This window comes from Lithobates pipiens, unplaced genomic scaffold, assembly GCF_037356315.1.
Source record: "Lithobates pipiens isolate NorthernLeopardFrog02 unplaced genomic scaffold, aLitPip1_a1.2 Scaffold_22, whole genome shotgun sequence".
Taxonomy (NCBI): Eukaryota; Metazoa; Chordata; class Amphibia; order Anura; family Ranidae; genus Lithobates; species Lithobates pipiens.
This window is the reverse complement of record NW_027507784.1, coordinates 50,423,999-50,496,087: the sequence shown is the minus strand read 5'-3', so window position 1 is coordinate 50,496,087 and position 72,089 is coordinate 50,423,999.

The window sequence follows — 72,089 nt, the reverse complement described above, 5'->3', positions numbered from 1 at the left end:
ACAGCATTAGGTATACAGTAATTTTCATCAAACAGGTGGTTAGCAGTTTTTTTTTTTTTTAATGCACGTTGTTATATTTTCTGCTTTCTCTTTGTCTTTTTTTGCAGCATCCCGGGAGGCAACTGTGGCTCTTACTTTCCCTTCCCTCTTTCTGTCCCCTCCATTATTGTACCATATGTTTTTACTCTACTTCAGATGTGTATTCTCCTGTTGTCAAGCTGTGTGTTTTGCCCATTATCTAATTGATGCCAAACTAACAGTGCAAAGAGCTAACACTCTTGCACCAAACAATACCTTTGCCCAAATGCTGGTACTGAAAAGGAATGATCTAAGAATGTATGGCAAGGCCAATGTAATGGTTTTGATTATGTTGTGTATAGTGGAACTTACAAAATATCAGGAAGTAATTGGCCTCCAGTGCCAAATTCAGGCTGCTTGAGCCACTCAGATAGAACTAGCAAACTGAATTATTTTTTTAAGCACACCTGTAATCTCTTCATGCCTAGCCAAGTATCACATGGGAACATGAGCAGTGTTGCGTTGTGCAGCTGAGTTTGAAGATGTTACAGAGGTATTAATCAAATGAACAGTATGGTTTTAAAATGAGGAGCTGTTAACCACTTGAGTCCCCAGGGTTTTTTTTTCCACCAATGTCTCAAACTATTAGCATTGTAGTGTACCCTAATGCATTACACATGGTTTTTTGTTTTTTATCAGGACAGATAGTTGGCAGTAGAATGAATACATACAGTATATTATTATTTCCTTGGTTTTTATGGGAAATAGCTAGTACAAAATTCCCAGCATTATTTTTTCTCCCAATGTAACATTTGTGTAATTTGTACACCCCCCATATATTTAATACAAAATAGAATCAACAAAATCTACTGATCAAAATGATATCACATTAGTGCAATTTTTATGTAACATAACATGAATGGTAAATGCAGAGTAAACTTATGCATTTTACTTTTCCGGGAGCTTTTTTCCAGATTTTAATGCTACGTTGTGATGCACACAAGGGAAAAAAGAAAGGTTTGTGTAAAATGTTAGCATAACATTTAGATACGATTAAATAGGGTTTATGAGGGCAAAACTAACATTACTTTTTCACAGGCTTTGCGGTCCCCACAAATTTGAATTACATTGTGTTTACTAATGAAATGCTTGCACAGTAAATACAAATGTAATCCTGATCATCATTGTGACTTGGGGATACATTTGGGGAGGTAATATGCAATCAGTCAGCATTAAATCACTACAGAGTTGATTTATTGCTGCAGAGAGAGGCAGGGCAGAGATGCAATAGCAATCAAAACTTTAGCAAGTAATAACTCATCAGCTTTTAAAGTGCATGTAAATATTAAAACAACTGTATGTTTACATACATGTGCACACTGGCCTATGACTCATTTAGTTGCCCTGCAGAATGTTCTTCACTTTTGCTGTTTGTTATTTCCTCCCAAACCTAGGAGGAGTGGTGGTAATTTTGGTAAAAACGGAGAATGAAGCAGACTGTAGTTGGCCGCATACATTGAGGGTTAGACTCCCAATGGCTGCAGCTGAAATTCAGACATTGCCATTAAAAGAGAAGCAAACTGTTCACAGAACCAGGTGAGGGGAAGAGATCAGTGCCATGAGAAAGTCTTATCTGCTGAGGAGGCTGCTGTGACTAGGCAGCAGAGAGAAGAGAGCTGCTGAGCAGATGCCACAAGAGCCAGGAGCCAGGAGTTAACTGATTTAAGCCATGAGTGACTGTGGCACCTGTGATTAATGCATTGCGAAGTTGAGCTGAATAGAGATTGATCCACTACAGGTGGTTTGCCGAGTCATGGAGGGAGGGGCTCTAACACAGAGAGGTGGAACATAAGGCTGTATGTTGATCAGAGATTGTCTGCAGAGATCTTCATTGGCAGGATGACATAGGACAGGGCCACAAGAAGTGGATTTCCATAGAGGGGAAGGCTTGAGAGTAAGGTCCAAAGCCTAGAGGGCTCCCTTTTGCATGACCTGCCCATTCACTGTTACTGGTGTCATTATCTGCAGTGGGATTCTGACATCAGGGACTGAAACTATTGGTAGTCAAATGGCTTCAATGCCAGCAGACATGATAACCCACTGGCCAGTGAAATAAGGGACTCCTTTACCCTCTGTCAAGTTTTTTGTTGATCAGTTGTTGTTATTCTTAACTGATTTATACCTTGTCATATGGTAAAATATGCATACAGTTTTTTTTATCAAGCTGTAAAGGGGGTGTAAACTGACAAGGTTTTTCACCTTAATACATTCTATGCATTAAGGTGAAAAACCTCTTGTGATGCAGCTTCCCCCAGAGCCCCCCTTTTACTTACTTGAACCTGGTCTTTCCAGCGATGGGGATGAGCCCCCCATCTGAAGTCAGTGTCTTGGGTGCTGATTGGATATAGTGATAGCAGCACAACCATTGGCTCCCAATGCTGTTAATCAAATCCAATGATGCGGGAGCCAGAGGGCGGGGCAGAGTCCTGCTGTCTGTGTCAATGGATGCAGCAGCAGGAAACACGAGCATGCCCGCACGAATGACCCGAGGGAGAGTGACTCTCCAGCAGGGCACTCGAGAAGAGGAGGAGCCAGGAGCACCCCTGAGGGACCCCAGAAGGGGAGGATTGGGGCCACTCTCTGCAAAACCAACTGCACAGAGGAGGTAAGTCGAACATGTTTGTTTATTTTTTTTAAAAACACAAACCTTTACATAGTCTTTAATATTACCTGTTGCTACATTGCTTACCCCTTTTTCTTAGTAAAGCCTATTTAAATTTATAGCATGTTGGTAAGATTGGGTTTTCTAGCCAGTGTGTTTATCAGAGGTAACATTATATATAGTTAGGAATTAAAAAGTTTAACCACCTGCTGGCCGTACACTGTTTATACAGTATATGGTGGCAGGGCGGCTCTCCTGAAGTGGTTAACAGAAGAGTGTTATAATGTGTTATAATGCTAGTAACATTCATTTTCTAGTGATTACCTGTTGACTCTGCCAGGTTCTGCTTTGCCTCTGACTGCCAGCTACAGGTTGACAATGCTAAACACTAGCTCCCAAAGCAGCAGTAGCAATGTCAACCTTTATGCCTGCTCCTGATGGGCAACTACAGGCAGCTGTACTAAGGCATATCATGCCTGATAGCTCCCGATTGGCAGCCCATACCTCCATATGACCCAGTAGTGCTTGATTAACCACAGATCTTAGAGGAAGAATTAATGTCAGTATTTTTTATTTTTTTTTAGTTGAGCAGCTTAAGATGATGGTACACTGTAGAAAAATGTCAATATGATTTTTTTCAAGCCACAAAACATTCTAATAGGTGTGCCAATCAATGAATCATTTTAGGTTACTTAGGGACCTGCTTATAAAGCTCTATCTGAATCTAGAACAATTTTCTTTCTAGATTTCCCCAGATGCACCACACATTTCCCATATTTCTATTATTTGTAAACCAGCAAAAGAGAAATATGGCAAATGGTGTGCTTACTTAATAGAAGCAAATGTGCAGCAAAACCTCCAATATAGGTAAATCTTGATTATTTACAATAGACGTCCATCTGTTGGAAATAAGAAGGTTGACCCAAATCAGTGTTGCAAATCCTGCTGGATGTTTGGAATAGAAATTCTTTTTAAATCTGGCAAACTGTGATATATAAGAAATATATATATATATATATATATATATATATATATATATATATATAACACATATAAAAGTAAAAGAATGAGCTGCCAACACAACAATAAGACTAATTGTAAAGGAGTATGTGAAAAAATGTGTAGCGCTGAAAGTATTTATCGTGACAACCTGGAAATAATACCAGGCAGGTAATTAAACAATCAAAAGGCCATAAGTGAATATGCAAAAATACCTTTCAGCGTATGAATGAAAAATGAACAATCTAGAAACACAGGGATGTGTGACTAGTGCCAAGTACATATGAATATATGCAAAAAAATAACTAAAACATATGAGATCTAGGTATGTGAGACGATAGGTGGTAATCTGAATGACTATATAACGCAATGGTAGCTAACAACCGTATGCCCCAGTTAAAGTCCATGCGGACTAAATGCGTTGGATTACCACGTTTGTTAAGCTTTTACCTACTGCTCATTTTTATCTGTCTACATGATCACATGACCACCATCTGCTTCGATGCTGTACTTTTTACTTAAATAAACTCTATCATTTTTGATCTATGCCATGTGGAGGCCTTCTTTCTCTTTTTTTATCCTAAACAACCATTGCCCACATTTTTGCCTGGAGAAGTGTGGCTGGTGACTACTTGTATTCCTGATCTTTACATTCACTGTTCATCAGAGAATGAATCGGAGTGCATCCATCCTGGAGTCTGATCCATGCAAATCACGCTAGCATTCACGCCTGTACGATTCACCGCCGCTGGAGTGTGGATCCACTATTCAGGGTAAGAATACCGAATCCCCCTATCCCCAGATGGTGGAGGCACAACCCCGGGTGTTGTTTAAACTGCTGGATTGTTCTGATTGTTATACATCTGAATGAAGAATTGCCATTCCGTTTGAAACTACATTGGGATTCCATCTTAGTGTTCCACTTATATGGACGTATTATTTCCTTGTATTCATTTGGTGGACTGATTTTTCTTTCCACACTGTATCACTTATTCACAAACATTTTTTGTCTCTATTGAGAAACAGTATTCCTTTTTTTTTGTATGTTTGTGTACAAGATAGCAACATTTCCTTGTGGGCTATATAATATTTCCCTATACAATAGATTTCATGTCACAAGTTACATAATCCTTATTTGTGTTTTTCATGTTTTTGTGCAGATATTTGGCACTAGTGACACATTATTGTGTCATTCAGATTACCTATCGTCTCACTCATACCTAGATCTCATATGTTTTATTTATTTTTTTACATATATTCATATGTACTTGGCACTAGTCACACATCACTGTGTTTCTAGATCATTTTTCATTCATACACTAAATTGTATTTTTGCATATTCACTTATGGCCTTTTTATTGTTTAATTACTTTCCTGGTATTATTTCCAGGTTGTCACAATAAATACTTTCAGCACTACACATTTAGTCACAAATAGCTAAACACAGTAAAGCGGGCCATACAAGGATCAAAATTTGTCGGGACTGATCAGCAAGGACCAATCAGCTTGGGTACAACCAGCTTGTCAGATATTTCTTGAACAATTTGAGCCACTTGTTAGAGCCGATAACGCTAATTATTGTGTTCTGCTGGCAGGGAGTATTTCCTAGACTAGACATAGGCACTTCAAAAAATGTGTTAGTTTTTGTTTTTTTTGGGTCATTCATTATGATCTAATTCTTTATTTTAAATAAATTCAGAAATTCAAAATCCGAAAATTGAACATTCAGAAATTCAGAAATTCGGAAATTCGGAAATCTAAAAAAAAATTAGAAAATTTGGAAATTGGAAAATTCAGAATTTTGAAACCGGAAATTTGGAAATTGGAAAATTCAGAAATTAGAAATCTGAAAATTGGAAAATTCAGAAATTAGAAAATTCAAAAATTCGAAAATTCAGAAATTCAAAATCTGAAAATTCTGAAATTTGGAAATCCGAAAATTCAGAAATTCGTAATCTGAAAATTTGGAAATTTGGAAATTTTCCAATTCAAAAATTCAAAAACTGAAAATTTGGAAATTTAGAAATTCGAAAATTCAGAAATTCTGAATTTCAGAAATCCAAAAATAAGAAAGAAAATCTTAAAATTAAAAAAGCAGAATATCCTAAAATTTTTAAATCTGAAATAACTAACTATTAAATTATAGGTATTGGAATTTGCTTCCAAATTTGGCTGTTAGTGAAAGTAATGAATATGAATTTATCTGAAGTTACAAGTTTCCTGAAATAACGAATGTCGCATCTAAATGAATAGAATATAACAAATTAATAATAAATAATAATAATAAAAAGTTATTATTATTATTTATTATCATTAATTTGTTATGTTCAATTCATTTAGATGCGGCATATTTTCACCAATGCCCCATACACACGGTTGGAAATTCCGATGGAAAAAATCTGATTGGATTATGTAGTTGGAAAATATGATCGTGTGTGGGCTCTATCGGACTTTTTCCATCGGAATTTCAGACAGAAGAAGTTTGAGAGTTGAATCTAAAATTTTTCCGACAACAAAATCCGATCAGACTTTTTCCAATCGTATGTAGAGAATTCCGACGCATGCTCAGAAAAAATTTGGAAAGCTATTGGCTACTGGCCTCTACGTAGTCCCGTCGTACGTTTTGTACGCCGCCTTGTTCTGATTTTTAGACAACTTTGTGTGACCGTGTGTATGCAACACAAGTTTTGGCCAAAATCCGTCTGAAAAAATCAGACGGATTTTGTGGTCGGAATGTCCAACCGTGTGTATGGGGCATAACAGCAAAATTTGAAAGGAAATTCCAATAACTATAATTTAATAGTTAGCAATAGTTATTATTGGTTAGTTATTATTTTCAAATTTTTGGGTTTTCTAATTTTCGCATTTTCTATTTGCAGATTTTGCGTTCTTTTGAATTTTAGTGTTTTGTTTCTTATTTTTGGATTTTTGAATTTTCTAAATCCTGAATTTTCGATTTTCGAATTTTCACATTTGAGATTTTCAGACTTTTGAAATTTTGAATCTTTGTATTTTCCAGAAAAATTTGTTAAACAGGGTTTTGTTTGAATATTTCCGAATTAATTAATTTGTCGAATTTAGTCAAAAAACAAATTTGGAGCAACGATTTGCACATGTCTACTGCTGACAGAACACAAGAGCGCAGCCCAGTGATGGTGGGGGAATCAAGCATGTTTCTTTCTTTCCACTCTACTTGCATGTCACATCACTTCCTCAAACTCAACCTATCCAGAAGCAAGCTCATGATATTTCCTCCCCTACATGCCTCTTCCCCTGATTTCCCAATCAAAATCAACTGCTCAACTATCATTCCGTACCCTATGCCAAGGTCCTAGGTGTAATCCTGGACTCTGAACTATCCTTTCAGACCCACATCCAATCACTGTCTAAAGCTTGCCGCCTCAACCACCGCAACATCTCCAAGATACTCCCCTTACTAACCAATGTCCCCACAAAGCTTCTAATTCACTCCTTGGTAATCTCTCTCCTAGAGTACTGCAACTTCTCTCTCTCTCTGTCTCTCTCTCTCTTCAGAACGCTCTCCTTATTCTCCTCACAGACTCTTTTTCTCAGGCTTCAGGATATCCTTCCTCCTCTGTTGGGACACACAGTCCCTGGTGTCAGTGTGTGTCCTCTCCTCACTTTGGCCCCTTAGTTCCTTCCTCTCACACACACCTCCTCTCCTCACTGTTAAGTGTAACTGTGTCCCAGAAAATGACTTTTTTGAGCATTGGTATCTCCCTCTCATTTAAGCAATCTCCTCTCCTCAGTCTCCTGTCAGCCCTCTCTCTTTCTTTCACCTCAGTCCTATATATATATATATACCGTATTTTCTGGCGTATAAGACGACCTTTTACACTTAAAAAAACTGAGCAAAAGGAGGGGTCGTCTTATACGCCGGGTCAGCTGCTGGGATGCCTTCTGGATGTCCGGTAATACTGTATGTAGCTTCGGCTACATACAGTATATACCACTGAACCAATCCCAGTGAGCAATGTATTCAAATGAATACAGAGCCTGCTCGGATTGGAGTAGCAATCTCTGCCAATCCGAGCAGGCTACACACAGTAGCCTGCTCCGATTGGCTTTGAGAGTGAGGCGCGGGCTGATGATGTAACAGCCTCCGCCAATCCCAGCAGGCTTTGTATTCATTAATAGAATACATTGCTCGCCGTGATTGGCTCCAGCACCAGCAAGAAGGAAGAAGGAAATGGCTCCAGCAAGAACGAAGAAGAGGGATATGAAGCGTTGGAAGCCTCGGAATGGGGGGGTCGTCTTAAACGGTGAGTATGGGCAAAACATTTTAAAAACCTGTACAGTTAGGGGGTCGTCTTATATGCCGGGTCGTCTTATACACCGGCAAATACGGTATATATATATATAAATATAAATATATATATATATATATATATATATATATATATATATATATATTTCTATATGTTTCTATGTTTATGGAACCTAAACATAAACATTTCACTAAGCATGCATTTGGAAGATTTGTTTGCCCAACATTTTGTGAACTTTATGAACAACATCTATGAACTTTTGAATGTAATGCTATTATCTGTACAACTCACATGGCAATGCTTGTATAGGGTAATATTGACATTAAGTGTAATTTTATTTGGGACATTGATTAGTAGATAATATTTGCATTGCTTTTGGGGCATGTAGTAAAGCAATATTTGTTATTGATAATAACAGCACCTGACTTTACTATTTTTCATAGTGATACCCCCAAAGGAGCTGATTTTGTTTGTTCAGTGCGCTACTCTCCCGCTCAACCCTAATAACAGTCTCAGCCCCCTCTGGCACACCTGTCAATAGTGTAAGTGCAATTTAAAAAAAAAAACACAGAATTTGTCTTTACTGCAATATTTCTGTGGAACAATAGCAAACAGTAATAGTATATAGTCAAGTACTCAACTAGAGATCAATAACTGAGATTTAAGAGCAATAGAGCTCTCAATCCTATATTCAAGCTGCTTTCAGGGGATTCCAAACCTGAGAATGTCCCCAAGAGCAGAGGCACACTTTAATGGTAAATAAAGCACAATATGACACTTCGAATTAGATTGGTTACCTTTACTCTGGTTGGCTCTATGAGAGGAATGACTCTCTTTGTGTCAGGCCTCTCTCTTCTGTCCCCTGACACCACAGGCCCAAGTTTATACACCTATTCAAGTCAGTAAGTAATGGATTAACTTCATAGATAAACTGTCCCACACACACAATACATATGCAGAGCCCTGAATATATGTGTGAGGATCCATATGGCCCTAACAGCTTCGGTCCTTTTTAAAGCAAAGATAAGCTTTGGTGTCTTCAGCTAGCCACTTTTGTTGGTGCACTTTAACTCCAGGGAAAATTATATAACTGGCCCAGATTATCAAGTGAAAAAGACAGGATTCTGTTCAACAAGGTGAGAGGACAATGATGCCTGTATAGAATGTCCCAGAAATGGATAGCCTTATCCTTTATCCCTGTAGTACTACCAGTTTCAGCAAGATGACCACCATCAATAATGTTTGTATACAGCGTTCACAACACTCTTTCTGTAGTGCAGTGTCTCTGTTCCCTGCATATGGTCAGAAATGCCCTCTCACCAAAATCCTGCGATTTGGGGCCCAAGCGAATGTCCTGGAACAGGCAGACATTCATCGCAACCCAAACGGTCCCCTCACACTGGAACGGTTCACCGTTGGTGGAGATTTGCCTCAATATTCACCTGGGATCCCCCTTTCTCAGGCTGGATGTCCCAACTCACGGTGGAGACCTGAATCGCACGGGGAGATAATCTGAGAGACAGCACATCTCTCTCAGGCCTGGTCTCTTTACTCCCTCATGGCTGACTGAAATTTACCTCAGGACACAAAATGGATGCTTTTACCTTCCTGTCACTTCTTGATAACTCGTGCTGGAACGCAAAATGAATAGAAGCTAGGTCTGACACGCACTTCATGTCACTTCTGCTGGGGGGTACCTAATGAATTGCATACACCGCTGATCAGATAGTGCTGTCTGAACGAACATCCACCACACTAGGTGGTTCCGATATACTGATGCATTCCCCTGCTGGAAATATTGTAAGTGACATTTTTTAACAATAAACAAAATAATACTACACTATATCCGCCTTTCCTGGCTCTTTTTGGCGGAGATTGATTTTCAGATGTGGGAGATTGGAGCAGAGGATAGATAACAAAGATTTGATCTGGCTGTTCCCGGGATCATTCGACCAGGTACTTCATGTCTTATGGTCACTCGCTGGCCAGGGCCATCTGGTGAACGCAATTTGTTGTCACTTTGGGTGAAAAGTCACGAATATTATTTGGAACATGGATTTTATTTCTCACATGGCGTTGGAGTGGAATCATCTAGAAAGAACTTTTTATGATATATTTGTTTGAGCGATCATAAATATATTAATATAAAAAATTTTTTTTTAAATATTTGTGCACATATAAAGTGAAGTCATTCACTAATACACATTTATATATGTGTACATACTATTTGTATAAATCACTTTTTGCATTTTTAATGATTGTATTGGGAGTGCCCTTTATCACAGCATTCATTCATTATTAGTCTTCACTAATTTTGGGAGCAGCAACCCTTTTTTTCTTTTTGCTTCATTATTGGTGGTAGTTCTATTTATTTATTATTATTTCCTGTCAGCAAAGCCTGCTAGGATTTGTATTTCTCCTTGTATACCAGTCTATGGGGCTGTTTTGTGTGGGAACTGCATGTCCCAGAATCCATTGCTGCTCTCCCGGCAGTTCAGTGCAATCTCTTCTATTGGCTGTTGTGCCCTTAACTGGTTTTCCTCTACCGGCCAATAGGGGCACAAGAGAGGCCACTGAATGCAGAGCTCTGTGTGTGCATGTTCACATTACATTAACTCAGTCAGTGAAAACAGAAAGAAGGAAGGGGGTGAAAAATCCCCCTTACAGCTGCTAGCAGGCAGTTCTCCCTAACTCAAGCTGGAAAGCCTGTGTACATTGTTCCACCCAGCTTGGTGGGATTGTGAGTTATAAAGTGAGATGCCCTCTACACACATAAATATATATATATATATATATATATATATATATACATATATATATATATATATATATTAGATGTGCATGTCTAGTAAAGAAAGTGTGTGCATAAAAATACATCTAAATGCAGAAAGCATTAAAGTGCCTTTACTGCTGAGAATATTTCATTTTTTTTTTTTTACTTATGCCATTTTCTTTTTAATATAGAACCCATTTTCTACCTACCAGTCCTTTTATCCGTTCCCTAAATTAGCCCACTTTATCTTAAGGCTTCCTAATCGTATGAGGCTATAATTGGAAAGTTTTTAAAAAAAAATGTGCTTGGTAAGGTTCTCCGCTGATAGGGAGAAAAAAAAAAAAGAAAAGAGGAAGGCTAGAGCGGAATTACACCATCAATGCTAGCCTGACTCTGCTTGACAGAGCCGTTTAATATTTTGACAGGACAAAATACAAAGCAGCATTTTATTCTGTAGAGACTTCACTAGACACAAGCAAAGAAGTGCTTGTGATCAATAAACTTTGCTGCGTGCAGTGATTTATTTACAGCAGCATATTATGGAGAGAAAAAAGCTGTGATATTTTCACAGGGCTTGACGGCATAATGGGCCTTACTCCATCCTTACATGGAAGGGTTAGATTATCATGGTTGCTCAGGCACTATTCAAAATGTTATCTGATCACCCTTAAAGACGGAAGAAACGAGACAGATGATTAGTTACCTTAAACGATCCTCATCATGCAGAAATTGATGATTTAATATAGTCAATGACAGACGATTCCATTTGTACTAGATAAAGTGTCTGTGGTTTGTATCAATCATAATGGAGTTATTATTGAGCATAAAAGAAAAGCATGTTTAATGTCATTAATTCTAGATCTGTCGCTCTCTACATCTGGCATTCTTCCATAGACTTGAACCACTCCAGGCAATCGTTCTTCACTCTGTGACGGAGTCTGGAGTGGATTTTTTTTCCCTTCGTAATTTCAAAATGTTTTTCAGCACCTCCAGCTAGGTGCAATAACAGTTTACAGATTACTGATGTCATCACATTTTGACAAACTTCTCAATCTGATTTGACCTTCATCTTTAGCCATCTGCTTATTTCCAAGCTGCTCTCTCTATTTTCTCCTTAAGCCTCTTCAGCTCAAAACTGTTGCAACCATCTCACTGTAGGTCAAATGTGGAGAATGCTTGGGCAAGATTTTGTGCCGGTCTTTACCATTACTTTATGGCTGTGATTAGAAGTTATTGAAGCCTAGCTCCAGTCAATTGCATTATGTTTTGTTTTAGATGGAGGAAGGAAGAGTTAAAAAATCTGTCAGATTTTATAACTGTGACCCCTCTGGAGAAATTTTCCTCACTTCCTTTCCCTGTGGCTCTGTACCAGCAAATAAACATCAGAACATGTGAGAAGTTCTAAACCTTCCATACTCTATACTTCCATACTCCTTTTTGTAATGTTTTTGTTTGTCTCTCCATTGGAAAGGTTTGTCATCACTTCCTGTTTTGACAGAAAATGAGGAGAATCTCTGTGGGTGGTGGGTAGATGAAAAGGGCTGGAACCAAAACGAAAGATTGCTCATCGTTTTTATGTTTCAGTTGGTGGTACTACTGTGTTGGTGTGTTCCCTGTTGGACATCTGGTTGGTGGGTAGTAACACACACACACACACCAAAGGGTCAAGATGGCCCCCCTGGGTTATGTTCACAAAATTCTGAAGGTGAGAAGTTTGAAAGTCAAACTAGGTTTATTCCAAATACTAATTGCTTTGGCTATTGTACTCAATTAGTATTTGTATTAAAAACTTGGTGTATACACTGCGCTCCCAAGGTATCACCACTCTGCGCCCTATGAATGTAAATTGCCTAAAGTAAAAGTAAAAAGAATAATAGTAATTTAAAAGCAGCTACTTTTTTAAAAAGTAATTTGTAAAAGGCAATAAATAAGAGATCTTATATTAAATAAATTACTCTAAAATATTGCAGCAGAGCTTAATTCTGTCCATCAAACATTATGAACGTTCAAATGTGATTATTTCCATCAAATGAATATAGTTCCATAAAGTCCCAGAAAAGAACAGGAAAGATGCGCGAGTGGTTTGAGTGAAAAGGTCCTTGCTGCCCTTTTGTCTGAAGCTTCCACCAAATAGCACCACGTGAGGTAACAAAGCACCCCCTATGGGGATACACTCACCAGACCCAGATAAATTGCATGCATTTCAATCATAAGAATCTTTACTTTCTCCACTTTCTCCCTGTTATTCCAAATTCTCTCCACCAGAGAGTCAATCAGTCAGTCAATCATGGGATGGGTTCCCGACATATACAAAAAACAAAGGGGCATCCACATATTGTAATCCCGTTTACTTTATTGTCACAAACTAACCCCCCACACACCCAGTTCTGCGTACCATAAAATGATTACTTTAAAAGCATGAATGTAAAATATAAGTGCACTGTGCCTTTAGACTTTCCGGCCGCCGGAAGACTCCGAGACATCCGCAGTATACACCGGCGGATGATTTCCTGGATCTCCAGCAAGCTGAAACGCTTGTCCTGAGGCTCAATCGTCACATCCGGTAGGCCACGTCCCTGACGTTTCGTCATAAACTGACTTCTTCCGAGGGCGTGGCCTACCTACCGGAAGCCTGTCTGAAATATGCTTCCCATGGCTTTGCAGCCAATCGGACAGCATGCATTTCAGACGGACGGTATCCGTGACCGATCACCGACACCATCTATCTGATGACAGGCGCTATTACATAGTATTCTCATAAACATTATGACAGCCTCATTTTATTAACACTGATCATGATTTAAAAATGTAATTACACTTTAAAATAAAATCATTAATAATGTAAACAATCAAAAAGAAGAATTACGGTGTAATTATGCATAAACCTATTATATAGATCTAGCCGCTATTGTGCGGATTATGCATCAAGGATTTAATGAATATGTCATTCTAGAAAAAATTCATTCTAAAATAAAGAACCCATGTAAAAAGGAAAACACATATATGAAAACATATATCAACAAAAAGGATACTTTTAATCCATGTACCACTCTACAGTGTACAACAACACTGACGCAGTGTTGAAACAGCTTTGTTTTAAGGTAAGTTTCACATAATGAGCTAATATGCAATGCATACTAGCACATTATGACTTTACCTTGCAGGAAGAAGAAAAAAAACATCAAACGGTATATCACCGGTCCACCACTTTAAGTTTTGACACTAAGACCTGGAAGCTGATTGGTTTCTGTGCAGGGCTAAACCAGATTTTGCACATTCCAGTTCTAGTTAATAACGCCATAGTATTCCATGTGGTCTAAGATACTTTGGCCTGCTGAACCACATGCTTAAAAAAGGGTTTTTCAGAATAAAAGGGTAAACATGTTTAGAGATTTTTTCAAGACAAATCTTAGTGTACACCAATATCTCCAGGATGAAAACATGTTCAAGGTGTCAAGTTATAGTCTTCATATCATTTGCCCTTCTATTAGAATAGTGGGTAGTTGATTTACTAAAGGAGTACAGTATGTTCACTTTAAAAGTAAATTTTCACTTTACAAAGGGAATTTTCACTAATCTTATTAAATAACGTGAATGTAAAATCAACATTCACTTTGCAAAAAATACCCAAACATGCAAAGGAAAATAAAAAAAAATTCAAATAAAACTTGTAAAGTTGTGCCGACTTCAACCATGCAATTATGTGCATGGTTGAAGTCGGCACAACTTTACAAGTTTTATTTGAATTTTTTTTTATGCATTTTTTAATTTTACTTAATGTACATGATTAGGTTTTCTTTTCAAAGTAAATGTTCAATTTGTTTCTCTGTATTCACTATGATAAGGAAAAGATTAGCTTTGAAAATAAACATGCTTTACTCCTTTAGTAAATCAACCCTAACGTGTTTTAATATACATTAAATTATACCTTTACAATAAATGTTTGATGAATATTACATTCACAAATTTATAAATATACCCTGCTTAACTTCCTCTTATTAAAAAAAAAAAAAAAAAAGATTTTTCTATTGGTCATGTTTCTTCTTTAATAATGTGAACATGCTGCCAAGGCAGTCTTCATCGTATTTTGTCCTGTTCTACTAGAGCAGACAACGAAAAACTCCAGCTGTGAAAATACATTTTCTAAAATATATGATCAGACAGATGAGGATTTGCAGCTTTGTGCTGGTGCAGCATTGCTTAGGGAGAATTCATTAGAATTGGCACTATAAATAGTAGACACTATGATCTTCGCCCTTGCAATCTACAAGTCTTTAGGCACTTCACGTACTGTATATATTTGTACAAATTTTCATTGGTGCCGTAGTCGGCCCACATCAAACATGATGTTAGAGCCCTTCGGCCCTATACTTTGCACTCAATATTTACAAAGTGTTACAAGTGTACTGCAGCAGTACTGAGCTTGAAGACATTGATGAAGATATCCCCAAGGATGATTCTGTGCCACTTAGCCTGAAAGAAAAAAGGGGTAATTCAATTGCTCTCAGTGGACACATACACGTTGACCTCCTTCACAATGAAGACAATGCAATATGATGATACAGTAGATTAAACAGTGTCAACGAGAAGTCTGAAGTTGTTAAAATAAATACAGGGCAGACACATACCTCATACAGGTTCACAACTACAAAAGATGCTTAAGCTGCCAATAGGTTTAAAGGAGAAATGCTCATTTTGCACTGAAAAAGGTTCATGTTTGCAGAACGGAACCCTAAAGGATTGAAGAAATGTACAGTTACAATATCTAGTGATACTTAATTCTTACAGTGATAAAACATTTTTGGGAAATATTTTTGTGGTATCTAAAGCCCCAATTATTATTATTTTTTTTTTTATTATTTTGCTTAGTGTTTTGTCCAAACACATCCTTCAAAAAGAACAACCTCCTCTCACCTTCTCTGCTGGGTTTAGCTTCAATAGAATACACACCTGACCTGCAAATCCAGCATTATCCTACTGTGATCCGCGGATGCCCCGCAGCACACCAGGCCCATCTTCTCCCCTGATGTCATTAAGAGCTGGATGTCTCTTCCAGGTTTTTGCAGCTTTGCCCGCTGAGTCTCTCCTCCTCCAGCTGATTTCTGTAAGATGATGCTTCCTGGGATATTTGACATAGACATGCCAGGAGTAAGGTACATGTCATATTCACCTAGGTGAGAATGGGGGTGCTTTAGGCCTAGGCCAAAAATTAAAATAAATAAATAAATACAGCGTTCATGACTGGGGGCAGTGGATCAAATAGTGCAAAGTGCTTTAGGAGAGTGAAGGTCTACTTTTATCATAGCCATGGCTTTGATTAGGCCTGGTTTTTGCCAAAACCTAGAAGCCCCCCACTGCTCCTTCCAAAACTAAAATGACGGCATTAGATACAGTTCAAGGCTTATTCAGGTCCTGCGTGGCTCCATGATGTTTAACTATTTAATGGCATTATTAAAATCATTTGATATACATCATTGTAAGAATACTAAAATTCTATTGTAAACAAAATACAATAGGGTCCTTTTTAAAAAGATCCATCTTTTATCATTAAAAATCAGTCCTTCAGCTCCAAGAAAATGGCTGTGACTAAGGGAAGAGGTTCAGACTGCAGTAACTATTATGTAATCAGTATGCTGTAAGCATAAGAAAAACAGTTCTTCAGTCTTCTCTTCCTCTACGATTGCTAGCTGGTGTAGCAGGTCACAGGGGAAGGATTTTATTTCAGGAAGAAAATACTTATACGCATAAAATATTGGGAGCAAAAGAAGCCTGTCACAAAAAGCAGTTCTGAATGAGGACAACTGCGGTATTACCCAATGAGAATACTTTTGTTAGAAATTCAAGGAAAGAATCAGTAAGCAAAATAGCATAACCTCCAACTCTCACATTAAAATAAATGACAACACACATTGCGTGGACTCACGCTGATGTACTCACTCACACACCACACAGACATCAAGCAGCAGCCGTTATTAAGCAGGGAGGGTTAGTAGCCATAGAGCAGGAGCAGTGGTCAGGCTGCATCTATCGGTAGCAAAACAGGTCAAGATGGATAGATGCTGTCAACTGTAACCAATCATATAGTGTAGGGCCATTGGAGATGCCTAAAGCACAGTCCCTGATATTAAATCCATGGCTAGCACCACAGCTGGTGGCAACCACTAAACGCTCTCAATACTCCATAGGGAATCCTTTGTTACAGCTGAGTCCGCTTGATCTCTCAGGCATTCCACACTGTCATCTGTGCCTGACTCAATATGAATCTAATAGATGCCTCAGGCTGTTGCTGGGTGTGTGTATGTGTGTGTGTGTGTGTGTACAGCGGCATGATAAACAGCCACACTAGCCTCACAGGGGCCCCCGGCATAAGGGCATAATCATGTCAGTGCATTTCACTCACTAAGCCATGAGCTTTTTCAGGACAAGATGGCACTATTGCTTTTGGGTTTTAAAGGTTCAGAGCCACAGTTTATCCAAGATACCAGCAGAGACCGTCACTCCATACAGATTACAATCACCTAGTTTTATAATCACGCTAAAATGACAAGCATACATTTAATATAGTAAAAACTGAGAGGTAGCTGATTTAGAATAGTTTCACATACACCACCATCCAGCAATATCTTTACAGTACTGGTAAACAATGGCAAGGACATCAACTAGGAGAGTACAAGTCTAATTTCATCCTTTACCAACTTTGTCCACCATAGAGATAAGCAAGAACCAATCCATAAATTATCAAAATCCCATGGGTCCAGAAAGACCTGCAGGTTGTGTCCACCTACCATCCAATCCAAAAGATCCACTCAAAACATATGGATGTTGATATGTTCGCCATCGATCCAGCAGATCATATCGGATGAAATTGTATGAAAACAGACATGCTGTCTGTTTTCATATGATCTTGCTATAGAGAACATCCGGGCTCTCACAGCTGCTTCCCTGCACAGTGAGCAGACGGACCTGTCGCCTGCCTGCTGTTGGAAACCATGAATCAGACTGAGACAGAAGTACAATTAAATCCCACTTGTTTATTAATAAAAATAAAAAGGTAAATAGAAAAAGCGTAGTCAAGCATAGCCAGAGTCCAGTAACCAGATCGGGTAGTCAGCCAGGCCAGAAGTCAGGGATCCAAGTAGAGCAACAGCAAGCAGGATGAGGAGCCAGAAGGGATGTGAGCAAGCCATTCTTTAACCAAACCGCAGGAGATGGTTTCTAGTGATGTCACCAAGGCGACGGAAGAAGTGAAGTGAGCTGGAAGGCTTTAAGTAGGCAGGTCAGACGAGCATCATCAGGAACAGATGGTAACTGTGGAGAGAGAAGAGAGCTGGGAATTAGCTGACAGCTGAGCGGCCAGTCCAGAGAAGGAAGGGCTAAGCCAGCCCTGACACCTGCTTAGCGGGGATAAACAGAGCAATCCCTCGCTGAGATGGTGGAGTCCGTCCAGCGGAGCCGTTTCATGTGAAACAAGCCTAAGGGGGATGATGGCAACTAATTAGAGTATGCTAGTACTCAGGGGTTCTCACCCATGTAGGGTGAGAGGTTCTGGGGTAGTCCGGTCGGAGAGTAGAGGACTGATCTACAGTGTTTCTTGGAATTGGTCCTCATTTGTGACCCAGAATTAAGGGGCTTGGAGAGTCTTTGTGTGGAAAAGAGCCTCCAAACTCTGAGTGAATTAGTTAATGAGAAAGTGTGGACTGTCTGGTAATTTGGACATTGTTTTGCTTAACTCCTGCTGCCTTTGCAGTACCCCAAAACAGACAGGAACCCTAAACCCTGGTATAGACTGGTATACTTGGCAGTAAGCCATCACATTATTATTTTCATTGTTTTTGAGATGACAATAAAAACGGTTAACCCCTTCAGCCCGGAAGGTTTTACTCCCTTCCTGACTATATATATATATATATATATATATATATATATATATATATTATATATATATATATATATATATATATATATATATATATATATATATATATATATATATATATTAGGGTGTTTCATTTACTAATGGGAAAAAAATAAACTATAACTGTTTTGCAGACTTTGCTTACACCCCGAGTTTGAGTGATGTAAAAGGTATATATACTAAATTTCAAGAAGATTGGATAATATTTAGAGGTTGCACACTTTGATCTGTTTTGTAAAAGTAGGCAAAAATAAGATTTTTCAATGTTAATTACTTTTATTGAGAAAACTAGATATCACAAACTTAAAATACTATTAAAAGTATACACTAAGATTAATAGGTAATATTATAGGCAAAACACGTGTTATATTAATCAACTTTGAACGATGCAATCCCTTCTATTCTGTAACGTTGTGGATCCCAAACAATTCAAAGAATGTCTTTGTTTTATTACTAACGAAATGGCTCAGGTCTTTCCCTTCAAAAACCATGTTTTTACCTTCTAATCGTTTCACTTCCTTTTTCTTTGTATGTTTGCTTTCCAAATTTTTAGTCATATATTCCTTAAAAGCCTGAGTAATACGTTCGTCCAAAAAAGCCATTCCTACATTTGTTTCTGACAGATACCAAAGGTGACTCTTAGCAACTGTGAGAGCACATGTTTTGATGTCTGCATCTGGGTAAGTGCTCAAAAGCTTTGGCATATCCAAATCATTCTTTGGAGCCCATTGACTTACAATTGCCTCATGCCAAAAGCAAACATATATGAGGCTGTAAAAATGTGCAACCCGTTTCATTCCTTCCAATTATCGTTGAGGAATATTCAACTGTTTAGGGAAGAGGACAATTTTAAGTGCATATATTGCCTTTGCCATCCACCTTGAGTGATGCAGTGCCCCTGGGATCCTGAAACCGAAGTCGTTTTTAGACCAACCTCCTAGGTACAGTGTGAGAGTTGTCAGAGTTGTAATAACTCTTTGTAGTCTTCTCTTGGATGACTTCTGTATTTTAGGATATTTTGGATGTAGTTAACCATTTTCACTCGTTCTTCTAGAAAGCCTTGAACGGGTCTTTCTTCATCCAGCATTGTTGTATATGACTTCTTATCAAGTGAAGCCCACAGACTTTGCTTTGATAAATGTGATTAATGTGTGCAACCCCTAAATATTATCTTCTTGAAATTTGACATATATATATCTTTTAAATCACTGAGATACAGGACGTAAGCAAAGTCATATGAAAATCACATCTTTGGAAAAATAAAACACCCTAATATATATATATATATATATATATATATATATATATATATATATATACAGAATATACATATATGAGTTGCACCAACACGACACTTCTCAGTAGAACATGCCAGGCACACTCACACCCCCCCTTTAGCCCCCAATCACCCCCCAATTACCCCTGCCCCCCCAGTCACAGTGATACCAATTGCATTTTTTTTTTGTTTTTTTGTTTTGCATTGGTGTCATTTGTGACTGTAATAACTGTTAGGGCAGTTAGGGTTAGCCCCCTTTAGTTCTAATGTACCCCCCTAACCCCCAATAAAGGTTTAACCCCGTGATCACCCCCCGTCGCCAGTGTCACTAAGGCTGGGTTCACATTGCAGCGGTTTATGAGAACGGATGTGATTCGCACCGCACTGCAGTGCAAATCACATCCGATCTCTGTGCGATTCGAGTTCAGCCATTCGCCGCACCCGCCGCACCCGCCGCAAATTCGCACGGGACCCTTTTTTTGGTCAGCAGCAGAATCGGATCGCATGGGTGTTCACACCATGCGATCCGAGTTTGCAGATCGCACTGCGATATGCGAACTGATCTGGGGGTGTCATTAACATTTCACTGACACTCCCAGCAGTTCGCATAGGGCAGTGTGAACTGCCGCCGGGAGGCATGCGGTGCGGGAACCCGCCGCGGATTCGTGGCGTTCCCGCATCACTCCAGTGTGAACCCAGCCTAATAAGCGATAGTTTTTCTGATCGCTGTATTAGTGTCACAGGTGACGCTAGTTAGGCAGGTAGGTATTTAGGTTCACCACAGCTTTTTATAGCGCCAGGGACCCCCATATACTACCGCATAAAGCCCCCTGATTGCCCCCTAGTTAACCCTTTCACCAGTGATCACCATATAACTGTTACAGGTGACGCTGGTTGGTTAGTTATTTTTTTATAGTTTCAGGGCACCCGCCATTTATTACCTAGTCTCACTAGTGTACCCCTAAATTTAGGGGTGTCTACTTTCCAAAATGGAGTCATTTGGGGGGGTTTGTGCCATCTTGGCATTTTATGGCCTTCAAAACTGTAACGCCCTTAGAAAGCCTGAAGTGCTTGGTTTTCGGGGCCCCGTACGCGGCTAGGCTCCCAAAAAGTCCCACATATGTGGTATCCCCGTACTCAGGAGAAGCAGCAGAATTTATTTTGGGGTGTCATTTCACATATGCCCATAGCATGTGTGAGCAATATATCATTTAGTGACAATTTTGTCATTATTCAATCGCATGAGGCAAAAAATAAAATATTCAATGGGCTCAACATGCCACTTATCAATTTCCTTAGGGGGTCTACTTTCCAAAATGGGGTCATTTGGGGGGGTTTTGTACTGCCCTGCCATTTTAGCACCTCAAGAAATGAGATAGGCAGTCGTAAACTAAAAGCTGCGTAAATTCCAGAAAACGTACCTTAGTTTGTAGATGTGACAACTTTTGCGCAAACCAATAAATATACAGTTATTGACTTTTTTTTTACCAAAGACATGTGGCTGAATAAATTTTGGCCTAAATGTATGACTAAAATTGAGTTTATTGGATTTTTCTAATAACAAAAAGTAGAAAATATCATTTTTTTTCAAAATTTGCGGTCTTTTTACGTTTATATCGCAAAAAATAAAAATCGCAGAGGCAATCAAATACCATCAAAAGAAAGCTCTATTTGTGGGAAGAAAAGGACGCAAATTTTGTTTGGGTACAACATTGCATGACCGCGCAATTACCAGTTAAAGCAGCGCAGTGCCAAATTGTAAAAAGACCTCTGGTCATTGACCAGCAAAATGGTCCGGTCTGAAAGTGGTTAAGGTGGCGAAGTCACGTGGTTCTGGGTTCCGGTCCAGAAGTTGTTGCTGACTTCGGGGTCCTGGTCCTCCTGACCAGCCACCAAGGGCCCTCATGGCCTGGGGTACAGATCCATCCGTTTCCAAGCCACAGAACTGGCTAGGTTGAGGCCCAGTAAATGGAAGGAGGTTTCTAAGGTGTTCCGGTGCCGTCTCGGGTTTTGGAGAGGCCCAGCAACTCTACACGCGAGGGGAGGACTCTTCAGTAAGAGGGCCATGCATGAGGCTGGCTGCTCGGTAAGAGCCTGGAAGCTGAGCTGCCATGGACATTGATTGAATCCACAATTCTTACAGTATCGCAGGACCACCTGAAAGATTCTTGTACAGTAAGAAAAGTTCCTACTTCTACCCTTCTAGTTGTAACTAAGTTTCCAACCATGTCTGCTTGAGAGACTTTGAAAAGCTAGAATTACCTGTTGGCTGCTAAACCCAAACTTAAGGATTTATCCAACAGCTAAAGAATCCAATTGCGAGTGGCTGTTCCCCGGATTGTGTACAGAGAGAGAGACTTTTATTGAAGTCAGCAGTTCCAAACACCTGAGCAAAACTGTACCCTGATACCCTCTATTCCCAACTTATAGACTGAGCTTGTTCAACCATTTTATGCAAAATAAAAATCCTAACAAGGAATTCAAGTGTCGGTCTCTACATTTACTGGGTTATCAACCCTGGGAACCCCTAGAAAAGGACAATGAGTACGAGCTGGAGGAGGTAATCAGTTACCCCAGAAAAATTCAGCAGCTCCTTCGAGGGTTAGTGCTACATATATAGATATATATGTGTATATATAGAGTATTCAGAGCTCCAGTGTTGCCATATAGAGAGGGAGAGGAAAAACTCTCATGGTGCAGTGTATCAAATAATTTATTTTAAAAAGAAGGTTGTATTGCACTTACATCAAATAAAATAGGGATCAGCATGTATTGTATAGGAATCACCTGTTTGTGCTCCACCACGTTCCAGCTGACCGTAAATTACGTATCTCAAACACCACCCAATGTGGTTTCATCAGCCTACATCTGACGTCATCAGGGGTTAAGTCTGGTGAGTGCATAGTGTGTCTGCATGCTGTTGGAGAGGAACCTTTCCTATACTCACTGAGGACGTTATTCACATGTCGATTTATACATGGACTTCACAATTTTTTATGTATCTTTTATCATTCAAATGCAGATGCATTTATTTATTTGTTTATTTGCTACGGTGATATGTAATTTATGATATAAGAGCTTGGTTCCTTTGTTTCTTTTCACTGGTCCATAAGTACCATTGTACTCACATTTGGTTTCAGCATCTTGACATTTTTTCAGTATGAAACCTAATAGTAAATAATATATTTTTTCTACAAAATGGCTCACTTAAGTAAAGGGAAACCTATCTTGTGTGTATTGGTTATCGCTGAACTTTGTGCCTGGTCTGGAGTTCTTTGTTAATGTGGATATTGTTTCTCTGCCGTGAAGCACTGAGTGCAGTTTCTTCTGAGAGTCTTGTGGGGTTTCATTAAGAGATATTCCAGCTGGAAAATTCTATCCTTTGGCAAGGCTGTCTAGGAATCGAGTGTAGTGCACTGTCATAAATACTCCAGAGCTCTTAATTGTCTTGCAGCGATACATAGCACATTAAACGTCTTTGATGCCGAGAAACGTATGTACATTATTTTTCTTCTAAAGGGATTGCCATAGAACTTCTTAACATCACAACACTCAAGGGTTTTCTGTTACTAGTTAAGTGCAAACAAAAGTTATATTTTCCTTCTACGTAAAAAGAATCAAGTCTAAGGGATTTTTACTGTGAAAGAGAATGCCTCGAACAATCTTAAACAGTTATGAGTAAAACCATACTCAGAGGAGTAGATAGTCATTTGAAATGTTTGGGCTAGTTTCAAGGACTGCAAATTGGCCAACTATAAGATCTAACCCTAAACACAAGTCTATTTACAAGCTGTGAATGTGACTTCCATCAACTTTCTCTGGTGGAGAATAAATCATTGTCATTTAAAACACAGGTACCCTAAAGTTTCACCTTTAGAGAATGTTCAGTAAATGCCAGATATTTGCAGAGGCTGCCCATTTCACAGAATAATGTGATTATTCGCTACTGCTGTCAAACTGCATTCATTTGATATTCAGGTGTGTTAAGTGGTAAAGGTATGGCTATCACATATAAAGGCCTAAGTAAGTACAAATAACAAATTGTGCAAATTATAAATAAAATAGGAAATAGTGCAGCTGCCCCTTAAAATGGGGGAAAAAACCCTTTAGTGAATCAAATAACAGTAACCGTATGATGCTTGCAAATACATATATCAAAATCAACATATTAAGAAATATATAAAAATATATGAAAAATAGGAATAGCCATTATGCCCTGCACACACGATCGGGGATTTTGCTCAAGCTGTCTTGCATACACACGGGCACACCAAATTCCGACCGTCAAGAACGCGGTGATGTACAAAACATATGATGGGACTAAAAAAAGGAAGTTCAATAGCCAGTAGCCAATAGCTCCATCGGAATTTTGCTGGCCAAATTTGCGCCAGCAAAGGATTGAGAGCAGATTCTCAATTTTTCTGATGGAAAAAGTTTTTTATCGGAAATTACGATTGTGTGTATGCAATTCCGACATGCAAAAACTCATGCATGCTCAGATTCAACTATGAGAATCTGAGCATGCGTGAGTTTTTGCGTGTCGGAATTGCATACACACGGAATTTCAGATAGGCACTTTTTCCATCAGAAAAAATGAGAATCTGCTCTCACTCTTTTGCTGGCGGAAATTCGGCCAACAAAATTCCGATGGAGCATACACACGGTCGCATTTTCCAACGAAAAGCTCTCATCGGTCTTTTGCTGGCCGAAATTCCAACCGTGTATACGCAGCATTAGAGTTTTCAGACCCTAAGCACCACTAGATAGTATGTCTTAAAAAGATATTCATATTGTTTGAAATATTCCACATTTTGTCATGTTACAATTACAAACAAAAATGGAAATGTATTTTATTGGGATTTTTGTGATAGACTAACACAATGTGGCACATAATTGTGAAGTGGAAGGAAAATGATAAATGGTTTTCAATTTTTTTTTGCAAATAGATATGTGAAAAGTGTGGTGTGTATTTGTTTTCAGCCCCTCTGAGTCAATACTTTGTGGAACCACCTTTAGCTGCAATTACAGCTGCAAGTCTTTTTGGGGAGGTACCTACCAGCTTTGTGAACAGCAATTTTCAAGTCTTGCCCCAGATTCTGAATTGGCTTTAGGTCTGGACCATGGGCCTCTTGGCTGGTTCTCGAATTAATGCCCTCCTTGTCTGGCCTGTTAGTTTAGCTGGATGGCCATGTCTTCATAGGTTTGCAGTTGGGCCATACTTTTTCCATTTTTGGATGATGGATTTAACAGTGCTCCATGAGATGTTCAAAGCTTGGGGTATTTTTTTATAACCTAACCCTGCTTTAAACTTCTCCACAACTTTAACCCTGTGCTGTCTGGTGTGTTCCTTGGCCTTCATGATGCTGTTTTGTTCACTAAGGTTCTCTAACTAACCTCTGAGGGCTTCACAGAGCAGCTACATTTAGAGATTAAAGTATACACAGGTGGACTATTTAGTAATTAGTTGACTTCTGAAGGCAATTGGTTCCACTAGATTTTAGTTAGGGGTATCAGAGTAAAGGAGGCTGAATACAAATGCACACCACATTTTCAAGATATGTATCTGTAAAGAAAATATGAAAAACATTTATCATGTTCCTTCCAATTCACAATTATGCGCCCCTTTGTGTTGATCTATCACATAAAATCCCAATGACATACATTTACGTTTTTGGTTGTAACTTGACAAAATGTGGGAAATTCCAAGGGGTATGAATACTTTTTCAAAGCAATGCAAGGGATTACAAGTCCTTCATGTTATATCCTTATATCTTCACCACTTGTGCTCAATAAGGCTAGAATGCACACTCACCAGACCCAAATGACTAACAGAGGGTCAATATGCAGGTTTGGTTTTTCCAGGATAGGTTCTCTTTGTGGCTTCATCCAAATCTTGGGGAGTTTCAACATTTCACCAAACTTTGGCATCTTCAGGAAGTAAAGTGTGAGCTCCATTTTTAAATGTTGTTATCATTTTATGAGTAAATTAAATACTACACAATGAGATACCTTTCTGGCATTTTTTACACTACTTAATGGGCTTAAGGACAACTTAAAGACCTCAAAGATTGGGGTGAAGCCACAAAGAGAACCTATCCTGGATAAACCAAAAATGCAGATTGACCCACTTTATGGGGGAGTCATTTGGGTCTGGTGAGTGTGCATTCTAGCCTTATTGAGCATAAACCGTGAAGATATGTGGATATAGCATCAAATATTTGTTAACCTTTATACTAGCAGCGGTGCTGGGGGTCTGCACACCCTAAAGACTATTCCTAATTTTCATATATTTGTATATATTTTTTAATTTGTGTGATTGCATATGGGACTTTGATATATGTATTTGCAAGTCCTGTACCTTTGTTATTGTTATGTGATATTCAGGTGTGACTCCACTATCAACTAGCAATCTGTAAACAGACATCAATGAAGAAACCCTGCAATTTGTGATCATTCAAGAAGCCCCTCTGGGCGAAACATGTCAGGACACAATTGCTGAAAGACTTCAACCCATCTATATTTCATGAGGTGTAACTGTACTGTGCCATTTTTGGTATAGCCACTGTTATTGGTTTTAAATGTCTGTGCTACTTTTGAATAAAAAAGAAAAAAATTGTATAAGTTATAGGGTTTTTTTGTTTTTTGTTTGTGTATTTGGCAGGAAAAGTCCCACTAAACTACTTACTGAAATCTCTCAAGATGCCTCATTGCAAAGTGAAGCCTTTAGCTAGGTTTAGACAAGCGGCGAGATTGTTATGTCTCTGAAAATCTATCTACATTCAGATCACATTTCAAAGGCAATTGACAGGTGGTGAGGAGATGATAAGTCACCACTTCATTGCCTGTTTGAAATCCATAAATGTGGCACCACTACACCGCAACTGACTGTATTGCCCACAATTGTGGGATGGCTGCAGCGTGGCCCCAATTAATTGATTAAGATGTATTCAGTGGTGCTACTGGACATCGTAAATATGTAAATATCTGGCTCAGCAGCACGCTTTTACTGCCCCCTCCCCAAACCCCAAAGTCTAAATGAGCCCTTTGTGAACTAAGCATGAGACAGCTGTATTTGGAATTATTGTTTTTTATGTGCTATATTCTACCAGTGAAATATTTCAGAATTATAGCTCAATTTATAAATAGTACTTTATGAAGTTACAAGTTGTTATGAATTGATTTAGATTTAGGGTTAGGGAGTAAGGTTTAGAACTTGAGTTCAAGTTAACCACTTGCCGACTGCCGCACGACGATGTACGTCAGCAGAATGGCACAGGCAGGCATATGGCCGCCCCTCGCGATTGCTCCTGATGAATGGAATGCTTTCTCTGCTTCTGAAATGTAAACAGAAGCAAAGAAAGTGATGTCATCGCTCCTCGTGAAGCCTTTTCGTTCCAGCTTCCGAGGAGAGAAGACATCAAGTAAGTTTACACCAACACTACACTAACAGTAGAACATGCAGGCACACTAATCACCCCCAATTATCCCCTGATAACCCCCCGATCACCCCCCTGCACCCCCAGTCACAATGACACCAATAGCATTTTTTTATTACTATGATTACTGCATTGGTGTCATTTGTGACTGTTATGAGTGGTAGGGCAGTTAGTGGTAGACCCCTTTAGGTCTAGGGTACCCCCAACCCCCCCTAATAAAGATTTAACCCCTTTATAACCCCCCCGTCACCAGTGTCACTAAGCAATTATTTTACCGATCACCGTATTAGTGTCACAGGTGACACTAGTTAGGCAGGTAAGTATTTAGGTTCGTCATCAGCTTTTTATAGCGTTAGGTACCCCCATATACTACCTAATAAAGGTTTTAACTCCCTGATTGCCCCATAGTTAAACCTTTCACCAGTGATCACCATATAACTGTTATGGATGATGCTGGTTAGTTAGTTATTTTCTTAAAATGTCAGAGCACCCGCTGTTTTTTACCTAATAAAAGTTTAACCCTCTGATTGCCCGGCGGGTGACATCAGTTAGGTTTTAGGGTCAGATAGGGTCTGCGCTGCCCCAGGCAGCGTCAGCTTAGTGGCAGTATCGCTAACACCCACGCACGCGGCATACACCTCCCTTAGTGGTATAGTGTCTGAACGGATCGATATCTGATATGATAAGATCTATACTAGTGTCCCCAGTAGTTTACGGTTCCCAAAAATGCTGTGCTAGCGGGATCAGCCCAGATACCTGCTAGCCCCTGCGTTTTGCCCCTCTGCCCAGTCCACCCAAGTGCAGTATCGACTGATCACTGTCACTTACAAAACACTAAACACATAACTGCAGCGTTCACAGAGTCAGGCCTGATTTTTTTGGTAGTATTTGTTACATTTGGTGACAGGAGCTTTTTTAACTGGGAGTCTCACTACTGTACCAGTAAATTTAGAGCCCAAAATGGCAAATCGAAGGTACAGTAGTGAAGAGGCCTACACATTTCTGCGCATGACAGATAGTGAAGAGGAAGTCACTCATCTGTCAGATTCAGGCACCCGTTATTATTGTCCCCGCTCTCCTGACAATCCTGGTCTTTATATTGGTAAATGTTTTTAATGCTACCATACACTAGTGGAGTTTTAGCGTAGGGTATGCATTGCACACTTTCACAGGGTCTCCCAAGATGCCATCGCTTTTTGAGAGACCCGAGCCTGGAACCGAACCGTTACAGTTACAGTTACAGTTACAAATAAAAGTATAAAAAAAAGCAAAAAAAAAATAAAATAAAAAAACCAAAAATATTTGTCGTTTTATTGTTCTCTTTCTCTCTCTATTGTTCTGCTCTTTTTTACTGTATTATATTCTGCAATGTTTTATTGTGTTTTATTGTTAACCATTTTTTTGGTTTTCAGGTGCGCCATGCAGCTGCATCACGGAACACCCCAAGCTACTTGCTGAGAGGCATGGTGAGTATTTTTCAGCTCTCATTTTTTTTTAAAAATGAAGAAAGATATGATTTTTTTTTCTTTTTTCAAATTTCAAAACTTTGTAACAAAAAGCGAGATCTGCAAAATACTCACCATACCTCACAGCACATAGTGTGGGGTTTCTACTTTCATTTGGGGGGGTTTTGTGCCATCTTGGCTTTTTATGGCCTTCAAAACTGTGATAGGTAGTGAAGAGTGAAATCAAAAATGTATGCCCTTAGAAATCTTGAAGATGGTGATTAGATTTCGGGGCCCTCTATGTGGCTAGACTCCCAAAAAGTGCCACACATGTGGTATCCCCATACTTGGGAGGAGCAGCAGAATGTATTCTGGGGTGTAATTCCACAAATGCCCATGTCATGTTTGAGCAATATATCATTTAGTGACAACTTTGTGCAAAAAAAAAAAGTTTGTCATTTTCCCGCACCACTTGTGGCAAAATATAAAATATTCCATGGACTGAAAATGCCTCTCAGAAAATAGCTTGGCGTGTCTAAGTTCCAAAATAGGGTCATGGGGGGGGGGGGGGGGGTTGTGCTAGCTTGGCATTTTATGGCCTTCAAAACTGTGATGGGTAGTGAGGAGTGAAATCAAAAGTTTACACCCTTAGAAATCCTGAAGGCGGTGATTGGTTTTCAGGCCCTGTACACGGCTAGGCTCCCAAAAAGTCCCACACATGTGATATCTCCATAATCAGGAGAAGCAGCAAAATTTATTTTGGGGTGGAATTCCACATATAACCATGGCATGTGTGAGCAATATATCATTTAGTGACAACTTTTTGAAAAAAATTGTCATTCAGTCACTTGGGACAAAAAAAAAATTCAATGGTCTCAACATACCTCTTAGCAATTTCCTTAGGGTGTCTACTTTCCAAAATGGGGTAATTTTGGGGGGGGGGTTTGTACTGCCTTGCCATTTTAGCACCTCAAGAAATGAGAAATGAGGCAGTCATAAACTAAAAGCTGCGTAAATTCCAGAAAATTTACCCTAGTTTGTATAACTTTTGCTATAACTTTTGCGTAAACCAATAAGTATATGCTTACGTTATTTTTCCGTTTATATCGCAAAAAAAAAAAAATTGCAGAGGCAATAAAATACCATCAAAAGAAAGCTCTATTTGTGTGAACAAAAGGACGCACATTTTGTTTGGGTACAACATTGCATGACCGCGCAATTACCAGTTAAAACAGCACAGTGCCAAATTGTAAAAAGTCCTCTGGTCTTTGGCCAGCCAAATGGTCCGGGCTTAAGTGACTAAGGAGAAAATTATTTATATTATAAAGTTAATCACAGACAATATCAAATAGGCTTCAACTTGTAAATAGAATTTAAAAAGTATTTTCAGTATTTTATATATCTGCAACCTGCATTAAAATAATGGCTGGAAATCCTGCAATGAAGGTCCTTGTTCACTTGTTCAGACACTTCCTGAATACAATTATTGAGCAGGCATAATTCATTTATGCTACCACATAGAAATGCCATACAACCATCCCCGGAGTGTCTCTATAAAGATGCTGCAGGAGATCAGAAGCAAGTAGATGCAGAAAAAGAAAAAAACTGTAAACAAGTATTTTATTTTTTGAAAAAATGCTAACTGTTTAATACTATAGGGGTTGATTTACTAAAACAAGAGAGTACAAAATCTGGTGCTGCTCTGCATAGAAACCAATCAGCTTCCAGGTTTTTTGTCAAAGCTTAAAGCTTTTAAACCCCCAAAAAAGTAGATTCTGGTATCTTAAAACAGATTACACAGCACGGCACTTGTGCTTTGTAATCTGCCCCCCTCTAAACTGTAAAAAAAGCCTAAACCTACCAAAACCTACCACTTCGTGTATGCCCTCTCTAAACAGACCACAATAACCAGGTAATCTCCGCCGTGATCATCGTGGTCTAAGTGCCTCCCTCTCTGATAGGCTGCCTGCTCTGCTCTCATCTCTCCCCCCGCACCCCCCTCCTTCCTCCCTGTCAGTGCCCTCTCTGTCCGTCTCCAACCTGGTGCCGCTATTGTTTTAATATTAAAATATTAAACTTGTCACTGCCAGCCTCTCTATTAGAGGCTGGCATAGGACAATGTGTAAGTTGTATTTAAAAATGTAATCATCCTAATGCGCATGGACACACAAAATAACATTGAGCTGCTTCTACAGGCAAAACACAAAACTCCTGCATAGAGCCTTAAATCGGTAGTAAGCCACAGCAATTTTTTTTATTTAAACTCTGCAATGTAAAGGTATAATGTGCTGGTATGCATCACATACTAGCACATCATGAAATACTTACCGTAGAATGAAGTCCTCCAGTGGCGTGCTGTCACCACTGAGAGGGCTTCCATCTTCATTGTGAAGATCTACTGGGTACACACTGCTCCAAGGCAGACTGCAGGGATCCTTAGCTGCTGTATAAACCCAGGTGTCTGCCTGGTTCATGGCCAGATCAACATGTGAAGAGGAAAAGAGTGGCGGCACTTCCAGGGGTAAAAACAACTTCTTTATTTCATATCGATAAAAAATGCAGCATAACCACAGGATACACAAAGGTTCAGCAAACGCGTTTTGAACTCCTGTGATTATGCACAAGAGTCTGAAATGCGTTTGCTGAACCTTTGTGTATCATATGGTCATGCTGCATTCATATTATCAATATGAAATAAAGAAGTTGTTTTTATCCTTAAAAGTGTCACTATTTTCCTTCTCGCGGGGCTTACATCTTCACCCTGTCTTCCTTCCAGGTTCGAGGCTCTAATTGGCTGACATCAATCCTGCACATTCACGCGGGAGTAACAGACCACAGCACATGGCTCTAAAAGGACAGCATGTGTATGCTGTCCCTTCAGAGCGCATGCGCAAGTGACATCACCAGCTGAATGCAATGTGAATATCTCCTAAACAGTGCAAGTTTAGGAGATATTCATGCTACCTACAGTTAAGCCTTACTATATGCTTACCTGTAGGTACAAGTGCAAAAAAAGACATTCCACTTTAGGGTGTTATACATTTTGTGATGCTGGAACTATCATGACAAAATTTCCATGACATTTTTATTTTACCAAAAACAAATTTACCATCTATACGCTTGTCAGAAATGCATGATTAATGCTTCATGTTGATGTCTTTATGTACCGTATTATAATAAAACAGTTTATTTAGCCAACACATTTTTATGACCATCATTAGAGATTTTAATTGAGCTGTAGTAATGAGCTAAACAAACTTAACTTTAATGTGTCCCAGGATGACGTATTTCTGTTGGTTGCGAACCAAAGATTAATCTGGTTTATTTGGGTGTACAGAGGCTAAGTAATTAGCACTGTTGGCTTGCAACATTTTCTCCATTTTGTATGGCATTCCTCCTGTGCTCCAAGCTTCTCCCACAATCCAAAAATATGCTAGTATGTTTGTGTATGTTTGTATAAAATTGTTACATATAAACACCTATGGGCCAAGTCCTCTGGGGATCTCAGGGTCTTATATGTGCCAATGCTAAAGAAAACTGGTCCTACCTTTGTGAGGGATGCAGCATCAGACCCTGGCCACCTTCACCAACCTGTGACAAATGGCTGGTTAAACTCACACTACACTGTCACTGATAAATGACAATGACACTCTCAGCCTCACCCTGCACAAATATTTTTCAGCTCGCAGGACTGCAATTGAGTGCCAGTAGGCCTAGCGCAATTGTCCCTGCATTTGGTTAACTACGCAGTTATCCCTTTACACACCAAATTACTGCCACCATATATTTTTATATAAAAAAAATACATATATAAAAAAAAATAATTAGCCCCATATAAATGAACAAAATGCGTGCAAAAATGCTAAAAAAAAGAAAATCGTGAAAAATGATCAAAGATACTCAGCTAAATCGTTAAAATGGTACGAATTTGTAACAGCAAGAAGTAGCAGCAAACAGGAATTTAACCAAAAAGCAAAGTAAGAACTTTGTCTAATGTCACAATCCACAGTAAAATGATCTACCTGTTTAATGGTAGTGTTGTCATTGTTGGGAACAAATGTGGATGAACGCGACAGAATCCATTATGCATGTATTTAGAAAAAAAAACCTGCCCAGACAACTACAACCAATTTTAAGCAATGTTGTTCAATTTCTGGTAGGTCAGTAAAGAATATATATTGACTACACTTACATGCAAATTGAAAATGTTTTTTTTCTATTGGGAATAGTGTACTTTACTGAATAAGGAGTGAAGGAGCTGCTGGTTTTTATTGGGCTTACCATTACCTCACCTGCTCACTGTGTCCGTCTTAGAGGTCCCGTTGTAGAATGGATTAAAGAGTATGATTCTGACACTTCCGACAGTCTTTTTTTTGTTGGGTGTTTATTTGACAAAAACACACACTTTTGCAATAGAGGGGTAGAGGATAAAAGGAATTCAGGTATCTTCGTGGTTTTGCAGGTTATAGGTATTTCCTTGATCCAAAGGGCAAACAATTTCCACAAGCTGGATCTAGCAATCACCGGATAGGCCTCTCTCACTGACCTAGCAGCCGTCGAGATGCTCGAACAAAGTCTCTGCCACAGACTTGATAAGTTTAGCGATCTTGTCATGCCACAGGAAGGCACAATAAGCTTCTGGTTGCAAAGATTAAAGAGTTTCCCCACAGTACCTGGTTCTTTCAGCTGACCCGACGATACTGCATGGCAAGCAACTCAAGATGCATCCTCCAACTGAGTCCTCCCCTGGATCCTCCAGTTGCCCGGCTTCTCCCCGCAGGCAAGACAGCAGAGGATCAACTCTTGATCAGTAGGCCCTGGGCCTACCTTTCAGTTGAGACATTGATTAAGGCAGCACACACCTCAGGCCAGGAGGGCCACGAGGTCAGGGAAAACTAACACCAAAAAGAGACTCCAGAAAATGGCGTCAGTACCTTAAGTACCCAGAATTCACAGCGGGTAGACCACTAGTGTTTACTAGTGTTTCTGAGTAAAGGGGTACCCAATACATTTGATTTGTTGTATTTCCAACACTTATCGGTGGTGACAGCGACACCCACGGTCAAGTGGAAATTAGCACAAACCAGCCAAACTGGTACAGAAGCCAGAACCTCAACACAATTAGTCTGAACCAAACTGCAGTTTCAGACAAACTTAAATTTAGAAAAAATACATTACATACAGTAATATAAAATGTTTACATTTCTGCAAGCTAAATCAATGAAAATATCTGTTTGTACCCTCAAACTTGACCCAAAATTTAGAACTTCTACATCAGAGCTATAATTGGTCCACTAAGAATTTATTTTCCTTTAGACAAACAGAACTGCCTAATTCATAATTATTGCACATTGGAAAATTCAGACATGTTATATTTACTATATTAGATTGGTTACGGTATTTATACCTCCTGTCCACAAAATACATGTCTTGTTTCATAATAACATTAAAAAATGGACAACCATTAATTCAGCTTTCCAGCATTTTGAAGGTATGGCATTAAATTAAAATGAGAAGAAACGGTCATGCAAAGTAATACTTATGTAGCCATTGAGAGTTGCTGATCCAGCTTACTAAGTACCTGACTTCACTTCTTCAAGAGAAATAAAGGAATAACAGGAACTGAAGCAATATAACAGCCATCCAGAAGTCTTTTAGTGCACCCATAATTTAAATGACATAGCTCCAATATAACCCTTTTGTGAGGTTTATTTGATTTTGGTGCAGGTTTTTCATCACGTATAATTTTGCGTTAAGGCTACTTTCACACTGAGGCATTTTTCAGGCATTAAAGGGCTATAAATAGCCCCTGTAAATCGCCTGATAAAAAGCATCCCCTGCATCCCCAGTGTGAGAGCCCGAGTGCTTTCACACTGGAGCAGTGCGCTTGCAGGATCCTGCAAGTATCATCTTTTGGACGGTGCAGGAGCGGTGAAAACATCGCTCCTCCACTGTCCCTGCCATTGAAATCAATGGGCACCACTGCCAAAGCGCCAGCAAAGTGCTTTGCAGCTGTGCTTTGTGGGACTATAAACCCTTTATTTACACAACAATAATGGGGTCAGTGGGGCTACTTGTGTCCCAGAGAGAGAACTACACTCTCATTACAAGGCTAAAGGAAACACACAGATTAAAAGGATAGGAAATCACAGTGGTGGGAATAACCACTTACACCCTGCATCTAGGGGTGGTAAGTACTAATTGGGATCCACCTATGCGAGGCCAGACCCTCCTGTATAAAACACTAATGGGTAAGTCCACAGTAATGGCCCAATAAACAGACTGCACCACCAGCAGTCCAGTGATTCAGTGATAATTCCCAAAATAAGTGGAAAAGTATATATCCCTAAATAAGTGGAAAATTATATGATATATATGTATACACACTAAGACTATAAACTATGTGCATTTACTCTGCGTTTACATTGAGGACTTGGACGCCTATTCCGGAGCGGCTCTGCTCGGTTTGGCGCCCTTTGTCACCTCTGCACGCTTTGCGTGATGTTGATGTGGATTTCCGGGGGGGGGGGTACACATATCATGGGAAGGAGCTTCTTTCACTTCTTTGCTTTCTACTCACCTGTAAACACATTCACATGGTTTCATGCTCTTGTAATATGATCCTAGCCATCACTTCTCTGTTTCCCTTTATTGGGCTACTTTAGGTTTCTTTGGTGCTTATACTTTTTCTACTTGATATTAGTTTCCCTTTATTGGGCTACTTTAGGTTTCTTTGGTGCTTATACTTCTTCTACTTGATATTAGTTTCCCTTTATTGGGCTACTTTAGGCTTCTTTGGTGCTTATACTTCTTCTACTTGATATTATGGTGAGTAACAATCATTTGTCACCATTCTTATGCACTATGTGCACTATAGGTACTATATAATTATGCACCCAGCCTTACTATTTCTGATATCCTTTTGGGCCCTGGTCTTACTATATCTACATTTCAAACTCACACTAGTTTCCTCACCTTTTTCTATTTCTCGTATTTATTCATTTTACTCTTTCTATTATTTTTTTACTTCATTTTATTTTACCTCTCGTGGGTATTTTAGGTTTCTTCTTTTCACACATGCTTGCCCAATGCTGTGTGTGCTGATTTCCTTCGCTGCCGGACCACTACCCCAGCTCCCATGGCAGATGTTTCCACCATATCCTCAGCTCCACAGGCATGGGGCTGGCATATAGGGCTGTCTCGCCAGGTACAGTGGGGGTGCATTCATTGTGTTTTTGCCTTCTCTTTATTGCTATTTTTCTATTTTCACCCCACTTATGGCATAGTCTTCTGGTTATGTATTTTTCCAGATGCAACTAGAAGTACCCCTCATTGCTCCTGATGAGTGGAGGGTTCCACGAAACGCATAGAGCTTTCATAGCTGCAACGTCATCCAAATTCATATCATCTGGATACCCAATGGAGTTTTTCAGGAAAATTATTGATTTTATACATTTTATTGCCTATGTGGAACCAAAGAGGATTAACTGTGTTAATGGGAATTATTATATGTATGGTTATGTGTATTTATGGTATGCTATATATTCATGATGTAATTGTTATGAATTGATTTATATATATACCTGTTTAATTCAATACTATTATCATTTATTCTATCTGGTTGCAGCCATTGCCTCATTCAAAGTCCCGACCCCCCTTCTTGAACCATTATATTTAGGGAGGGGGTATCTGACGGTAATCAGTCATGGCCTAATTTAAAGTCCTGCCCCTCTTTTTCTCAAGACTATAAACTGTGTAACCAAATATTTCAAATTAAATATGTAAAAATATATATATAATAGACAAGACCACTCTTATGCCATAAATCCAGAAATAGATCCTGAGTGAAAAAAAAAACATATGTGTATAGTGACCATGAATTCTAAAGTGTCCAAACACCATCAAATGGCATATAAAAGTACATATAAGTGAACCAAACCAGTTCTATTACACAAAAAAGTTGTGTAGCAAAAAAATTGCATAAATCTGTGTGTAAAAAAAATGTGTGCAGCAAAATAAATGCATATAAAATCCAAAAGTTGCAGGAAAAACGTATATAGCTGTTCCAGTATGAATAGTTTTTCATGCTTTAACAGATTATTCAGGTGACTTTTGTGCTCGCAGTTTTGCTGTTGTTCTTTAATAATACTTAAAGTGATTGTAAAAGTTTGTTTTTTTCCTATAAAAATAACAAGCATGTTATACTTACCTGTTGCAGTGGATTTGCACAGAGCAGCCCAGATCCTCCTCTTCTCAGGTCCCTTTTCTGTGATGCTGGCACATCTCTCCTATTCAATGCCCCCACAGCAAGCAGTTTGCTATGTGGGCACCTGATCTGAGACACAGCTCCCTGTGTCCATTCAAATATGGAGCCCGACCTGGCCCTGCCCCCTCTGTTCCATGATTGGCTAGCTGACTTTGATTGACAGCAGTGGAACCAATAGTGCTGCTGATGTGTCTCAGCCAATTAGGAAGAGGAATTTAGACAACTGACACACTTGTGGATATCACTGGACAGAGAGGGAGGCCCTCAGGTAAGTGTTAGGTTGGCTGGGGGGGGGGGGCTGCTGCACACAGAAGGCTTTTTATCTTAATGCATAGAATGCATTAAGATATAAAACAAAACAAAAAAAACTTCTGCCTTTACAGCCACTTTAAGGAAAAAAAATTAACATTTATGAGCAGGAAAGTTTTTTTTTTTTATTGCAGAGGAGGCATATTGTGGGGTCTGTTTATAAAAAAAAAGAATCACCTTGACAAATATTTGTATGAATGTGAGAAATATTTGTATAACAGCAATGATAAATTGCAGGATTTTGTGTAATATGATTTTTCCCTATGATCTTAAGTGCCAACTATTGGCATACAGTATATAGCAGCACAGCGTACATACGCCTGGGTGCCAGAATTAATTATATCTCATGCAATTATGCTGGACATAGTGTGCCTCTTTCTGGCTTAGCCAATCAAAATGGCCAAAGATCCTGAACCCAGATGTCGCTTTACAGGAATGGAGGTGAGTATACTGTAGATCCACTGTAAAAAAAACTCACCCGTGCAAAAGCTTGTTCTTACCTTCTCTTTGATTCCCTTGTTTATGCAATTGCCAGATAATTATTGGTACTTCATTGTATAGTGAATAATGTGACTCACTCTTCCTCTTCTCACACGACAGTGTTGGTGCTTGGAAATTAGCCTTTCAGACACTAGCACCATCATGTGAAAGTGGGAAGAGAGTCTCCAGCCCTTTGTAAGCTCACACTAGGATCAACTTCTGTGTCAAAGTAAAGGGATTTTATTCTTCGAAGTCCTATTGCTCTGGTAATGGCAGTAAGCCACAGTCATCAAAATGTATCTTTCAGAAGTGTGACCTTAGAAAAGAGAACCCTGGTTAGTTCCTATGGTTTACTCAACTGACTGTGCTCTTCAATTGTGCCCTTTGCACTGCCTTGTAGAATGAGCATGTACATGTCACTATTAAGAACTTTCCTTATTTCTGACGGCCATTGGATTAAAACTGCCCATTTTCAGGTCTTTCTTAAATACACATTTTGCTTGTGGAAATTAAAACAGTACTTAGTGTAGACACAATGAGGTTCATGTGTGGCCATTCCTCTCCTTTAACTCAAAGCTGAACTTGTCTGATCTTGCAAAAAAAAAGAAAAGTTCTTATATAATCAAAGAAGATAAAGTAAAAAAGTAAAGAAAAGTAAAAAGATAAAGTATATTAGAAGCTTCTTGATTAATGATGGGCACAGTTATGGCATGTCTCTGAGTTCCAGCCCTGAATTGCATTTAGGTTCTCTCCCATTGCCAGGAAACAATGTATAATCCTTGGTTGCATTTATGGATTTATGGATTTCTGCATCTCCCCATTTTAAAATAATATTCTGCTTTTTAATTAGAATGGAGGTTGTCTTTCATATGTGTTATGTGATACATATTCTTCTGTAAAAACCGACTGACTGACTTATATGGCCTGCCGCAATATCTTTACAGATAGTTTTCCTAAATGTATCAAAAGTTTCTTGGTCGGAGCCAACTTTATCTGGAAGGTGTTTAAAGGATGTTAAATTTGTAACAGAAAAGATGAACAATTTGCATACGTGAGGAATTGTAGAAGACAGTATGCAGCTGTAACTAATTAACCTCTCTCAAGAGACTGGAAAACACAGAGTAGCTGAAGAAGAATAAAACACATATAAACCAGCTTGAGAACGGGGATGCGGTTCAAATTCACTCAGGGTTTTCAGTGAAATGTGTCTGGTTTCATTTTATTGACTGGGCGAACAAAATGGTCATATTTAGCCTGTTCTCACATTGGCTGTTATTTAGTGGGGGTAATGATAATGTTCCACAAAAATAAGAATCCAGGATAAAGACCTGGTTTGGAAGTTGAGGGAAATCTGCTTTGTTTATAGCCATAACAAAACCAATATGGAATGTTTTTTAGTGCAATTTAAATGATACGTTTTTCTTTTACTTTAGTACACTTTTGTCACAAGTTAGCCTGCGGTTTCCTGCTTACCTCCTTGCTGCAGTGTTTACTTGATTCCTTCATGTGTGGCTTGGCTGTGCTCAACTATGGGCGGTGTCTGCTATTCTGCGGACCTTTATTTCCTTCCCTTCCATCACTTCCTGGCCAGACTCCTAGTTTGCTTGTCTATATAAGACATGCTCAATGTAACCCACATTACCTGAGCAACTTCATAATTCTCTGAGATCCTATTTGCATACTTCTTGTCCATACAGTGTCTGACTACCTGTGTACCAACCCCGGCTTCGTTTGCCTTCTTTGCTTGTTCACTGCCTGCCCTGATCTCGGCTTGTCTTCTGGATTCCCTTTTGCCTGCTGCTTGCACTCTACACACCCGAGTGGTCTTCCGCATCCTAGGCTAGGCTTACCTGGGGGCCACAACTTTGTTCAGGCTTGCTGCAAGTCTATCCCCACCATCAGGGTCCCTGGTGAAGAAGTGACAACTTTTGCTTTAGTGCATCCGACAGGTTTGCCACATCAAGTACAGATGTAATGCATTGTTAAATAAAGGAATTGTGTATTTTTAATTTTGTTCTTTAAGCCGTAAAAAAAGAGCTGTGGCCTGCTAAGCAGTATTTTTTTTAAAATATATTTATTTGTATTGGTACATGCCCCACAAGGTAGTGTCCAGCGCTCCATGCCCTTTGTTTAACAATCCCTAGCCTATAAACCTTGAAAATGACTATGTTTACAAAGAGAATGAAGCCTTCTCGGAAATGTAATTTAGCAGCAAATTATATTTTTTTCTTAAATGTCACATTTGCTTTAGTATGTGCTACAGATGCACCACTTCACTGGCAGGTTGAAGGAATCCCTCAAGCTTGTTATTTAAAGGAATTGTGAGGACCAAGTAATGCATATATTTGGCAGAAGGTAGAGTGGGCCTTAGGGAATGCCCACAGGCACTCACTGTCCATTGCAGCCAAGTTTTCTATGCTGACTGCAGTACAATGACCAAGCTGTTCAAGACTGCTTCTGGTTTCTGTTTATGATTGGGAGTCGTGGATCATGCTCCCAATCACGTGACCACTGTGACAGCCAGACAACAGAAGAGGGGGTTGGAGGGACTCGCTCTGCTAATGCTGAACTTTAATAGCATACCATGTGACAAGGATCTTTAGGGCACCATTGTATGTGCCCTGCGGGAGAACACACAGTGACTGGGTACTTCACCTCCTGGAGCACTGGCCGTCTCAGTAACTGAATGATGTTGTGGACCATCTTGAGGCTAGAGACCTATATATTGTATAGAGACAAATACTAAATTGAGAAGATATATGTAATATACAGCTACCACTGGTGTCTCAAATGCTATATAACAAATATACACTATATAATATACTATGTTAAAGAAATTACTGAGAATGCAATCATAAAGACTCCAGTTAAAAGTTCTTGGCTTAATTCTAGTTTACAAATTTCAAGTTGTTTGAAAGGAGTTATAGCCTTTTTATCTGCTCCACAGACGTTATCTAATGCCTCTAACTTTCCACCATATAAGGCCAATATAACTCTCAACCTACAGGTCTTGAAGAAGCTACGCAATCTAGTGAAATGTGTCAACCCCTGGAAGATTGAGCAACCTGCACACCTGAAGCTTATAAATTATATGTATATTAGAAGGTGTTAGGATGTTTATTAGGTTATACCTCAGCATGATAGGTTCATGTTTTTTTTACTATGCTCTATGATCCAAATGTCTTTTTGAATTTTAAAATTTTGGAATAAAAAACTTTTTTTATTCTAAAGATCCTTGTCTAATGTTATGCCATTAAAGTCCAGCATTAGCAGGGTGTGTCCCTGCAACCCCTTTTTCTTTTCTCTAGCAATATTTGGATGTGGCAAAGAACAAAGAGAAGCACACCGCTCCAGGCAAAATCAGGTGCAGGATGGATCACAGGTGTAGACTTGGGCTCACCACTGTGGAAGACGAACAAGACAAGGAATTGGTCACACACTGGAACTCCAATTTATCTTAATGTCATCTTTACTGTCAAAAGGGTCAGACAGATACAGGCAATGGTAGACGTTTCACAAGCTATATCTTGCTTGTTCCCAACGAATGTAACACTAAACAGGCAGGTCTTTTTAAAGGAGTCTGCCCAAATTGGGATACACCCAAAAACACACCTAGCTCTAATAGTGCCACATACAAACAACATTTCAACCAACATTTTAAAAACATTGCAACGTTTAAAACGCATATATATGTTTAAAAAATGCACACAAAAAAACAGTAACAGTCATAATAAAAATATATATATGTAAGCTTGCGATCATTTACCCAAAATGAAATCACAAGAAAATCATAAGAAAGGAGAGAAGTAAAGAAAAGGACAATAAAGACTAGAAAAAAAGACACAACAGTGTCCAAATCCAGGCCTATAATTGCCCAAAGAGGGTTAACCCAAAACACACTATATCATTGAATACATGAATGCGAAATGTTTATGCACACATGATAAACATTCATAGGTGTGTATATAAAAATATGTATAAAGCAAAGTCTCTTTGGGTATTAAAAGTTCAGAACCAAAACTTAGTTCAGTTAAACTAAACCTCAATGTAATCGGACTATTGATGTGAAAAACGTATAGAGCTGACTGATGATAAAACAATATAGCCATCAAAGGTCAATCTACAGAGTCCATAAGGACAGAAGGAACATTGTAACAAAAAGCAATGGGTTTCCGGTGTAAAATATAAACATCAGAATATGCAAATCACAACAGTGACAAAATAATGGAAAAAGATGTGGAATTAATATATGTATACATGCATGTCTGAAATTGATTGCATACATTGCATGTATATATATATAGACGTTGATGGAACAAAAAACGAATCTAAATATAAAAATGTGTGATGTCCCATTCATGGTTCATTCCAAAAGGTTTTCTGGTATTAAAAAAAAGTCCAAAAAAAAACTCCCTTTTGCAGAGAAGTTTGAAAACATCTCCTTCTCTAGTGAGTGTCAAAACTTTTTCTAGAATCTGTACACCTGCAAAGGTACTGCTGCCATTATGGTATTGGTTGAAGTGTCTAGAAACATTTGTGGATAATTTTTTTTCAATGCTGTACAAATGTTCTTGAAATCTATCCCTGATTCTCCTAGTGGTACGCCCGATGTATTGCATATTGCATGACTTGCATGTAACAACATAAATGACATACCATGTGTTGCAATTAAAGAAGGATTTGATCTGATGTGTTTTTTCATTAGAGAATGATCGTATTAAATCACCCTTAATGATGTGCTTACAACACAAACATCCAGTCACACTGCAACCATAATTTCCTTTGAAGTGCAACCAAGTGGTGGACCTCAAGGTGGCAGGATCAAACAAACTAGGGGACAAAGAATTGCTCAAAGTATTGGATGTGGCATGGGTAGAGGTGGCTTTTTGTACACTGTGACAGCCACTCACGGTAATCACATGATTGGAAAGTCAATCCGGCCTCCTGGATCAGGATGCAGGGGTTATTATTATCCTTCAAGCCTTATTAAAAATGTTGGATTGGTGCATGTCCCCTTGGGATTGCTCACCTCTCTATGCTCTTTGTTTAACAATCCCTTGTCTACTAGTCTTCAAAATGGAAAGAATTTATTTTTAACATTCACCTCCCATTGACTTTTGCCCCTCATTGGGGTTTGCATTAAATTTCACATATTGCAGAATTTGGAGCCAGAAAAATACAAAGTGGTAGTTGCATGCTCCATCCATACATAATATTGCAGTTATCAAGATATTTAAAAGCCTGAACTACCCACTGTAGTCATAAGCCCCGTACACACAGTACTATTGTTGGCCAACTGAGCATCTGATTTTCATCAAAAGGGCATGTGCCAGGATCTTGTCTTGCATACTAATGGTACACAATTGTCGTGCCACAAACATGAACATAGTTACATACTACAAGAAATTTCAGCTCTTAGGCGCCACCCTTTGGGCCCCTTCTGCTAATTTTGTGATTGGTAAGCATTGATTCCGAGCATGCATGTTTGTACTTTCAACTTTTGTGTGACAGATTTGTGTACTGACCATACAAAATCTGACGTCAAACCGCTGTCCGCCGAAAATTTACTAGCCTGTCATCCAATATTTGTTGGCCAAAAGTTGGACAACAATTGTCAAAAGGAGTATACTAATGGTAAGATTTTAGGACAACAGTCTGTCAACAGACAATCCCCTGCCAACAATCGTACCTTGTGTACGAGGCTATAGGGTTGCAGTGGCAAGATCTCCTTACCATAGTTTTCAGCTGGGCCTACCATAAGAGATGGGGGAACCTGGGTATTCAACTACACAAACCTTAGCCTAAAGTCCTTAAGTGGCATTAAAATTGTGATTTGATTTTCCATCATCATTCACTAATGTAAATTTAAATTCTAACTGAACTTAAGTTTTAATTGGGCCTTTACTGTATTAAAATATAAATCATACTTTTAAAATATTTATGCAGAGATATCATTTTTGCTAAATCTTCAATAAATAACATGTTGATATAAAACAACATGCCTACCAAACAAACAGGAAAATACATGAATTGAATGAATGTTTTAAAAACTGTTTTTGCTGCAATTGATGGGTTATTGAAGATAATAGGAACAGCACAGTGTCAGTTAGCACCTTGACGCATTTTGCACTCACGAGTGGTTAATCATAAGGCTGTAACTAATGATTAAGCACTCTTCAGTGTGAAAGACATCAAGGTGTTAGCAGACACTTTTTGCACGTTTATTATTCAACAAAACCCTTTGATTTCTGCAAGCAGATTTATGGACCTTTCTTCATTCCATTCACAAACCTGCAACCTGGCAAGGCTGGGTTTCAAATTGCAACAGCAGGTGGACTGAAGTCTGCTATCCCTTGCGGCAGCAGTAAGTCATTGACTTATTTTTCAATACATAGTCATAATTATACAACCAAATAAAAGTAGGGTGTGCCTTTTACTTTCTATATGAAAGTTGCACAGTTCAATAGGTATCCAAAGTATAGGGCAAGTCAGCTAGTGTATTTCTAGAGCAGGAAAGATTTTGCTCAGTGACACTTCCACTTTTAATTAACCCTTGTGAAGGCTTTATTTTGACCTGAGTAAGATATTTGAAGTACATTTCACTCATTGATCTTTTCTTTTTTTTTTACAATAAAGTTTTATTGAGCAAATTCAGAAAACACAGAGATAATAGCAGTGTGCAAAGCAATAATCAGCCAATACAGGGCACGAAATGATCAGTAACAGAATACAGAGACTAAGACAAATCAAAGCCCAACATAACACAAAGTACCACAAATCTTGTATAGGCTGTCTGGTCATGTTTGTTTCGTTTTTATTTAATTGTAGTTTATTTTATGTTGTTTTAGTGTCTTCCTTTCAAAAAGGAATAATTGAGGGGTTAGGTGGGGGATGGGAAAGTTGGGGAAAGGGAAACACAAAGAGAAACAAAAGCAGATAGAAAAGAGAAACAGAAAGGGTAAAAGAGCAGAAAGAGGCGTAGTACAGTAGACAGAGTTTACAGACTGGGCCGCCCCACGGCCCTGCGAACCATCTCTTAGTTATACCAACCAGGGGTGAGATTCCATGCCTTGAGGCACGTCTCAATCTCAACCGCCGAGCATTCACCCAGTACTCAATTCCCGAAAAGCATCAGAATACTTAAACTGGACCCATGGGGACCATGTCTTGTGAAATTTATCAGCCGTATCTTTAGCTGTAGCGAGCATCTCCTCCAGAGAGAAAATATGGTTAACTGAGTGTACCCATTCCCTGACCGAGGGTACCGTAGTTAGTTTCCAGTATTTAGGAATCAGGGATTTGGCCGCTATCAGCAGGTACTTAGACAAAGATCTGTTGTATCTGCCCAGCGGCATGTCTGATATGTGCAAGAGACAACACTCAGGTGAAAGATTTAGTGTGGTGTTAGTTATATTGAGAATTAAATTGCAGATCTCGCCCCAGAAGCTAGCTATCCGGGGGCAACTCCACCAAATATGCAGCATGTCTCCCGCAGCCTCCCCACACCGCCAGCAGAGGTCAGAGGATGTCGGATACCATCTCTTAACTTTGGTCGGGGTGGCGTACCAATGTGAGAGTAATTTGTGTGCGTTTTCCTGTAGCCTGGTGCTTATAGTGCCTTTGTGGGCGAGGATACATGCATTGTGCCACTGTGCATCCGTAAAGCGAGTCAGGAGGGCCCTCTCCCATGCATCCCTAAATCTGTCCGACTCCGTGTGGATCAACTGCTGGAGACACGCGTACATAAAGGAGGTCGCCTTCTCCAAGGGGGCACCCTGGAGGCAAATCTTCTCAAAGGGTGTAGGGTCCCTAAGCACAGCCTCTTTCCGTATAGGCGCCAGAAGATAATGGCATGCCTGCCTGTATTTCCAGAATGATAATGTTGCAGGAGGGAGGCTACCTATAAGGTCATCAAAGGGAAGAATCTTTCCCTGTCGTACCAGGTGTGAGGCTAACAACGGGGAGTTAGCAGTGCGTGAGAAGTCATTTGTGGACAGTCCCGGGGGAAAATCCGGATTGCCCCGGAGAGGTGTTAGAGGGCTAGGGGAAGAAGTAAAGTCGTGGTGTGAGGTCAGCTTATGAAAAATCTGCAATGAAGCCCCAATGAGAGGGTGTTGTGATAGTTCCCTAGGACATCTGGCCCACGGGATCCAAGGGGAGAATCGCAATGGAGATCTAGACACTCCTTCTTCTAATGAGATCCAGTCTTTGCTATCTGCATGACAGTTCCAGTCAACTATTCTAGCCAGGTGGGTAGCATAGTAATACAGTTTGAAATTTGGGAACCCCATCCCGCCTGCTGCCTTCGGTTTCGTCAATAGGTGTAAACTAATGCGCTGTCGTTTTTGGGCCCATAGGAATTTCCAAAGTAAGGATTGTAACTGTTTAAAAAAGGTGGCTGGGAGTTCGATGGGTAAAGTGTGGAATAGATAAAGAAGTCGTGGGAATGTTATCATTTTAATGAGTGCGGCCCTTCCAAACCATGAAAAGAGGCCCCGAGACCACCTAGTCAGGTCTAGTTCAATCTGCCTCAACATGGGCTTAAAATTAAAAGAGAAGATCTTGCTTAACTGCGGGGTAAGTTTGATGCCCAAATATGTCAAGGCGTCCGTCACCCATTTAAATGAGGTATTAGATTGTGCCTGTGCCAACACGTCAGGGGGAGCGTTAGATTCATGGCCTCAGACTTAGTATAGTTAATCTTGAGGTTTGAGATGTAGCCGTATACCAAAAAGGCCTGTAACAGGTTTGGGATCGAGGTATGCGGGTGGGTCAGAAAAAACAATAAATCATCCGCATAAGCAGCGATTTTACAAATTCTCTGCCCCACGGGAAAGCCTGAGATGGAGGGCGTGTTGTTAATCGTGCGAATGAATGGCTCTAGGGTGAGGATAAACAGGAGCGGGGAGAGAGGGCACCCCTGCCTCGTCCCGTTCCTAATCTGCACTGGATCAGACAGGGTCCCATTGATCTTCAATTGGGCAGTCGGATTTTGATAGAGGGAGGAAATCCAGGAGAGCATGTGGGGGCGTAACCCCACATGAGTACATGTGGCAAATAGAAAATCCCAAGCCAGTCTATCGAAGGCCTTCTCCCCGTCCGTGGACAGGAGAAGGCCTCCAAACCGAGCACTCTGACAGTGGTGGATTAGATTCAAAGCCTTCGTTACGTTGTCCCTGGATTCCCTCCTCGGCATAAACCCTGCCTGATCCGGGCCGATCAATTGGGGCAAAAAGTATCTCAATCGGTTTGCGATAATTTTAGACAAGATTTTTAAATCCAAATTAAGTAAGGAAATGGGACGGTAGCTAGCACAAACCGTGGGGTCCTTCCCCGGCTTGGGGAGCACCGTTATATAAGCTCCCAGGAAGGTCGCAGGAAGTTGATGGGGCTCTCTCAGTGAATTGAGAGTTCTCAAGAGTGTTTTTTCTAACAGATCTGAAAAAGCCTTGTAGTAGTGCGCCGTCAGCCCATCAGGGCCAGGGCTCTTACCCGGTTTAAGGCTCTTTATCGTCCCCAATAATTCCTCCGAGTTGACCGGACCCTCTAAGGAATCTGCGTCGTCAGGAGAGAGTGTAGGCATGCCACTCCGAGACAGGTAATCCCGGATGATATGGCCTCTCTCTCCGAGCAGCCCCCCAGGTTTATGCCGAGAAGGGATGTTGTAGAGGTCACTATAAAACCGGTGAAAGCTGTCAGCAATCTGATCCACCCGGTTCGTCAAAGAACCGTCCGCCTTCTTAATTGCCAAAATGTTATTGGCGAGGGCAGCATCTTTAACCGCCCTGGCCAATAGCCTACCCCCCTTGTCGCCATATTCGTAGTAAATTTTTTGTTTTAGAAAAAGGGTGCGTTTACTTTTGGTCTCCAGGATACTTCTCAGCTCTGACCTCGCCTCAAGCAATTCCTGGGTTACTGAAGCAGCCCGGGACTGCTTATGTTGGGACTCAAGCCGTGCAATTCTCGAGGTTAGGGTAGCTATCTGAGATTCCACCTTCCGTTTACGGGACGCCCCTGCTCTGATAAACTCTCCCCTCATTACACATTTGTGGGCTTCCCAAATAGTCAGGGGTGAAAGCTCATCCGAGACATTTTCTCGGAAATAATTACGGAGGGCGTCCGTTAGTGTCGGGAGTAGTTCAATGTCAGTCAGTAGCGAGGGGTTCAGTCTCCACGTGCAGGGTCTAGGCCTCAAGTCAGAGCGCGTCAGGGAAACCGAAACCGGTGCATGGTCCGAGAGGGTCTGGAGACCAATATGAGAACTCTTGGCATTCAACAGGTCCCGCTGCGTAATAAAAATGTAGTCAATGCGAGTGTACTTATCATGAGGTGCCGAGTAGCAAGTAAAGTCCCTACCATTAGGGTTGAAAGTGCGCCAAGTGTCTATTAAAGTCAGAGAATGCAACACCTGTTTCACCTGTTTCAAAGTACGGTAAGTTAAGCTAGATTTACCTGTGGAAGTGTCCTGAATCGGGTTAAGTGGAACATTAAAGTCCCCCCCCAGTAAAATGCAGCCCGTAGCAAAGCTCTTTAATTCATCTACCACTCGCCTACAAAAGGGTACATGTGCACTATTGGGGAAATAGACGTTGGCTAATGTTAAGGGCGTAGAGCCCCACATGCCCTTTAGGAACAAGTATCTGCCGTCGGGATCCGACAGCTGCTGAGTGACCTCAAAACCCGCCGACTTGTGGAGGAGGATCGAGACTCCTTTCGTTTTTGCTTGCGGGTTTGTTGCATGAAACACCCGTGGGAAATTTTTGTTAAATAACCTAGGAATTTGACTAGATCGGAAGTGTGTCTCCTGCAAATATACAAACATGGGTTTTACCTTATTCAACTCCCGGAGGATGGAGATGTGCTTTTCAGGCGTATTCAAGCCGCGAACATTGTGTGATATCAAAGTCGGGCAGGGGCCCAGCATCGAGTATGCCATGGTCGAGAAATCAAAACCCTCCGAGGGCGGCTCACTCTGTGGAGATAAATAAGAAGGAGAAGCAGTGAAAGAGAGATGACAGTAGAGAGAGAGGAGAAGGAAAGGTGGGGAGAAATCAGGAGAAGAGAGAGGTACAAGGGCAAAAGTGAGGGTAGGATAAGGTGGGAGAACGTCCTGTACTCAGGGCGTATCAATTGGGGTGAGTTCTTGCCTGCAGATCTCTGAGCTGCAAGCCAAGAGAAGAGCAGGGAGCGGTATACACAGCAAAATCCTAGCTATACTGCTATGCCCTGTTTGTGGGGTACGTGGGAGGAACACCACAGAAGGGGTAAGTGTTCACATTAATACCATGAAAATGCCCACAAATGTAACAATAAACATTAAAAAAAAAAGGAAAAAAAAAATCAGCGAGGAGAATCCCTTAACGAAAAAGTGCATAAAAAGAAAAAAAAAAAGGGAAAAAAGAATAATAGTACAAAAACACAGAGTCACCATAAGGGAGACTCACAGACCCTAATTTAAAGCATAACAAGGCAAGAAAATATTTCCTGGCCGGAAAATAGCAGCCACTAAGTGGCGGGACATACAACCTAGAACTATTGACTCAGAACAAACAAAAAAAAAAAGGAAAGAAAACATATCGTGTTCCTGAAAAACCTCCGGGCAATAACCCGCCAAAACAATCAAAAAATTTGGCAAAATGAATGGCGGCCCACCAGCCCCTCAAGCAAGATCCCGGCTCCTGGACTGCCGCGCAGGAAACTGAAGGCGGCCCCCCGTTCCAGCGCCCATCCTGCCGCCTCTGCTCTTCTTCGTGGGGGGTTTGGCAGGGGAAGAGTGGGGAGAGCTGTCCGGGCTAGCGTCTTGTGGGGGGTTCCGGAACTCCGCATACCAGTCGGGGAGATGAACGCAGGGGATGTTCAGTGCTGCGCAGAAATCCGGAAGCTCCTCTGGGAGCCTGAGTAAGAGTTGTCTCCCATTAAAAGTAACCTGTAGGGCAAACGGAAAGTGCCATTTGTAAACAATGCCTCTCTCTCGTAGCACTTCCAAAAGAGGACGTAGAGCCCTCCTGTTTTGCAGGGTGATGGGTGACAAATCCTGAAAAAGTGCCAAATCACTATCATTGAACTGGATACGGTCATTCTTCCGTGCTTGGCTGAGAATCTCCTCCTTCAGAGGAAAGTTCTGGAGGCAGCATATAATGTCTCTCGGTGGGGCTGTGTCTGATGGTCTCGCTCGGAGGGCCCTGTGCGCTCGTACAAATTCAATAGGGGTATCGGCCGGGTTCTCCAGCAGGTTGTTGAATATGGAGCGTAGGGCAGAGGGTATCTGGTCGGGGGCCACCGCCTCTGGAACCCCCCTCACTCGAATGTTACACCGCCGACCCCTATTATCGAGGTCTTCTAGGTGCCTGTTAATGGAGATTAAATGCGCAGTATGTGAGGCTGTTGTCACTTCCAGTCTATGTACCGCCTTATCTCTCCTATCCTCAGCCCTCTCCATGGTGGCCATTTTTTCGTTCAGTGAGAGGAGGTCAGCTTTAAGGTCGGTAATGGCAGAGAATAGGGTATTCTTGATGTCTGAGGCTATGGCGGTCATATCGCCCAGCGTTAGAGGGTGGTCAGGGTTGCCGTTCCCGCTTACCAGGTCGTCCGCGGTACCTTGGGATCCATCGCTCATCTCCTCCTCGTCGCCTCGTGGCTGCGCCATCTTGCGCGGAGTGGAGCGGTCAGAGCGGGCCTGCATAAGGAACAAGTCCTGTATATTGCGGGTCTGGGACGAAGCGGATTGTCGCCGCGATCTGGTCCCCAGGTTGTGCCGAGCTTGCTTGCTCATTGTCAGCTTCTGATTCGGCCAGGAAAGACGCTAACGGGCTGTGAGTCTCCGGGAGCTCCTCTCTAAGCAGCCATTCCTTCCGCGCACCAAGCCACGCCCCCCCCCCCCCCCCATTGATCTTTTCTACACACAAAAATAAGGTTTATATAACCAGAACAACCAAGAACCTTAACAAAACTTCAAAAGTTATTTTTGGTGTTGGTAGGAAGATGTCTATTACTAGTGGAAATTGTCCTAGTAGGCTTTGCTCCATGTAGGAGTTAGCTCCATCTTTTCATTCAAAAATCCAATGAGACTGGATTTTAACAACATTTTTAACACTATTAAATGGGGAAAGGGGGTATTGGTGTTTAACTCCAAAATGAAGAAAAAATTTAAGCCTACAGTTTGTGGACGATGCATTTGGGAGTTAAGGTACAAGTGCAAGTGCTGAGAATAGTATGGGGGATTTGAAAGGCATTAACAAGGTATTTCAAAGATAATTTAACAGCAATTCTGACAGTTTTATATACATAACCAAAAGTATTGGGACACCGGCCTTTACACGCACATTAACTTTAATAACATCCCAGTCTTAGTCCGTAGGGTTTAATATTGAGTTGGCTAACCCTTTGCAGCTATAATGGCTTCAACTTTTCTGTGCAGGCCAGTCAAGTTTCTCCACCCCAAACTCGATCATACGTGTCTTTATGGACCTTGCTTTGCGCACTGGTTCAAATCATTTGTTGGAGGGGGGTTATGGCGTGGGATTGTTTTTCAGGGGTTGGGCTTGGCCCCTTAGTTCGAGTGAAGGGAACTCTTAAGGCATCAGCATACCAACATATTTTGGACAATTTCATGTGCCCAACTTTGTGGGGACAATTTGGGGATGGCCCCTTCCTACATGGATGAGCGAGTTTGGGGTGGAGGAACTTGACTTGCCTGCACAGAGTCCTGACCTCAACCGGATAGAAACCTTTGGGATAAATTAGAGCAGAGACTGTGAGCCAGGTCTTTAGTCCACATCAGCCTGACCTTCCAAATGTGCTTCTGGAAAAAGTCAAACATCCCCATAGAAAAACTCCTAAACCTTGTGGACAGCCTTCCCAGAAGAGTTGAAGCTGTTATACCTGTAAAGGATGGGCCAACTCAATATTGAACCCTGCAGACTAAGACTGGAATGTCATTAAAGTTCATGTGCGTATAAATGCCGGTATCCCAATACTTTTGGTAATATAGTGTATATAATCCATGTGGTTCACTTGGAATTGATCATATATACATGTGTCTGTAAAAAGCATTTAATTCCTCTCAAACAAGATTAAGAGATGCCATATCTAAAGGATGCAAGACTAGAACATGAGCAAAGACAAGAGTATAGTATTTGTATTATAGATACTACAGTAATAAATAGTTCTATAAAAATTCCATAAACCAATAGGCTCCTTTATATTCCTGTGTCCACTAAGTCAGTGGACCTTCAGTCTGCTGTATGGAGTTTGTGGTAGGTGTACTGTAGAACAACATGCTACCCATAGAAAAATATAGATAGACTAAGCGGCACATTTTTAAAGCAGTAAATATGACTTTTAAAAAACATTAATTGGTGGTGATGGTGAATTATTTGATGTACAACATATGTACCATGAAGATTCACTAGCCGTGAATTTTTGTATCTATGTCCCTAAGCTTTTAATCAGTCTAGAAATACTATTTGTTGAAGAAGCTAAATTGTATTGGTTATTTTCTTCCCTGTATTCATTTTATTCCTCAGGCTGAATGCAATAAAATAGTGTTCTCATTGGTTTAAAAAAGCTTGCACATAGACTCTAGACATATGCAATCTGTTTCGTAACAAATTGAAATTCGGCCAAATTTTGCATCTTTCGTACATTCAAATGCATCCAAATGTCCGAAGAAAAAAATAACAAATTTTAGCTAATACGAAAGAAAATATAGCGAAAATTACTAATTAATTTGACATGATATGTTCATTTGTTAAAAGTCTAATGAAACAAAAGATCAACTCAGAAAAAACGTAGTCACACAGGTGCGTCCTGCCAGGCGCCTAACAAGTCGCACTCCATGCATTGCAATGGAACTGTTCTAATAGGAGTGACTCAAGTCGCTCCGACTTAGAAATAGGTTCCTGTACTACTTTGGGCCAACTTTGGAATGGCTTGCATTGACTTCTATACAGAAGTCATTTTGCAAGCCACTCTGAAGTCACTCTGTATGGGGCAGCTTCAGAGTCGGACAACTTTGAAGCCGCCCCTGTGTAAATCGGCACTTACAGTCCAATCAGCTGATTCATTTTGTACTGGAGGTTGGATTACTGGCATAATGCAATAATTGTACTGTATTTGAGCAGAGGAAAAGAGATATTGTCATTGTGTGTTTTAACAGATTCAATAAACAAATGACTTTCCAAACTACGAATCGTAGGATATATATATATATATATATATATATATATATATATATATATATATATACATAAATATCAAATCTAATCGATATACATACAAAACGAATCGATTCAGCATAACGAATATCGTAACATGACAAATATAACAGAACTAAATTATGTATTTTATGAATGAAAACAAAACTAAACTAAACTAAATTTTCCATTGTGCACAAGTCTAATAGACACACACACAGGTATTATCCTTTACCAACTATTTTCATTTATCCCATTGCAGTTTAATTTCAAACACACCCTTACCAACAAAGCCACAGGATTTTTTAGAATTATAGTTATCCTTTTTCCTGTATAGCACTTTGCACTTATTACCCCAAATCATTAGGAGTGGAGGGCATTCAACAGACCTCAGCATTATCCCTGCAGAGCAATGTAATTAATTTTAATTATGTTACAAAGATTGTTTCAGCTTTGCTAAAACCCTTAATTCGTCTGTTTAACGGATATATTTAAAAATGTGTATCCTTATTATTATTATCCTCCATAGCAAGTTGGACAAATTCTTTTAGAGTGTGGAGGTAATTCTCCTAGTGGACAAAAGAATAGACTAATTTTCTTGAGCGTTTTGGCACTGAGTAAGAAAACCCCATGAAAAAAAAAAAATCTTTCTTGATTTGAACTTGCCTTCAGCAGAAAATGTTTGAATTTTATTCTACCTTTGACAAGAGGGGAAAAAAAAGACTTTTTTTCAAATGCTGGAGAGAGTTGACTTTGTAAGTGCTATATAAGTATCCTTTGTGATCACCACTCCTCTTTATTATGCAGCCCACAGGACCCGGAGACAGATTACATTTACCGTAATTAACATATATGTAAATGGAGATCATGCCTATGAATGATAAATTTTCATAGCAATTTAAACCTTGTACAAATTAATCAACCGTACAGCCACTTGATTAATGAAAGGCAGTGTCACTTTAAAATGCAGCATGCTAATATATATTACTGTTATTTCTGATCAAAGAATCTTTCAACATAAACCAATTAAAACACCGATTCATTTAGGCATCTACGGGTTTGCATGTAAACACATCATTACGAACAATACCAGCTAATCCTCACAGTCTATGATTGTGCCAGATGACAGTATCTTATTAAAATATTTTATTCTTTTGAAAAAAAATGTATTTACTTCAAAAGATATAAATAAATGCATTATCCCCTTAGATATGAATTTGCAATCCAATTGGTTTAAAAGAGGTCACCTAACCTATTGACTGTCGTCATGGCAACAAGTTTCTTCACCAATCGTCTATCCTCTAGGCTTCTGCTTGCATTGAAAATAATTTTTAAAAGTAGTCTCTTTGCACCCTCCTGCTTCCAGAGGAAGAATTTTAAGTGGTTTATAAACAATGTAAGTACGAAATAGTTCACTATCGCTTTCACGGATGGACAGCATCGGTGCTTTGGTAACTTGATAAATCTGTATTTTAAAAATAACCTAAGGCTTATCCATTCATTTTTACTCACTGAAAGCCAAAAATGCATTCAACAATGACTGTAATTTTATTTTTCAGAAAGTTAATCTTTAAATATTAAGTTTGTTTTATAAACCATAATTATCAATTAAAAGAAAACCAGCATTAACGTGAATAAGATCTTCAGGGTTTGCCAACCCCTGATAAATACATTTATACAAACTGTGTTTGAGGGGTATAAATTATAATCAGCATTAGGTGTGGGCTTCCTAAAGGGAATCCCATCCATATTTGACCAGGGAGTTAATTTACCAGGGACAAGGATCTATGGATTTTGGCACAGATTGCTCCATGCTCATGACCTTTTGCACCACTGTTTAAAACTAATGTTTTAAATAGGTAATTGTGGCAAATTCTATGATGACAAGCAGAACCACAACCAGGAAATAAGCAATATTTGTATAGGTAGCTCTCAATAAGTGCTCAACAATGGTGGAGATGATCATTGGGAAGGAAGCAGGCATACTGATTCTAAAGAACAGGCAGACACTGGAACATAATCCCAGTGTTGCAGATAAGCAGAAACAGAAGGTCCCCAAATTCTAACAAGATACGTTTTGTTCAAGCACTTTCCAAGTACACTAGTGGCATTAAATGCACATTTGCAGTTTTACTCAACTCGTAATTGACCACTAGGTGTCATGGGCTCATGATTAGAGAGAGATACAGAGCAGGTTTGACTGTACTGACTAGAGAAAGATTATTGCAAGGTACCTAATGGTCAGTGCTTCACCTGGATTTAATCAGCCATAAACCGTGTACTATTAAGGATTGTCAGCAACTGAAGGAAAGAACTAACAAGCTCAGATAACATCACATACTGTTTTTGGAAAAAAATGTTCCATTCTCAGTCCACAACCTTATACAAATAATTATTACACTAAAAGCAGATGGTTAGTTAATACACATTTTTGAAAATATGTTATTATATCTTTTTATGTGACATCACTGAAGAAATTACACTTTGCTACAATGTAAAGTAGTGAGTTTACAGCTTGTATAGCAGTGTAAAATTGCTGTCCCCTCAAAATAACTCAACACACAGCCATTAGTGTCTAAACCGCTGGCAACAAAAGTGAGTACACTCCTAAGTAAAAATGTCCCCAACCAGCCATTTTCCCTCCCCGGTGTCTTGTGTTAACGCTCTCACTCTCTCATATTGGTCACTGGAAGTTCAACATGGCACCTCATGGCAAAGAACTCTCTGAGAATCTGCAAAAAATGTGTTTGCTCTACATAAAGATGACCTATGCTATAAGAAGATTCCCAAGACCCTGAAACTGAGATTAAGCATGGTGGCCAAGACCATACAGCTGTTTAACAGGACAGGTTCCACTCAGAACAGGCCTTGCCATGGTCATATCCAGATGTTGTATTTGGGAAATAGATTTATAAGTGCTGCCAGCATTGCTGCAGAGGTTCAAGGGGTGGGGGGGGGGGGGGTCAGCTTGTCAGTGCTCAGACCCTATGCCGCATACTGCATCAAATTGGTCTGCATGGCTGTCATCCCAGAAGGAAGCCTCTTCTAAAGATGATGCACAAGAAAGCCTGCAGTTTGTTGAAGACAAGCAGACTAAGGGCATGGATTACTGGAACCCTGTGCTGTGGTCTGATGAAAACAAGATAAACCTATTTGGTTCAGATGGTGTCAAGTGTGTGTGGCAGCAACCAGGTGAGGAGTACAAAGACAAGTGTGTCTTGCCTACAGTCAAGCATGGTGGTGGGGGTGTCATGGTCTGGGGCTGCATGAGTGCTGCCAGCAATGGGGAGCTACAGTTCATTGAGAAAACCATGAATGCCTTCCTGTACTGTTACATACTGAAGCAGAGCCTGATCGCCTCTCTTCAGAGATTGGGCCACAGGGCAGTATTCTAACATGATAACGACCCCAAACACACCTCCAAAACAACCACTGCCTTGCTAAAGAAGCTGAGGGTAAAGGTGTTGGACTGGCCAAGCATGACTCCAGACCTAAACCCTACTACGCAGCTGTGGAGCATCCTCAAATGGAAGGTGGAGGAATGCAAGTTCTCTAACATCCACCAGCTCTGTGATATTGTCATGAAGGATTGGAAGAGGACTCCAGTGGCAACCTGTGAAGCTCTGGTGAACTCCATATCCAAGAGGATTAAGGCAGTGCTGGAAAATAATGGAGGCCACACAAAATATTGTCACTTTGGGCCCAGTTTGGACATTTTCACTTAGGGGTGTACACACTTTTGTTGCTAGCGGTTAAGACATTAATGGCTGTGTATGGAGTTATTTTGAGGGGACAGCAAATTTGCAGTTATACATGCTGTATACTCACTACTTTACATTGTAGCAAAGCGTAATTTCTTCAGTGTTGTCAAATGAAAAGATATAATAAAATATTTACACAAATGTGAGGGGTGTACTCAGTTTTGTGAGATACTGTATATATAATATATATATATATATATATATATATACAGTATCTCACAAAGTGAGTACACCCCTCACCCCTCAAAATAATTCAACACACAGCCATTAATGTCTAAACCGCTGGCAACAAAAGTGAGTACACCCCTAATTGAAAATGTCCATATTGGGCCCAATTAGCCATTTTCCCTCCCGGTGTCTTGTGACTCCTTATTGGTAGTTTTATTAGGTCTCAGGTATGAATGGGGAGCAGGTGTGTTCAATTTGGTTACACAAAAAATTAGGTTGGAAAAGTGTTGCAATTAAAGGCTAAGTTCACCTTTTCTAAAAAAAATAATAATATCTGCACATTTTTTGGAGAAAAATATGCATTTATTATTTTTATGAAAGGAGTCTGCAGAGCATTAGAGCATCAGTGGATTGCAGATGCAATGTCAGGCTCCTGCACACACTGCCTAGAAATCCCTGCCTGTGCCTCTGTACAAGCAGACAGTTCCTGAGCTGTAGACAGAGTGAATGAACTATGAGTATGCTGATCAGTACACTCGCAATTCATTGATACTACATGTACATCTGCCGTTGGCCAATTTCAAAATGTGACAGTGGGTGCAGGGACAAAAACTTGGATGGGGGTGAGAAGGAAGATGCTACATAGTAACATGTTACATGTTGTACCCTAAATACGGGTAACATATTACTAACAGTGAACCTATACTTTAATACATTTTAGCCAGAAGTAAATTACTACAAGGCCTGCAGGCTGAATCCAGCCCACCAGGCCATTTCATGTAGCCTTTACACCTCTCCTGCAGCTGTTCCACCTTTTCTCGTCTCTGCCCCACCTCGTCTCAGCAGTCAGTGGCAGAGAGGAGGCGAGAACTCCTCCACCAGATCCTACACTTCTCTGCCCCCTCATCTCAGCAGAGGAGGACAGAACTCCTGGTGTCAGCATACAGCAGACTTTGGCAGTTGACTCCATCCCTTCTCTGGTCCTCCTCCAGACCCTGCACTTTCTGCTTCTCAGCTCCACCCACAGCTTCTTCCCAGCACAAGGTAAGTGGGGTACAGCGTGATAAAAGGGAGGGTGGGGGACTCTTGACATCTGATGTAAAGATTATGGGGTGCTCTGGACACCTACTTATAAATATTATTAGAATAATACAATTCTGTGCCAGTTGAAAGGGAGGGTGACACAACGCTGGTATCATTGACAAGAAACTTTATTGGAGACTGATCAGACAGAACACCATGGCAGAACCATGCTCTGTATAAGCAGTCTCCAATCTTGAGTCAAGCTCCTGTCTGGGATGTCATTGCATGCTTTTTACCCTACTGTTGCATTAAATCTATAGTTGGTAACAGCACTGTTTATCTGCAGAATTTGTGTAAGTTATGGTTTTACACTATGTTATGGCTTCACACCATGCTTCACACCATGCTTGATGTGTCTCCACATATATCCGTGAAATGGGAGATTGATTAATTAAAATGGTAATCACCCATATCTGGTTCTATCAGAGGGCATGGACATCTCTGTAGGAAATGTACAGATGAATCTGGTCTTATGTAAATGGAATTACACCAGCTTATTGACTCATTGCCTATGGTATATGGGTCTATACTTTCCGGTAAGTGTATTTGCCCTACTATTGGTGGTGGCACACTGAATGGAGTTTGAATTCATAGAGGGATTCCTTGTACACACTCACCTATTGTCTATAAGACGCCATGGTGACCCTCATAATGTATATTTTCACTTTTTAAGACTTGTTGGACTCTTTACTCTTTAAATCAAAAATAGAGACAATCATACAGCCTAAAATAATTTTATAAAGTGCTGAAGTGCAACTGATTGGTCAATACAGACCAATCAGTTGCACTTCAGCACTTTATAAAATTATTTTAGGCTGTATGATTGTCTCTATTTTTGATTTATCTTCATAATATAAAAAAGGAGAAGGAAATTGGGACTTTGAATGAAGCAATTGAATAGTGGAGGTGAGTTAAAATATAACGTATTTTATTTATAAATACTCTCAAAGCATTAAATCATTGTTAATATCATATATATACACATGTAGTGTGCACAAAAACTGAACATAGTAAGCAAAGTACATACATACAACACATGATCGGAGTAATGAATATACAGATTGATACAAGAGGGCATGTACATGCCAATAGCACCATGCCCGATGCTGGCATGTACGCCTACATGGTATATGTACATCTGTCAAAAAATATAGAAACATCATAAAGTCGTAATGAATAAATAAATATCAGTTCATATGAGGTGTAACTGCAGCATCAAGTAAAGCTCTACACGTTTCATGGGTATTCCCAATCGTCAGGAGCAGATGCGGCAGACATTCCTATGTAATATATATAACGAGGGGATGTAAAGAACTGAATTCTAAGTAAAAAATACTCAAAATAATTATACAAGTATGAATGGTTGACCAGCAACACTCACCAAACCTGACCACCACCGCAGCTAGGAGTGGCCAGCCAAGGGTCAGGCGAGAACACAAACCCCACCACGGGAGCTGAGGCGGCATAAAAACAAGAGTTCAGCACAGGATGGTATCAGGGCGTAAGCAGTATGAATAGAATCTCCATGTGGCAAAGAATTGGGTCTACTGCGTGGAGCAAGGATATCTAAAAACAAAATGTTTAAGATATATGTGTAATTATAACAGTGACATGTTCGAAAGTGTCAGATTGTGAAGGTGTGAGAGTGTGAAAGAAGCCACAAGAGGTTTGGACAATATAAGAGAAATGCAAGAGGAATGTGAGGGTATCAGTGTAAAAAAAGGGATGGACAGATATTTGAATCAAAATGTTTATGCCGCCTCAGCTCCCGCGATGGGGCTTGTATTCTCGCCTGACCCTTGGCTGGCCACTCCTAGCTGCGGTGGTGGTCAGGTTTGGTGAGTGTTGCTGGTCAACCATTCATACTTGTATAATTATTTTGAGTATTTTTTACTTAGAATTCAGTTCTTTACATCCCCTCTTTATATATATTCCATAGGAATATCTGCCGCATCTGCTCCTGACGATTGGGATTACCCATGAAACGCGTAGAGCTTTACTTGATGCTGCAGTTACACCTCATACGAACTGATATTTATTTATTCATTACTACTAGACTTTATGATGTTTCTATATTTTTTGACAGATGTACATATACCATGTAGGCGTACATGCCAGCATCGGGCATGGTGCTATTGGCATGTACATGCCCTCTTGTATCAATCTGTATATTCATTACTCCGATCATGTGTTGTATGTATGTACTTTGCTTACTATGTTCAGTTTTTGTGCACACTACATGTGTATATATATGATATTAACAATGATTTAATGCTTTGAGAGTATTTATAAATAAAATACGTTATATTGTAAATCACCTCCAATATTCAATTGCTTCATTCAAAGTCCCAATTTCCTTCTCCTTTTTTTATTCATTACCGGGATGGAGGCACCTTTGGGTGCTTCATTTAAAGTCCCAACCCTCTTCTATTGTTATCTTCATAATATTTCCATCTTAGTGCAGCACTGGTTTATTATATGTTTTTGTACCAATGTAAGTCAATTGTGGTGCTAGCAGCTATTTATAGTCTATTAGCGTAATATCCTTTTTCTCCAGTCTCCAATCTTGTTGGTGATACCAGCAGTGTACAACCCTCCTTTTGAGACTTGCATCATCTGCTACAGGAGTCTAAGTGGGCTCTGTGCCGGTCTGAACCTGCCCTTCATAGTCTTACGTTTTTACTAAAACCATTAATATTTGAATGCAGAGGCAATCATTTAATATGATAAAGAGTAAATATATTTATATAGTCTTACAGATACAACTGGCCCTTTAACCACTTCAGCCCATTTGGCTGGCCAAAGACCAGAGCACTTTTTGCGGCTCGGCACTGCGTCGCTTTAACTGACAATTGTGCAGTCGTGCGACATGGCTCCCAAACAAGATTGACATCTTTTTTCCCACAAATAGAGCTTTCTTTTGGTGGTTTTTGATCACCTTTGCGTTTTTATTTTTTGCGCTATAAACAAAAAAATAGGGACACTTTTGAAAAAAATGCATTATTTTTTGCTTTTTGCTATAATAAATATCCCCAAAAAATATATAAAAAACATTTTTTTCCTCAGTTTAGGCCAATATGTATTATTCTACATATTTTTGGTAAAAAAATCACAATAAACTTTTTTTGATTGGTTTGTGCAAAAGTTATAGCGTTTACAAAATAGGGGATAGTTTTGTCGCATTTTTATTAATATTTTTTTATTAGTAATGGCTGCGATCAGCGATTTTTATCATGACTGCCACATTATGGTGGACAGATCGGGCACTTTTGGCACGATTTTGGGACCATTCACATTCATACAGCGATCAGTACAATTAAAAATGCATTGATTACTGTGTAAATGTGACTGTCAGTGAAGGGGTTAACCACTAGGTGGTGCTGTAGGGGTTAAATGTGAGATCCTAGGAAGTGATTCTAACTGTGGGGGGAGGGGCTGTGTGTGACACAACACTGATCACCACCCCCGATTACAGGATGCTGTGATCAGTGACAGTGTCACTAGGCAGAACGGGGAAAAGCTTGTTTACATTAGTATTTCCCCATTTTTCCTCTCCGTGAGACGATCGCGGGTATCCCCATGGACATCGAGTCCGCAGCGATCATGCTCACGAAGCGCCCGCAACTCGACTCTTAAAGGGCAACGTACAGGTATGTGATTCTGCCTGTATGCGCCTTTCTGCTGTAGTATATCTTCGTGAGGTAGTTGGGAAGCGGGTAATGGGCAACCATAATGCTGATGCGGCCCATGATGAAATTGAGTTTGACACCCCTGTCATAGCCAATTGACACTGGTCCTAACATAATTGCTGTGGACACTTCAGCAGCTGTTGAGAAAAGCAGTAAGGATGAGCTTTGGGTTAACAGGGACCCAACCTTGACTTGTTTCAAATTGTAAAAAAGCCAGCAGAGCAGGGCGGGGAGGGGGTGACCATATTTAGAGTTGTTACAAGACAATTTATTCCACTATGGACAGGTCAGGTATACATGGTACGATGAAAGACTTTCTTTATTGACACAGGTTTCCTCTCCACACCTCACCCATGCATCAGTGAGGTGTAATGGGGGACCGAGAATCCTGGATCTCCACAATTTTTTATATTTGACTTATGGCCTCTCTGAAGTTTCTTATTTGGAATGTTCATGGCATGAGAGATACAGTAAGGAGGTCTGCCATATTCTCATTCCTTAAAAAACAACATGCAAACATAATAGTCTTGGTAGAAAACCATGCTGAGGGCCGTTTACAGATGGCGCTCAAACGCCCTTGGATAGGCAGGGCCTACCATTCAGTCCACACCACACATTCTTGGGGAGTCACCATCCTAGTAGCAAAATCCACTCACTTTGAGCTCTGGGGTTCTCATGTCAATCCATTGGGCAGGTATGTGTTTTTGCATGCAGCCATATATGGAGAACCAATACTGTTACTGGCACTTAATCTTGACAGATGGTTTCAGCTTCATGGCATTATACCCCTCAGTGCTTGGCTGGGTGACTTTAACATGACACTTGACCCTAGTCTAGACACATTGCACATGACTCCTCCAGCACAACCCCTACCTCAGACTACACACTTCGCTAGACTTATTGCTGATGTCAACCTCGTTGATACATCTCACTTTTCTTGCATCTCCCCTCCGCATCACTCCATGTCCAGAACAGACTTTATCCTTATCCCCCACTTACTTTTGCCCAGACTTCAGGATGCAGCTTTCTCCCCTAGATCGCTCTCAGACCATAGTCCCTATTGGGAAACTATGCATTGAAGGCTACCTGGGAGGGAGATATTGGTTCTATGGAGGATGAGGAGTCGAGTGATGCTTTGGATACCTGCAAACTTGTGTCACCGAAACTATCTGACTATCTCACACAGATTTATATCCTCCATTGATCATACCCGACTCCACTTAGAATATTTAGGTATAAACATGATCAAACCGTCAACTGCCTGATGTATAACCATGAAACTGGGACATTCTATCATTCTATCATTTAATTTGGAGCTACCTAAGAGTTCAAGGGTTCTGGACACAAGTCGTCCAATTCCTGCATGATACCTTGGGTTCTCCCCTCCCATTGTACCCCAAACTGTGTCTTCTGGGTATATTCCCGGAGCCAGACATAGATAAATGTACTAAAATCTTATTAAATTAATGCTTTTTTCTGCATGGAAAGTTATTGCCAGGCAGTGGATGAGAGCTAATCCTCCTGAGCTTAATAACTGGATAATAGGTGAATAACAACTTACCTTATAAAAAAAACTCATATACACTCACAGAGGCTATCCGTCAAAGTATACCAATATTTGGGATAGGTGGTTACAAGCTCCTGAAACTTGTAATTAACCAGGTGACTCTTTATTATGTATAATTGGTCCTCCAAAAATAACACCAATAACGTGGAAACCGTGAGGGAAAAAAAAAAAACATATGCTCAAAACGTACCATGAAAGTCCTAATACCTGTTTTGGTTTATATGTCAATAGGTGTCTTACCTTACAGTATGATATTTAAGGGATGTCTAACTGTGATAACCATTTGTAATATTGTCAAGCCGATTTGACATTTGTTGTGCATGTACTTTACTTTTTTAATTGTAATTTTCTAATAAAAGTTACAGTTTGAAAAAAAAGGGAATCCTTTGTGACATCACTGACCAATGATTATAGCCAAATTTGCACAGGGACATCACCCAGCATCTCTGGCCAGTTTGTTGACATTTAGCAACCAGCTGGGGATTGTAATTTTGTGAAGGGAGTAGCCACGGGGGTGAGTTGTCATTGTGGTTAGTCAATGGGGAGTTGTTCATCATGATTGATCCTAGATCTACAGTACATTGCTGGATAACATGATTGACAACGGATTTACATGAGAGGCGTTATCTCTTTTTTATTAAATTAACTTTTTTGAAGGTGTCTACATTTTTATTTACTATTGTATTTTTTTACAAGTAAGTAACAAGTGGATTTGGTGGTCTAGTTGGGGATATTATCCCTTGTTACATGGTTGGGTAATCTTTGTAAAGTTACATTTCATCACATTCACTAAGCTCTGGGGAAAGTTCCCTTGCAAAGCAAACAGCCTATTTACCTTTAGTAAATCAACCCTTATTTTATTATAGTGAACTGGTGATACAGATATTTTGAAGTGTAGGTGACTTCCTATATTATGTAATTGTGGGAAGGGACTGTATTGACACCTGCCACCCCCTTTAAAATTTCCTGACTCATCAGCTCTACCTACTTCTCTATTCCCAATCTCTGAAACTGTTTTACTTAAGCGTGGGCATAGCCTGTTATAATTATGTACTTAAAAATACCTTTTTTTTTAAATCTGCTTTTCCATCTTATTTCGGCTATCATGAAAAACCTGCAAAATATGATATAACAAAATAAGCTGTAACTTATATCTCAAGCTTTACTTCTCAGTGGAATGGTATACTGAAATACACCTCAAGGTTCCATGAGCATGTTTAGAATTCTGATGAGACATGAAATACATTATGTGTACGACCAAGTAAATATATACAGATTCGACATTGCCATTGCTTGTGTTGGCACATTCACTGGCATATTACATAAATATGACTGAAAATTGCTGCCAGTTGACAGCACTATAAGGATGTTATGTTCCAATATAATCATTCATGGATGTGAAAAGTTATTTTTTCCCTTTTAATTCACACTACTGTTCCATGCTTAAAAACTTGTGTGGGGTTTTAACTTTTTAATCCATTAGATTGTTATTCTCAAATATTTTATCTGAAAGATGATGATGCTGATTATTATTATCAATATTATTCATATTATTATCTTTATTATTATAATGCCCCAATTTATAATTTGTTCATGACTCTTCAATTTTTAAATTGTGCCGTGTTGGCTGCCTACTCTATTCTAAACTTAAAGTTTAATTAAAGGTAAAACTTTATTTTTTTTAGTTTTGGATAGCACTAATGGCGTGTCCACACGATCAGACTATCCAGCGGACTTGGTTCGTTGGCCCAGAGTTCGGCGGACATTTCGCCCGTATGTGGACTTTGAAAGAAGTCTTGACTCAAAATTGTCCACTGGACTCGGCAGTCCAGCGGACAATCCGCCCGTCTGTGTGCTAGTCCGCCGAACTTTTGAAATTAACGGAGTAGAGCAGGAAGACAATGTCGCCGCCTCCATCGGCGAGATTGACAACTCGCGAGCCCCGTCGCCTTGTATGGATTTAAAGGGGAACCCCTACGCCGAAAAAACTGTGTGGGGGTCCCCCCAAAGTCCATAGCAGACCATTATCTGAGCATGCAGCCCGGCCGGTCAGGAAAGGGGGTGGGAACGAGTGAGCGCCCCCCTCCTGAGCCGTACCAGGCCGTTTGCCCTCAACATGGGGGGTGCTTTGGGGAAGGAGGGGCCCTGTGGCCTCCCACCCCAAAGCACCTTGTCCCCATGTTGATGAGGACAAGGGCCTCTTCCCGACAACCCTGGCTGTTGGTTGTCGGGGTCTGTGGGTGGGGGGCTTGTAAGAATCCTTTAATAAGAGGGCCCCCAGATTCCGGCCCCCTACCCTATGTGAATGAGTATGGGGTACCATGTACCCCTACCCATTCACCTGGGGAAAAAAGTGTACATAAAAAAACACAACACAGGTTTTTAAAGTACTTTATTAGACCGCTCCGGGGGTCTTCTACCATCTTCATGGGGTCTTCTCGCCGGGCTCCTCCGCTATTTTCTGCTCTTTTGCTAGCTCTTTTACTAGCAGAGGAGCCCAGCTTTTTCCTTCGTCGCTGCTGCCGTCCGGGGTTCTTTTTCTGACTTTCGGGGCCTTGTCTCGCTCTTTGGTTCTTCTTGCAGAGCCTCCGCTTTCTTCTTCCAGCTCTTTAACTAGCGTTGGCCCAGTTTTGTAGCTGTCGCCACCTTCTTCTTCTCTTCTTATTCCTTCTGATGTTGAAACAATGCTCTCTCCAGCCTTAATGGCATCCTCCAGGACTGTGACATCATAAGGGGCGGGGTCACCATGTGCCATCACCCGGTGGCCCCGCCCCTTATCCCTATATAAATCACCACACAACACTGCCATTAAGGCTGGAGATAGTGTCATGCCAACATCGGAAGGAAGAAGAAGGCGGCCGTGGCGGCGACAGCGACAAGATCGGGCCAACGCTAGTTAAAGAGCTGGAAGAAGAAAGCAGAGGCCCGGCAAGAAGAACAGAAGAGCGGGACAAGACCCCCAAAGTCGGAAGAAGACCCCCGGATGGCAGGGGCAGCGACAAAGGAGAAAGCCGGGCTCCTCTGCTAGTAAAAGAGCTAGCAAAAGAGAAGAAGATATCGGAGGAGCCTGGTGAGAAGACCCCATGAAGACGAAAGAAGACCCCCGGAGCTGTCTAATAAAGTACTTTAAAATCTGTATTGTGTTTTTTTATGTACACTTTTTCCCCCAGGTGATTGGGTAGTACCCCATACTCATTCACATAGGGTAGGGGGCCGGAATCTGGGGGCCCCCTTATTAAACGGGGCTCCCGGATTCTGATAAGCCCCCTGCCTGCAGACCCTGACAACCAACAGCCAGGGTTGTCGGGAAGAGGCCCTTGTCCTGATCAACATGAGCACAAGGTGCTTTGGGGTGGGGGGGCCGCAGGGCCCCCCTTCCCCAAAGCCCCCCCATGTTGTGGGCACGTGGCCTGGTACGTCTCAGGAGGGGGGACGCTAGCTCGTCCCCACCCCCGTTCCTGACTGGCCAGGCTGCGTGCTCGAATAAGGGTCTGCTATGGGCTTTGGGGGACCCCACACCATTTTTTAAGAGTTCCCCTTTAAATCCATACCAGGTGATGAGGCTCACGAGGTGTCAATCTCGCTGATGGAGGCGGCGACATTGACTTCCTGCCCTAGTCAAGTCTACCTGGAGCCACGTTCAAAATGAATGGACTTTACTCCATGTGCGGGCAAGTTCATTCATTTCAAAAGTCCAGCGGACCCCACCGCCATAGTCCGGCGGCCTGTCCGCCGGGAAAAGTCCGGTCATGTGTGGGCAGGTCCGCTCATTCGGAAAGTTTGGCGGACCTCCGCTGCAAAGTCCGGCGGGTTGTCCACCGTACTAAGTCCACCTGATAGTCTGATCATGTGTACGCACATAAGAGTAATTAGAACACCTTTCAGATTTTTTTTTCTGTCTGTGCCTCCATTCGTGAAAATCACCCTCACTATTTGCCCTGTTAGAGTTATCATTAAAAGAAAAAGGAAATCCCAAATTTTAGGGTGACACCAGAACAGGAATAATGGGGAAATCTTCCAAAGGGGACACTAGTTCCGGTGACCCTGGAGACAACCAGGGATTCCCTCACTTTGGAGGGATTTCCTCCTACTTCCTGTTTTGGCTATGGAACAGGCAGTGAAAGAAAATATTTCCAATGGGACACAGATAGTAAAACAAAAACCCGACTGGGGTTATAACCCTCCCCTACTCCATCTAAAATGAAAACTTTTTTTTTAAATGTGCCTTTAGTTATACTTTAAGCCTCCTAACTAAGTGCCTAATGCCGCGTACACACGATCAAACAAGCGGGTGGAAAAGTCCGGCAAACTCAAGTCCGCCGGACAATCCCCCCGTGTGTAGGCTCCGGCATACTTTTTTGACCCGAAAGTACGGCGGACTTAGAAAGTAGTTTTGCACTCCAATCTTCCCGCCGGACTCGCATTTCGGCGGACAATCCAGCCATGTGTGTGCCAGTCCGCCATACTTTTGAAATGAGCGGACTTTTACCGTCCGGAGAAAAGTCTGCTCATTTCGAGCGGGTCTCCAGGTAGGCGGGGCTCGCGAAGGAGACGTAGCTGGCCCGCCACCTGGTATGGACTTAAAGGGGAACCCCAACGCCGAAAAAAATTGGCGTGGGGTCCCCCCACGGTCCACATCAGACCCTTGTCCGAGCACGCTACCCGACCAGCCAGGAAAGGGGGGACGAGCGAGCGCCCCCCCTCCCCTCCTGAGCCGTACCAGGCCGCGTGCCCTCAACATGGGGGGGCCGCGCAGCCCCCCCACCCCAAAGCACCTTGTCCCCATGTTGATGAGGACAAGAGCCTCTTCCCGACAACCCTGGCCGTTGGTTGTCGGGGTCTGCAGGCGAGGGGCTTATCGGAATCCGGGAGCCCCCTTTAAGAAGGGGGCCCCCGGATAGCGGCCCCCCACCCTATGTGAATGAGTATGGGGTACAATGTACCCCTACCCATTCACCTGTAAAATAAAGTACAAAAAAAAACACAACACACAAGATAAAATAGTTTATTGCACAGCTCCGGGGGTTTTCCGTCTTCGGGGGTCTTCTCGCCGGACTCCTCCGTTATCTTCTTGTAGCTCTTTTGATAGCGGAGGAGCCCGGCATTCTTCTTCGTCGCCGCGGCCTCTTCTTCCGACTTCGGGGGTCTTGTCCCCCTCTTCGGTTCTTCTGCCGGGCCACCGCGCCTTCTTATAGCTCTTTTACTGGTCTTCTGTCGCCGCCGTCGCCGTCGCTGTCGCCACCTTCCGTTCTTCTTCTTCTTCTTCTCCTTCTTCTCCTGGAGATGTTGACTCGACGCTCTCTGCGGCCACAATGCCAGGGACGCGCTGCGGGGCGACTTTTATAGGGACAAGGGGCGTGGTCATCGGTTGATGTCACATGGGTTGATGTCACATGGTGACCCCGCCCCCTTACGATTTCACAGTCCCGGAGGATGCTGGGACTGTCGCCATGTGACATCAACCCATGTGACATCAACCCAGGGTTGTCGGGAAGAGGCCCTTGTCCTCATCAACATGGGGACAAGGTGCTTTGGGGTGGGGGGGCCGCGCGGCCCCCCCTTCCCCAAGGCACCCCCCATGTTGAGGGCACGCGGCCTGGTACGGCTCAGGAGGGGGGGGGCGCTCGTCCCCCCTTTCCTGGCCGGCCGGGTAGCGTGCTCGGACAAGGGTCTGATGTGGACCGTGGGGGGACCCCCACACCGATTTTTTTCGGTGTTGGGGTTCCCCTTTAAGTCCATACCAGGTGGCGGGGCCAGCGACGTCTCCTTCGCGGTCCCCGCCTACCTGGAGACGCACTCGAAATGAGCGGACTTTCCTCTGCGTGTGTGGGCGAGTCCGTTCATTTCAAAAGTAGGGCGGATAGTACGGCGGACTTAGTACGCCGTATTAGTCCGCTGAAAAAGTACCGTGTGTGGGCAAGTAGCCCGTTCGGAAAGTCCGACGGACAGTCTGGCGGGAAGTCCGCCAGACTAAGTCCGTCGGACAGACGGCTACGTGTGTACGCGGCTTTACTATGCCATTTTAATGTGTTTTCAGTGTAAGGCCTTATTCTCTGTGTGTGTGTTTATATATATATATATATATATATATATATATATATATAAAAGTCTATAGGGAGTAATTGCAAAACAGAGCAGATATATTTTAAAATTATTTTGATAGAGTTTTTTTTGCAATTTCATGGTGTCAGTCATAATTCCATCAGTTGAATTTTCCTTTAAGTTGTACTAATGTTTAAAAAGAAATGAGATAGCAATTTGAGTAGCAACAAGGCTGAAAAAAGCAGCCTTACTCACGATTAAAGAATGCTTTTCCCTAATTGTTCCAATTCAAGTATCATCATGGTATGCTATTAATGACAAGCTACACTTATGTTGGGCGGAGGGCAAAATTTTCAATTCTCTATTTCTTGGTCCTGAGAAGTAAATGCCTAAACAACCTACTCAGTGGTCCCCTACTTTAAATCAAGTGTATTAAATAAACAGTATCAATAGTATAGTCAGTGGTAGAAGAAGAAAAGATATAGAACTTCTGGAATGACAACAGTACTTCCTTTCAGGTATGCTGGCTCCCCCAGTAGTATCACTGGATCTATTACAAAGGAGTCAATGAATTAATATTCAGGTGAAGCCTGTTCATTGAGAGGTGGAAACTGTTGCCATGCTAACAAATCTGTGACTTTCTTTCCTATTAATTACTATCTTTGCAAGCCTGGATAGCACAGATAAATAAATTCTGAATAGAATTAAAATGTATGTTCTTATATTCTGGCAATTCTTTAAAAATGTAATCAATGCCTTAAAGGGAATGTAGATTATTTTTTATTTCTTCATTATGTTCAAAAATATTGAACAACAATAAATGATAATTAGGTAAATAGATAAACTGGTGGTCTAGGTTTTTTGCCCACGGGTTTTCCATGCTAGTCTCACATTCTTTGCTAAAACAGCCAGTTGTTTACAGAGCTGGGTAGCTTCCAGACAGATTTAAGCATATTTAAGAAGGTGAAAGGCAGGTAAGAAGGAGCTCAGATGCAGGTCAATTGCACCTGTCAATGAACTTTGAATGATCTCAAAAGCATTTCAAATGCACATTAAAGCAGGTTGTGTGTTCCCTGTTGGTACAAGCCCTTGTTCACACATGTGAATGAGTTAGAGAAAGGTCCTTTCTTTACTGTCTCTTCTTTTCTGCCTGCTTTGTTTAGACAGAACTATATGAGGCCTCATTCAGGATAAAAGTCTGAATACAAAGATCTTCCTTTTAAACTTTTCCACCTTAGTATGTTTATAATTTTAAGCAATTGAACTGACAAATTGTAGGCTAAAAATAATGGCTGCAGCAGGAGCTAAATTATCTGCTCTAGCTAATTTACTGTAGCTGCAATGCTCTAGCTCTTAAGAGCTATGTGGAGGAAGACATTTCAGTTAGAAGGAACTGGGGCAGAGTAAAGGTGCAGACAAAAAGTGGGTGGTGACTTCTGTGAAGTTAATGATTGTGGCACCCAAGGTGCCCTCTGCAGAGTCCCAAGAGAAAAAGATTTTGAGCGTTACCAGGATATTTTTAAAGTTCCTATGTTCAATCATTGGCAAAAGAGCAGTGATTGGTGTTGTGATGGTTTTGGGTACAGATTAGTTTTATAGAGGCTTTCCTTATCTATTTATTATTTAGATATTCCTTTCAGAAAAGACAAGCCTATACATAGATGCTTCTATCCTCCATCACCCAAAGTAAACATCCCTAACCATAGCTGAAAGGTGTTTCACTAGATTAAGACAATGTTGCTCACAGAAGATGGGGTGGTCATCACATACTTTGATACCTAAAGACCAGCAAAAAGATGGCCATGCATAATATCACAGGCTTCTGAAGTCAAATGAGCAGCTTGGCTGAGCCATTTGGCTAGTTGGTAATTATTGGCCTTCTGGTGCAAGTGGCTGCCATTTACATTGCTTTCTCTTTCCAAAATATATTTTTTAAGTATATTTAAAAGATGCACAGTAAAACTTAATGAAAACAGAAGTTATCTGCATACTAACTTCTATCACAAATCCCAAAAAGAGTTCAGTCCTCATTCTTGGATGGTGTGTGGATCCATGCAAAACTTTCCATTATACCCTTAGGTCAACTACACATCCATAATCACAAAGTTATAGAACAGATTCATCCCACTAATATAGGGCAATTTATTCCAAATTACATATATTTTGTTTCAGGTTTGTTGGCTGTCATCAGTGTAATGCACAAACACCATGGGTTCTGAACTCCAGGAGCAGCTTCTAAGGGCTTGAGGATCAGCAAAACAAGTATAAGCTTTCTGTTTATACTTTCAAATATATATATATATATATATATATATATACACACATATACCCTCCCTAGCTTATTACAAAAGGGAAATAAAACATACTAAAAAAAACATATGTTTAGTAAGATCCAAAAGAGAATTATTGTATTGCAAGATTTAACAAATACCGGCTGGATAGTATCCTTGCCTCTATGCAGCTGCAAAAGAAACAATAAAGCTTGATCAGCTGAATGCTTAAATATGGCAAAAATGTTTGATGAGATGAAGATGTAATTCTCTCTGCACTCCCCAAGGATAAGGATTAAATATGACTACAGCCCCAAATCAAATAGCAAGCCCCTGAAACCGTCCTCTCCACATATTGTATTCTGTGCATGCCTCTCCACCAACCCCCCCTCCACTAAAACCATTACTTATTCAATGGTTTGTCAGCAGTGTGCATTATTAGCGCTT